We start from the raw sequence: 71,332 nt of genomic DNA on the forward strand, positions 1-71,332 counted from the left end.
AGAAGCTATGACAAACCTAGACAGCATATTTAAAAGCAGAGACATCACTTTGCTGACAAAGGTCCATATAGTGAAAAAGCTATGGTTTTCCAGTAGTCGAGTATGGATGTGAGAACTGAATCATAAAGAAGGCTGAGCACCGAAGAATTGATGCTTTTGAACTATGGTGATGGAGAAGACTCTTGAGAGTTCCTTGGACAGCAAAGAGATCAAACCAGTTAATCCTAAAGGAAATCAACCCTGAATATTCATTGGAAGGACTGATGCTGAAGTTGAAACTCCAATACTTTAGCCACCTAATGAGAACTGACTCATTGGAAAAGACCCTGATGCTAGGAAAGATTGAAGGCAGGAGGAAAAGGGGATGACAGAGGATGAGATGGTTGGATGGCATCACCAACTCAATGGACATGAGTTTGAGCAAACTCCGGGTGATAGTGAAGGACAGGGATGCCTGGCGTGCTGCAGTCCAAAGAGTCGGACATGACTTAGTGACTGAACAACAACAATAATTAAGACTGGTTCATGTTGATGTACGGCATAGACCAACACAACATTGTAAAGCAATTATCCACCAAGGGAAAAAAATATGTTATATAAGTCTTAAGTGAATAAAGAAAAATGTATAACTTTTAGTATTAATTATTAAAGACTTTCAAGTGAAAGAAGAATGAATGATGCCCCACTGTAGATTGTTGTGGCCTCAGTGCTGTGGTCCCACCCATGAAGGTTTCCATACTCAAAATTATTGAAACTACTGACTCTGTCCAAGCAAATGATAGATATTTTTCTGTAACAGATTTGACTAATACATTCTGTTCAGTCTCTATTTCAAAAGTCTCTCACCTGTAGTCTACCTTCACCTCCTAAGGTACATGATACACCTTTACCTGGTTATCTATGGAGCACATCAACAGTCTTGCCATCACACACAATCTTTGCAAAATGATCTTAACTGCATCCAGCTTTCTCCAGGGGCACAGATATGGCTTTATCCTACTCTGAGGCTACTCACTAGGCACATTTATTCAGGACGAACACATAATCACAAGGGAGCTCAAAAAGGGGGCTAGGCCATTGCCTCACACACAGTGCAAGACCCCACTACCTCCGTAAATTCCTGAAAATGATTTGGTAAACGGAGGACCCCTCCGTACCTGACACTGTCAAGAAATAGTTATTAATTCTCAACTTCCACAGTGTTAAAACAAGCCCAGTATCTTTTAGGCCTTTTGGGTTCTGGAGGTTACATACTCCTTATTTACAATTTTTCCTTTAGCCCATTTATGCAATTATTTGCAAATCAGCCCACCTCCAATGGAGCCCCTTCCAACAAAGGCTCTAGATTCTGTCAAAATTACAATACAACAGCCATTCTCAATAGCGCCCCTCGGCTAGACTCCTTTCACAAAAGAAGCTTTAGCAACCTTCTCTCATGCCTCCAGGCTCCTCTGTCCATGGGATTTCCCAGACAAGAATTACTGGAGTGGTTTGCCATTTCTTTTTCCAGGGGATCTTCCCTAGCCAGGGATCAAACCCGTGTCTCCAGCTTGGCAGATGGATTCTTTACTGCTGAGTCACTTGGGAAGCCCTCAGGCCACAGAGAGTGCCATAATAAACTTCAATTAAATGAAGTGTCTTACACTTTTGTCACACTCAAACATTGGAGTAAATTATCATGAAGCGTCTGACTTCGCTTTTGGATGTTTGACTGCGGACAGCTTTTAGGCCTCCACCCTCACTCTCCCCTTGTACCCCCTCATCTGGGAAAGCTAAGAAGAAAGCCTCACTGCTTTCTCCCTTGGTGATGGCAAGAGTTTCAGACCACAAGCCCCCACCTACACACAGGAACTGTCACCACAGCCCCGACTCTAACTACAACTAAAATCCCCAGCCAGTCTTTCTTTGCTCTCTCAAGCCATTTCTGGACCAACTCGGGAGCTCTGGCTGTTCTCCCCAGAAAGCTCCTTAATAGAATAAACATTTTTCAAACCCTCTTACTGTGCATGTGATGTCGTCAGTCTGGACATCTGGACCAAATCTGGGATGGAGGCTCACCTTACATGATGGTCACAACATATGTCTGCCATGTCTCCCCTCCTGGTCTCAAGGCAACTGCTGCAGCTACAAACAACACAACCTCATACTGGCATCCTAAGGATGAGGGCTCGTTGGTAAAAGGTTTTCACTTTATTGGTCCTCTATCTAATCACAAAGGAAAATCTTTCCCTGAAACTCCCAGCAAATTTCCTGATATATCTCACTGACCAGCACAGGGTTACATGTCCACCCCTAAGTCAATCACAAGACCCTGCCCAGGGTTCATATGCCACTGACTAAGCAATGTAGAGGTTCTATTAGCAAGGAAGAAAGTAAGGTTTGCTGTCATAGGAATGTTGATACTGTCCAATTTCAGATATGTAGGATTTTTGCAGATGGGTCAGTATATTTATACAATATTAACTTGCACACTATTTTTCTGATTGGCTATTAGCTTTATCAGCTTCACAAAATGAACTGGGGAGCTGCCCATCTTTTTCTATGCTGTGGAATATGTATCTTTAACCTACAATATGCATCTTTAATATACCTTTGCTGCTGCTGCTAAGTCGCTTCAGTCATGTCCGACTCTGTGCGACCCCAGAGATGGCAGCCCACCAGGCTCCCCCATCCCTGGTATTCTCCAGGCAAGAACACGAGTTATTATACTCCTTCATATATAATGCAAGAATCTCACGACAAAGAATTGTTCTTGGATATGAACCAAAAGTAACATATAAATGTTGGTACAATCTCTTTGCAGCTGTATTTATAAATAAGATGGGTCAATAGTATTCTTTTTGGTACTATATTTTTGTCATCAGATATTATATGATAATGGCTATACGAAATGATCTGGGGGAGTTTTTCCTATTTTTCTATGGTTGAAATGGCATACATCATAATTACCTGGTTTTAAAGGTTAAATAGAAATTAGCACAGAATCATTTTTGTGCTTTTAATAACTGACTATACTATAACTGTGTATTTATAAATCGGAGTGCCCTGAGACTCAGTCCTCTGTTTTCTATTCTCCTCTCTCCCTAGGAGATCTCATTCAAGTCCTTGGTTGTTAAGTACCATCGATTTCTTCCCTGTGCTCCAAATCTGTATATCCCAGAAGGCCTGCTTGATATCTCTAGTCTGGTCACTAAAAGACATCACAAACCACATCTCTGAAACAAATGCTCAAACTTTAAAACTAGGGGTCATCCTTGTCTCCTTTTTTTCCTCTCAATCTTTACAATCCCCATCCAAACAATCTATAATATCTGTCAATTTTACTTTCAAAAAGTGACTCTATATGTGTTCAATAGCTACATGTTAAGGGAACAAAAATGTATGGATCTTAAGTTTAAGAGAGATGTCTAGGTTGGGAATACTTCGACTTGTGGTGGAAGTAGTATTTTAAATTATAGAGAGGCTTCCCTGGTGGTCCAGTGGTTAAGACTCTGCACTTCCACTGCAGGTGGTGCGGGTTTGATCTCTGGTCAGAGAACTAAGATCCCACATAAGATCCCATATGCTGCACAGTGTGACCAAAAATAATAATAAAATAAAATAAATTTAAAAAAATAAAATTGTGGGATTGGGCCAAGATGGCAGAGTAGAAAGACCCTGAGCTCATCCCCTCTCACAGGCATATCAAAATTACAATGATTTACAGCACACCTATCAATGAAAAAGCTCAGAACCTACAAGAAAAGATAATCTACAACTAAAGATATAAATAAGAAATCACAACAAGAGGGGTGTGAAGGGTGGAGTCCAATATAGTCAAGTCTCATCCCCCCAAGTGGTGACCCACAAAAGGGAGAACAATTATAACTGCAAAGGTTCTCCCCAAGGAGCGAGAGGTCTGAGCCCAACACTGGACTCCCCAGTCCAGGGGTCCTGCACGGGGAAAGATGATCCCCTAGAAGGTTTGGCTTTGAAGGCCAGCTGGGCTCAATTTCTGAAGACGAAGAGGACTGGAGGAAATAGACTCCACTCTTAAAGTGTGCACCCAAATCTTACATGCTCCGGGACCCAGGGCAGAAGCACTAATTTGAAAGGAGCCTTGGTCAGACCTATCTGCTGATCTGGAGAATCTCCCGGAGAGGCAAGAGGCAACTATATCTCACCCTGGGGACACAGACCCTGGTGGCAGCCATTTCCGAGAGCTCTCTCTACCATGTGGACGCTGGTGCTGGCAAGCACATTTTGGAATCCTCCCTCTAGCTTATTAGCTTCAGGACCCAGCCCCACTCACGCCCAACAGCCCGTAGGCACCAGTACTGGGATACCTCTGGCCAAGCAACTATCTGTGAGGGGGCACAGCCCTATGCACTAGCAGACAGGTTGCATTAAGATCCTCTGAGCCCACAGCCACCCCTAGACTAGGCCCTTCCCAGGAGAGGGCACAGAAGCAGGCCCCACACGCCAGTGCACATGTAATAGACCAGGGACCATCAGGTTCCTGTGGCCAGAGATCCTGGGACCCAGCTCTACCCAACAGCGGGCAGACACCAGCCCCAGAATCCCAGGCCCTGCCCAGCAGCAAGCCTGTTCTAGACCTTCCCCTCCAGCAAGAGGACACTAGCTCCATGAAAATCACAGCCCCCCAAACCTATGTACCCAAGTCACTGACCAGCAGGCCAGCTCCAGCCCCAGTACTAGATGGGCCCAGGCCCTGCCCACAAGCAAGCCTCCTCTAGCCTCAAGACAAGCCTCACCCCCCGTAGGTGAACACCAGCCCCAGGAAGACCACAGTCCTGAAGCCTACAGACCCAGATCAATCACCAGCAGGACAGAACCAGCACTAGGACCGACTGGGCCCTGGTCCCACCCACAAGCGGGTCAATATAAGCTTCAAGATACTCTGGGCCTTGCTGTCAGCTGTGTCAGGAACAAATTGTGGGACCCCCCCTCCCCCAGGCCCTGTAGCCAGATCCCAGGACCTGGCTTTACCTACCAGCAGGCTGGCACTAGCTCTGGCTAGTAAACAAATGGGACCTAATTAAACTTTAAAACTTTTGCACAGCAAAGGAAATCACTGACAAAATGAAAAGACAGGCTACTGAATGGGAGAACATATTTGCAAATGATATGATCAATAAGGGGTTGATATCCAAAATATATAAATAGCTCATACAACTCAACATCAAAAAATAAACAACCTATTCAAAAAATAGGCAGAAGACCTAAATAGTTTCTCCAGAGAAGATATATATGTGGCAAACAGACACATGAAAGGATGCTCAATAGTGCTCATCATCAGAGAAATGTAAATCAAAACAATGAGCTACCACCTCACACCTGTCAGAATGGCCATTGTCAAAAAGGCCACAAATAACAAGTATTAGTGAGAATGTGGAGAAAAGGGAACTGCGGTACACGGTTAGTGCGAATGTAAATTGGTGCAGCTACTATAGCAAATAGTATGGAGGTTTCTCCAAAAACTAAAAATAGAACTACCAAACGATCCAGCAATTCCATTCCTTGGTATATATCCAAAGAAAATGAAAACACTAATTCAAAAAGACACACACACTTCAATGCTCATAGCAGCATTACCTACAATTATTTACAATAGCCAAGATATGGAAGCAACCTGAGTGTCCATCAACAGACAAATTGATAAAGAAGATCTGAGGTACACACATACACACACAATGGAACATTACACAGCCATAGGAAAAAATGAAATTCTGTCATCTGCAACAACGTAGGTGGACCTGGAGGACAGTATGCTTAATAAAATAAGTCAGAGAAAGTAAAATACTGTATATTATCATTTATATCTAAAAAATCTGAAAAATAAGACAAACTAGTGAATATAACAAAAAAGAAATAGACTCGCAGATATAGACAACACACTAGTGATTACCAGTGGTGAGAGGGAAGGGGGAAAGGCAAGATAGGAGTAGGGGATTAAGAGGTACCAACTATTATGTATAAAATAAATAAGCTACAAGGATATATTTATTGTACAGCACAGGGAACATAGCCAATATTTTATAACCATAAATGGAATAAAATCTATAAAGATGTTGAATCACTATGTTATATACCTGAAACTAATATCATATTATAAATCATCTATCTCTCTCTCTACATATATGTGCATATATATATAACCAGACAGGATCTGGGGCTGTAACTGGGCATAGACTGTTAAAACCATCACCCCACCATTACCACTATTATGACTTTTATTAGCAGCAACTATGTAATCATTGTAATAGGAATTAACATATTCTAAACATTTTAATCTTCACAACCTTATAAGGTAGAGCCTACCTATATTCCCATTTTACAGCTGATGAGGTTGAAGTCCAGAGAAAATAAAATAATACATAGGAGTGAATAAACTCATTCAAGGAGAACAAACAGAATGAAAAGAGGAGGGGTCTGAAGACAAAACTGGGAAAATACTAACTTGGGAGTCGTGGGCAGAGAAGAACAAACAGTTGAAAGAAAAGATAAGCCAGAGGGACAGGAGGAGCATCAGAAGAATTTGATGTCACAGAAAGCAAGACAGGATAGAGTGAGTGTCAAGGAGGGAATGGTCAAAACAATCAAAGCCTACTGAAAAAAATCACATAAAACCTATCAAAGTATCCACTTGCTTTTGTAGTGAGGTAGTGACTACCCCCCATAAGGTAGTGACCTTATGAGAGATTTTTTCACTAGAGTTTTTGTAGGGTGAAAACCAAAGTGCAGCAGGTTGAACGGTAAAGGGAGCACAGTGAAGGGGACCTAGTATAGACTATTCTAATGAGAAGAAAGTCCAGGACATAGGTTAGAGGGAGGAAATTTTTCCAAGCACGTAGGGAACCTGAACAGGCTTCCTGTCTGGGAGAAAAATAGCCAGCAGCACAGGGGTGGTGCAGAGTGGCTGAGATGCAGGAAATACGGGGGGTGGGGTGGGTGGAGTGAGGTGGGGGTGGGGTGGGGTGAGGTGGGGGTGGGGTGGGGGGATGGGGTGAGGTGGGGGTGGGGGGTGGAGTAAGGTGGGGGTGGGGGTGTGGGGGTGGGGTGGGGTGAGGTGGGGGTGGGGTGGGGTGAGGTGGGGGTGGGGGTGGAGTAAGGTGAGGGTGGGGGGTGTGGGGGTGGGGTGGGGTGAGGTGGGGGTGGGGGATGGAGTAAGGTGGGGGTGGGGGTGTGGGGGTGGGGTGGGGTGAGGTGGGGGTGGGGTGGGGGATGGGGTGAGGTGGGGGTGGGGGGTGGAGTAAGGTGGGGGTGGGGGTGTGGGGGTGGGGTGGGGTGAGGTGGGGGTGGGGTGAGGTGGGGGGGGGGTGGGAAGATGTAGTGAAGTCCCTGAAAAAAAGGAATAGGAGGAACTGGGATCTAGAGCTTGAAGACAGGGTTCAGCAAGGAAAACCAAGGGGCTTCATGGCTCAACCACTTGATTTTCTTGACAAGCCGAACTCCAAGGCTGTCTGCTTTAGGATTAGGGAAGAGTACAGACAAGTTGAAACCACATAGAAAATGTGGGAGCGGCTGACGGTAAAGCCAGAGGGCGCTGAACCAAAAGACCCCACCCCCACCCCCGCACCCCGCCCACTCAACGGACTCCCGGGTTCGAAACTCTTTAGTATCCAGGTGTTTCCGAATCTCTCGGGAACGCGAATTCACCGTGCGGCGCACTGCGGTCACTAGCTAGCCCGCCCTGTAGGAGGCGGTGCGCCAAGGAAAGGGCGTCCCCGCTGGATCCAGGGGCAGGCGCTCCACTTGCCGCCACACAGGGGGCGCCAGGCCGAGGACGGGGCTCCCACCAGGCCTTGCAGCCTCATCCAGAGCCCACAGCTCTGATGCACCACGCGGTGTGAGGAGCGGGTCACCCCAGTCTTCGTTAGGGGACTCGTGGATGTGAGGGCAAGGAGGCGAACCCCAGGACTGAGCTAGGGCTGAAGGAGGACTGAGGAGCCGAGAGGCGGGTCGCTTTAGCGGCCATCGCTCACCACAGCTGCAGCGTCTCTGCAGACTAGGCCGCGGAGGTCATGGCCTTGGACCTCGGAGATCCCAGGAGCGGTTTTCGCCACAGCGACGTTGTTACGTTCATCAACCAAGAAGTACTCAGAAATGGCGGCGGCTCAGATTTCTACATGAGCTACCGCTCGCGGCCCTGGAATGAGATCGAGGACGAGCTGCAGTCCGTCTTGTCCGACACGCATGTGCCTCGCAACCTCAAGAGGGCCTGTGCCTGGAGCGCGCTGGCCTTGGGCGTGCGGGTGGCCACGAGGCAGCGAGAGCAGCAGGCCCGCCGCATCCAGCGGCTGCAGGAGCAGGTGGAGGAGCGCGAGACGGCTGCCTGGGCCCTGGCCTCGCAGCTGCAGCGTCTGCGCGAAGAGCGGAAGCAGATGATCATGCAGTTGCGCCACACGCGCCAAGACCTGCAGCAGGCTCTGAGCGAGCGCGAGGCCCTGCGCGGGCAGCTGCTGCAGGCCGAGAGGCAGTCCCAGGCGGCGGTAGTCAGCTCTCGATCCCCGCAGCTCCGGGCTGACACGTGGCCCCTGACCGCTGAGGAGCGCAACAAGTTGCTGGCCGCGACCTCGCAGCGCAGGCAGCTGGAGGCCCAGAGGGAGGAGGCGCGGAATGCTTCGGCAGGCAGTGTGCAGGGAGCCCAGGATCCCTGGGTCCAGGTTGTTCAACCCCCAGCTCCCATGCCATGCCCCATGCACATGCCATGCCCCATGCCCTTCCAATTCCCACTACCTCCCCCACGCAGGGTACTCCCAGAAGCCCAACTAGCCGCTGCCCCAGCAACAGCATACCGGGCCCCCCAGATGCCTGCTGGGGTGATGTATGCACCTGCTATGTGGCCTGTAGTTGTGTCCCAGGAAGAGGTCGCCCCGCCGTGGGACCAGAGGATCGAGGGCCAAGGAGAAGGTCCCCACTTTGGAAACCCTGTGGGGCACTTCCAAGATGGCCCAACGAATCACCAACCTCAGGATCAGCTGCCCAGGACGCCAGATGGTAAGAAAGCTTTTAAACCCTAGGAAGAGGGATCCTTAGGAGGAGGGGTTGGGACTGCCTAAGGTACAGAATGGGATTAATTTTTCCTGATGTTTGGCTTGGGATGAATGCAAGAAAATCTAGATGCTAACTGAGGTGGGAAGTCTTGCCCCAAAGAAGCTCCTCACTGAATTCAGGGATGTAGAAAAAGAATGGAGGCATATTCTAAAGAGTAATCAATTTGTGGAGGTCCCCTTCTGATCAAAAACTTTTATTTACATCATAGAAAATTTGAAAACCCATCAAACAAAAATTTTCATTATGCTACCAACAAGCCATAACCATTTTAACACAATATGTTTCTACCTATGGATCTCTTCCCCCACTTCCATATTATACGTGTATACATGTATATATGTGTATTGTTTCAAAGAAAGATGAGATTCTAATGAATATGTTAATTTTGAAAGGAAAATTTCTCCAATGGCATTTAAATTCACAGGTGGTGGACTGTTGATGGAGACTACCGATTGATTGACACCTTAAGGTATACGGACTGATGTGATTAAACATTCTCTTTTTCTCCTTCCTGTATTCTTCTTAGCCTCTCTCTCCCATGATACCAGGTCTTTGGCTGAGAATAACCATGCTTTTAGAACATAAGATACATTTTATTCTAGGAACACTGCTTTTCCTTGAGAAGGCTATCGTTATGCTGTATATTGCAGCCATGTTCATATTTGTTCCTTGATTTGTTTTTATAACATTCATTGGTTTGGGCCTGTTCTTTGTGTCTGTAAGCTCCAGGACCTCCGTGTGAGGCTGAAGAAGGTCCAGCTCCCCATGTGTGAATTGCCACAAAATGCCCTTCCAGCTCACAGCAACCTTCGCCTTAGTGAGATCTCAGCTGACTGGAGCAGAAAAAAAGAATGAAGAATCAGAGGAAAGAAGACATTCTGACACACATCTTGTAACAAGGGAGGGCAGACATTTTGTTAAGCTTAATGCGTCTGTTGAGGAAAAGGGAATGACAGAGTTTCAAAGAGGGGTGGGAGGGTAGTATTAAATTTTAGGGATTTAGCAAGTTTGTCAAATTGCATTCATTAACTCATTGAACAAGCAGTTATTTATTGTCTAGTATATACTAAGAATTACTACTGTATGTTGTTATCTGGTGCACACATTTTAACTCAATTGGAGGAAATAGGCTACATGACAGGAGAGAGCCTAATTTGGCATACCAATTATATCAGGTATGACTTCTTTGCCTTACATATAGTGTGGCTTTTAAGTAAACCCAATTGAAATAAAGTCAAGATTCGTTTCTACAATTCTGGGGGCAAAATCAAAAAGACTTTCGTGGAAGAATTTGAATGACTGAACTGCTCATCACATTAATCCCAGTGGAAATAAATGAGCAGGGGCATATATTGTAGCCTCACAAAAGTACAAGCAGGACTTTTCTCATACTCCTGCTGATTCCTCCCTGAGAGGGACAACTATTTTCCTGGTTTTCTGAAAGACCACTGGGTTGTCTTGCTACACACTCAAGCCCTCAGCCTCAGGCTGCTCCCATCCCAAGCCCTTTTTCAGTCAAGAGTAGATGAAGAATAAACTGTGTTTTCTGGGACATTCATTGTGCTATGAATTGTGCTTTCTTGAACTAGATTAAAAATAGAACTGAACTGGGATAGGCACTCTTGAGAACGCCCCTGGGCCCTTCTCTTCCACTTGGTGTCTTCAGGTGCTCTGCTCCCCTGAGGCGGCTGCTGCAATCCAGAGGGAGCCAAGGTCTGCCCAGAGACTGGAAGTCAATTCAGGCTCCAGTCTGAACAAGAGGTGTCCTCGAGTTCCTCCAGGAGATTCCAGCTCACGAGGCTCAGCCTTTGTCAGAGGTTTTCTGCTTCTAACTAGTAATAAAGAGTGTTCACTTACCGGCTGTGTCTTCTGTGTTGTGTGTACCGAGGGGCAGGTTTGCTCAGAAGCAGCGGTTTAAATCTACCTCTTCCCTCCATCCCACTGAGGTGACTGGAGAATTCAATCTCATTCACTATTGAAGGGCCCCTCCTCTTCCTGCGAGTTACTCAAGAATTGGGGGGTGGGACTTCTGTCGGGTCTTCAGTCCATTGTGATTGTCCCTGCTCCCCTCACTGTCCAAGTCCTTGAAGGTGGGCTCCTCTGCTACTCCTGGGCCCATGGGGCACAAGAGGGGAGGAGAGGTGAGGTGAGGGGAGGAGGGGGCTTCTGCCTAGGCTGGGAGCCCTAGTGCCTCGTGTCCAGCCTCCCTACCTGCACCAAGAAGCCATTTCTCTGAGGCCCTGTCTCCCAGAAGTGCCTTGAGCAGAAATTTCTGCTCTGCAAGGCACTGTCCCCTCCCTCCTATGCACAATCCCATCAAGGTGCTCAGGATTCTGGAGAAGAGCCAGGCTTAGCCAGTCAGCTAACGTGGCGAATGTTCCCGGAGGCAAAAAGGGTAGAGTCTGGCTCCCTGCTTGGTGTAGAGACACATGGGGTAGAGAAAAGACATGAAGCTGCCCCACCAGCGTCCTCGCTCTCAGGGTCCTGATAACCGGGAGGCCTTGGTTATTCAGGAGGGTACTGGGGAGGAAGGGGACCGTCGAGGGCATCAACACAAAGCTAAGTTTTCTGGGTTGGAAGCTGGTTTTGTGATACACTTGTGTATGCTGATAACTCCCTGGAACTCTGGGAGGACAGGACACAGATGAGATGGGAATATTATAGTACATTTTAATCTGGTGGTTCTCAATGCATGGCTTTTGAACCAGCAGCATCAGGATCAACTGGGAACTTCATCACAAATGCAAATTCTCAAGCTCTACCTCAGACCTCCTGACTCCAGAAGTTGTGGGGGGTAGGGTCTAACAGGTGTTTCTGGTGCTTACTAAAGTTTGAGAACCTTTGTTTGTACCCATAGTGTAATGGGAACAAATCACCCTGGATCTCATTATGGCTGGCTCACTTAAGGCTCCACAACACACTCTGATGACCATTGGAATGTCTGTAGAACTGGAAGAAACCAGATTCTCCAGGTACAACTCTTCTGTAGCTCAATATAATCACCTAATGTTTCAGGGCTGACTTTTTTTCATAGCAACCTGCATGAAGCTTTGGCCAGAATCATTAAGGTTGGCTGTGCCCAAGCTGGACACACACGGGTAAAGGCAGTAAGTTGTTTAAGAGCCTGGGTGACTGGGCTCATACACCTGCTCTACCAATTACTAGCTGTGTAACCTAAAACAAGCTACTGAATTTCTCTGATCCCCAAAAAGTGTTGGCTCCCTTCCCCCACCATTAGGATCTCTGTGATGACGGGGTAATGGGTATAAAGGGTGCCCCTGGTGTGACTTCTCATACCACAGAGTGACCACCATGAGTGTGACACTGTATGGCTATTACTCTCATTGGTGACAGCTCTGTAAAGTATAGGTATAACAGATGCCTCTGTTAATAGTTGTTCAAGGAGGATATTTTACTCCCATTTTAACAAATGTGGCAACTCAGTAAGTTACCCAAAGTCATTTAGTTGGGAGCTGGTGAAGCATGGGTTCTAACCCGTCGCCTGGCACCAAACTCCATGCCCTTTCTGCTATATCAGAACCTCAACCTTGTACCCTTACCAGTTACTAGCAGTGAACTGGGTCTGTCAATACCTTGCTGGATATATCTGGCTATAGTGGAAGGACTCTGAATCACAGAGCCAGTCTGGTGGAGAGGGAAGTGAGTGGAGGGGGTCAGAGAGTCAGGGTTGGTTGTTGTGGAGTGTTGATGCTACAAAAGAAGGTGCTGGAAGGAGTGTGGACATAGCTTCTAGGGGTGTCAGCTTGCTGAAAGTTACAGGGAGAGTGATGCAGAAAGCAGAGCAGCATAGGGTGGCTGCCACGCTCCCCGCCCCACCTCCATAGAGCCCCTTGCCATGAACACTTCCACGCCCATTTGTCTCACACAGTTGCAGAAGCAGTGGCTCCAAGCTGACCCTTCCTCTGGGGGCCTCTGCAGGCAGCCAGTGGTAAGTGTAGAGATGGGGAGAAGCCCGCTCAGGTGTGGTAGGAGACAACAAAAGACTGCTCCATGACAGGTGTGCTGCATCCCTCTGCGGGTGAGAGCTGTGCCCAATGCATTGCAAATGCCAGTTAGCCAGACTAATGAGCAATGTTCAAGTTTTCTGTAATAAAAACAAGTTTCAAATGAGGGCAGAGCCCTGCTACCTGGCAGGAGTGAAGGCTTTGTCCTCTCACAGAGTCAACCCTTATTTATGAGCAAGATGCAAGAGAGAACCAAGGAGATTCATAACTCACTCTCTTGGGAAATTATTTTTCTGAGGCCCTTTCTGACTATCAAAGTAAACTGGATTCACCAAAACAGAAGTAGGAAAAGCAATTAAAACCATGTACAATCCCCAAACCTGGAGGTAACTATTGTTTATATTTACTTTACATACACACACACTTAGGTGTATATAGAACCACATATTTATATACACCAAGACACAATATGGTACATACTTTTTTGTAGGCTCCTCAACTGTAAAAGTAGTGACTCAAATTTGGATCCCTTCTATGGTGGGCTCTGCACCCCACATGGGGGAAGGTATAGGAATAGCGAAGCACTTTTTGGGTGGCAGAGCAGTTACAGATACATAGAGATTTATTTACCAAAACAGATTAATTCAGTACATATTCCTTTCCTATATCTGTCTCACTTAGCAGTAAGGCACACTGTCTCATATCTGAATTATTTTGAGAATGCAACTTTAAATGGTCATGTAAAATGCTGTCATGTCAGAGTTTCAATTTATTGTACTTAAGGAGTTCTCATTGGGCATTTAGATTATTTTCAAATTTTCATTTCACTCTCAACAATATTAGTGTGCAGAGTCTTCTGTACCATGCCCAAGAATAAATATGAATGTGAAAGTTGCTCTCTCGTGTCCGACTCCTTGTGACCCCAAGGACCCCATGTCCTTGGAATTCTCCAGATCAGAATACTGGAGTGGGTAGCCTTTCCTTTCTCCAGGGGATATTCCTGACCCAGGGATCATACCTAGGTCTCCCACATTGCAGGTAGATTCTTTACCAGCTGAGCCACCAGGGAAGCCCAAGAATACTGGAGTGGGTAGCCTATCCCTTCTCCATTTCCCAATGGGTCTCCTGCATTGCAGGTGTTCTTTACCAGCTGAGCTACAAGAAGAAAATCTAATAGTAAATATAATCATTTAAAAAATCTTAACCAGTTTGAAAGATCTTAGTTTGATTTGTATTTCTTTGCTTATATAGAAAGATGGAGTATTTTTTGAAATTACTTATCCATTTGTACTTCTTCTGTCATGATTTATTCATGTCCTAAGTGTACTCATGGAATACTCACCTTGCTTTTATTTGATAGTAAGGATATTAACCTAACCCTTCGTCATAATTGGGATGCCAAGTATTTTCCCTTGTTTGTAGATTATCTTTAAATTTGTGTGTGGTGGCATTTTGATAGAAGTATTTTAGTTTTATATACTGAAATCTTTTCCATTGTCATTTATTCATTTTCTTTTATTCTTAGGAAGGCCTTTGAGATAAAAGACAACTACCTATATCTGATTCTGTATCTTTTACAGTTTTTCAAAATTAAATCCTTAATCATCCCTGAATTTATCTTGGTACTTATGAGGTAGGTCTCAATGTACTTTTCCCCAAAATAATCAACCTAGTATCTCAGCATCATTTTTCAATGTTCCAGTCTTTCCCCATTGATCTGAAAGGACCATCTTTATCAAATACCAAATAGAATGTGTGTATATATGTTGTCCATTAAATTGTTGGTCTATTATTATATCCATCTAACATTTGATCTGAGCTTTATAATACATCTTAATAAATGTGTTAAATGCAGTAAAGTTATCACTCATTTTTTTCTAAATCTTCTTGGTAGTTATCACCTGTTTATTCTCAGTTGAAGCTTTATAATTTAACTCTATTCCTCTGTGTCTCAAATGTACCTCTTCGACTGGATTCTGTGAGACTTATACAATCACTTCATAATTCATTGCTCTTTTTATAACCTAGTTTGAGTGGATTTCTGCTCCTTAAGGCTTTATCTCAGCCCTATTCTCTCTTCACTTCCTCTTTCTATATAAGATTCCAACCTATATGATTTTTTAAAAGCTCAAGTTTATGTGAGCTTACTTTGTAAATTTGGTGGCATTATCTTATTTAATTCCCTTTAGAACCTTACAACATAGTAAGAAGATAGTACCATCTCCATCTTACAAATGGAGAAATCTAGGCTTAGAGAGGTTGAATAACTTGTTCAAGTTACTTATCACCCTGCTGTGTGTCAAGAGCAAGGATGCAAATTCTTTTCTGATATACCTGCCATGCTATGCTATGTAGCATTTAAAAAGAAGGAAACATGAATATTAAATACTGTCTGCTTTAAAATGGAAAATCATAGCTGCCAGACTTTTGCTTTTGGAATTGAAGATGACACAAGCAGCAGTATGTCATACTGAAGGGAGGTTGTAATGGTAGAATGCTTACGGCTTGGCTCTGACTGCTTGGGTCTGAATCCCAGATGCATTCAGTGGATTAATGGTAGGTGTTATAATGCAGGAATAGTACTCTCCACAGTGCCTGATGCATATCAACTCTAAGATGGACATTTTTTTTACATTTTTGAAAACAGTAGGCCTCTCACAGTTTAAGGAGTATTTATCTTACAACTGATAGCATCTTAGATTTGATAAAACAAGGTATTAAGGAGTTAGTAAGTGTTTAGCTATTACTACAAAAAATGACCACTTATCCATCAGCAAATATTTATTCAGTGTGAACCGTGTGTCAGGTACTAGAGACTGGAACAGCCTAGTAAACATTGTAGATTCCTGCTTTCGTGAAGTTTACCTTCTACTGGGAAGCATACATGAAATACGGATTAGCAAGTAAAACAAATAGCATGTCAAATGGTAACGGGTGGTAAGTAATATAAGTGAAACAGACTAAAGGGGATGGGAAGTGGTGTGGGGGTAACACTGGAGTTATAGAGTGGTCAAGGAAAGCTTCCCTGACTAGGTGACATTTGAAGAGACCTAAATGGGACTAGAGGATGAGCCATGAGGATAGCTAGGGGATCTTTCCAGGTAGAAGGCAGAGCAAACACAAGGGCCTCGAGAGGAAGACACCCTTAGGGTCTTTGAGGAGCAGCAAGAGGGCGAGTATGGCTGGAGAGGAGGGAGTACAAGAGAGCAGATAAGGTGGGTGTGGAAGAGTTGCACATTATGTCTGGAAAACAAGTAGGCAAATAAGGGCTTCCCTGGTGGCTCAGCAGTAAAGAATCTGCCTGCAATGCAGGAGCCGTGGGTTCGATCCCTGATCAGGAAGATCCCCTGGAGGAGGAAATGGCAACCCACTCCAGTATTCTTACCTGGAAAATCCCATGGACAGAGGCACCTGGCAGGCTATACAGTCCATAGCGTCACAAGGAGTCGGACATGACTGAGCGACTAACAACAAATGTGAAGGAGGATTTCTTTTTTTTTTCAATTGTTTATTTAATTGGAGGCTAATTCCAATATTGTGATGGTTTTTGCCATACATCGACATGAATCAGCCATGGGTGTACATGTGCTCCCCCATCCTGAACCCCCCTCCCACCTCCCTCTCCAGCCCATCCTCCTGGGTTGTCCCAGAGCACCAGCTTTGAGTGCCCTGCTTCATGTATCAAACTTGTACTGGTTATCTGTTTTACCTATGGTAACATACATGTTTCAGTGCCCTCTCAGAAAGGCTCTAGATAGTAGGAGGAACTGCATACTGGGGCTCAGACCCACCCAGCAAGGACTGCCAAGTGTCATGGCTACACTGCACTTAAAAGTTAGGGGATGGCTGGGGGGTAGGGATGACATTAATTTAGGTAAAGTGAGGAGACAGATCCATTTAGTCTCTTAAACATACTAATGCACGGTCAGAATGATTCATGGTGCAGAACAGTTTGAGGACAGAATGATAATGATACGTGATCAGAGTAACTAGATGAGGCTACTCTGAAAAACAGTGACATTCAGGGCTTAACAAGGTGCAGCACAAACTGGCCTTGGTTTGATCTTTCACAACGCATGCTGCCACTGCATTCGTTCTCACTTCAACTGGGCTGAACTAAACTCAAGTTATTTTAAGAATACTGAAGAACATTTATAGGGTGACTGCATGCAGGACAGAAGAGTACAGAAGTCAGATTTCTGTAACCATTTAATGTCAAGTATGTGTTTTTTTTTTTTTAATCTATTCTTTCTTAGAAGCCAAGATGCATGGTGGTGAAGAACAGTCTTTGAAGGCAGACAGAACTGGGCTCAAATGTCAGTTTCATCACTTACTTTGTGGGACTTTTGTTAAATAACAGCTCAAACCTCAGTTATCTCCTCTGTAAACTGGGAATGATACCACCCAACTTGAGAGAGTTGCTATGAGGATTAAGTGAATGAAATGTGCACAGTGAATGAAGTGAAGTGAATGAATTTCATTCAATAAGTGAATGAAGTAAAGTGCAAAGCACTGTAATTGCTCAATAAAACTATAGCTGCATTTTCCTCCTAAAAATGAATTGGGTGCCAAGATTTTTCCTGTTCACATTCTCTTGAAATAGACTCAAATTTACACTGTCATCAAAATATAATAAAAAGACAATAGCAAAGAGAAAGCAAAACGTTTCCTTAAACTCTAAAGGCTGTTCTAGCACTTACAGTATACACACTGAACTTAAAAAAGATGGACCTCAAAAAAAAAAAAAGGATGGACCTCCACACTGACTTTTTTTTTTTGACCGCTCATCTTTTTATTATTACATAGCTTGGTCATGGAAGAAATGACTGTGGTCAGCACACGTATGAACATTACGAAGGCCATGGTTTAGATGAATTTGCAGGACTAGATTTATAAGGTCCCCCTTTTCTCCGTCACCCTCAGCATCCATCAGTGTTTGGTGGTTGCTTCTAGCAAGTCTTTTGCTTCATTAATTTTGGTTGCTAAGTAAGGAGATCCACCTTTATCTGGGTGATTCAAAATCATGATTCCCCTGTGAGCTGCTCTAATCTTGGCCTTGCTGGCAGATGGGCTTACACCCAAAATGAGACTTGCTTCTCGCCTACTCATTTTCTGTTCAAATCCTCCTCCATAGTAGGGTGAAAAGCTAGGAGTTGAAATCTTCGCAGTTTCTGTGATTGCTTGTCCTAGAGGTTTCCAGATCTGAAATGCGTAGCGACCTGCAAAGCCAAAAGCTGCAATACCCAGCCCCGCAGCTATCAAACTTCTTGCCAGCCCGCGGTCGAGGCCGGCGTCCGACGGCTGGGCGCGGGGCCCTCGGAGCGCCACCCACATTGACTTTCTAGATAGATGGCAACATATATGGAACCACTCTACTTGCTATCTATAAAGTGCTTCTTTCAGAGGTTTTGTGAGGTGCAGAGTTATGAAATATATTCAGCTGAGAAAAGAAAGACCTCCCCCCAAGTCCCACAAATGCAAGGTAAGGCCATTTTTTGACTGAATTAAAGCCCATTAAGCATTTAACAATCAGAAAATGAAACCCCATTACTCAGGAACTATGGAGAGATCCAAAGTTCAGTTCCTTCTCGCACCAAAAATGTCTCTTAAGTAAAAAGGAATGTGTGCCATTTAATCCAGTCATATAACATTTGAGCATTAGACTGGGTTATCAGGAATTCAAAGGAATTTTCAGAAAAGGGATAGCTCCTCTTCTGCCCGTCATATCCCTGAGGTGTTTATCTTACTCAGAATGGAACCAATTTCAACAGTGAATACAGTTTATCAATGCAGACAGATATATATATATATTAAAAGTACAATTATTATGAAGCTCTTAAATTTGATTTTTATATTTTATTTTCAACATCTTCTTGGAATTTTCATGACCATATAGGCCCCTATATTTGAAATGTCTACATTAAAGGTTCTAATGCCTTAATGACTGCCCTATGTAAATTTGCAGACTATGAGATCATGTAAATCCTATTGACAATTCAAGAGACAAAAATTTGAGGAACTCAGTTATACAAACCAATCCAACCTCTAAATACTGAGAACATGGAATAAAAATGAAGTTATCCATAGTAATATAGATTGAATAATCTTTATTATTATATTTTAATCCACCAATCTAAAATTCACACATATCAGATGAAACAGGAGTGCCACAGTATGCTTTATTTTGTAGGTATTAATTAATTCACTATATTGATATATCCAAAACTTTAGGTAGCAGCAAGCATCAGTTCTTCCAAAGAAGCTCAGGTGAAAATAATTCTTTATATTCATGAGTTCAAAGCCCCACTATCTGATCCACTTTTGTACTGACATAAAAATGAACTCAGTGAACAAAGTTTATTGACCACTCAGTTCACAGATTTTGGGCTTCCTGTATTTTATTGGAATTGAAGCAGTTTTTGTTCTAACCGTCTGATAATTTCATATTTTAATTAATCTTAATTCTCAAAGAAGAATTAAACATGTTTGCTAATTATCAAAGATAAAACCATGATACTCATTGAAGAATTAATGATGTTAGTCTCCTACCCAACAGGTAGAAAACTTTTAAATGAACCCATACTTCTAAATGTATCTGAATTTTCCAACCCATATACCTGGCAAGGTCACAAGCTGATTTAAATAACCTGGCTTTTAGACAATCATCTCAAAAATATTTATTGAAACAAAGCCACTGTTCTTTATGGTGCCATCACTTTGACTAAATAACAGCTAAGCAATTGTTTTAAAAAAAAACATTTTAAAAGAAAACATTCTTTATATACTTAGCAAATCGAGGAGAGCTCAAGTCTGCAAGTCAGAACTAGAAAGTTCTAAGGGAAGTGTAGTTGAGCGTTCTGACTTTCTACTCCAGTTTGGAATATATGCTTTTGAGGTGCACATATAAAGATAGTAAAGAAAGATGTTGATGAGTTTTTTTTTTAATGAAAGTTCCCAGTCCCAATTATTGGCAGAGTTCTGGCATCACTTAATGGCAGCAATACAGTAGAGAGCATCTGCACTGTGCTGAGAGGTAGATGGGGATCTTATCCTTGATTTATTTATTTTTTTTTATCCTTGGATTTAATAACGAACTTTATTTAAGGTTTAAGCCTAATTTTTTAATTCAAGAAAGTTTTTAAAGCGAAGGCAGATCTTTGGAAGACACTTGTTTTTTAGTTACATAGAGAGAAAATAGCTTGATAAAATCAGCATCTGCCTTCACACGAATCACACGTGTGCAAAGCTGCACACTAGAGAGATACAGCACTGTGCTTCCAAATCACGGGGTGATTCAATAGCCTGGCCAATCAAGCAGACACGGAGGAGAGGCCTCTAGTATCTGACTCCAGCAGCCAGAGCCATTAGAGGTCCCTACAGGGATACAAGTCTGTTATCAAGATCAATAAATTTACAGAATATTCCTGGTCCAGTTTTGGCCAGGCAGCCATCTGACTGATGATACTTCAGGGCCCACTAGTTTCTAGAGTTAGCACTTGCTGTTTTAAGAAAAAGAAACCAACACATTAAAAATTTATCAATTAGAACTTATTCATACAAGGGACGAGAGTGTGCAGACGGCACACAAAATAAAGCTTTGTCTTATTCTTTTTTAGTGGAGGATGAATTAACTTTCTGAACAAGGTAAGGCTCCATGGGTAAAAAAATTCTAATTCATAACTCTAAAAAAAAAAAAAACCCAGGGAATTCCCTGGCGGTCCAGTGGTTAAGACCCTGCACTTCCACTGCAGGGGTCAAGGGTTCAATGCCTGTTGGAAGAACTAAGATCCCACATGTTGTGTGGTACAGTAAAAAAAATTTGGTATGAACACCTTAAAAAAAAAAAAAAGGATTGTAGATCTTACTTCAACCTTCGGCATAAATGGCAAGTCTGAGATAGTCAATATATTCCAAACTCTAGTAGGAAAAAAAAAGACGTCCTTGTTAAAATAGAGTAGCCACTAATCGTAATTAAGAAAACAGCCAGATTTTTGCTATTAAATACAATATTGGGAAAACATTCCTTTCTTTCTAACTAGCAGAAAAATCAAGATTTAAATAATCTTGGGAAAACTAAGTCTGATGACAAACCAAATTTTATGTCTGCCACCAATGAAAATGAATTCCATTATGTTCTTGAATTTATTTTCTGAAGCAAGTTAAATTCTCCAACAGCTTTGATTTTGCAAATAATGTCAAACAAAGAGGCAAAATACAAGTAACTGCAACATACAAAATTACCCTTCAATAGAAATGCTTTCATAATTGGAGTCAGAGGCTTAAAATCATTATTTACTAAAAAAGATACTATAAGCCACAATTTTTCTTTCAATTACACTTTTACAAAGGAACAAAAAATAGAAAAATAAAAAACAGAAATTGTTCCTAAGAGTGCTACTCATGCCCAAGTTAGCTAGCAACTCACTGAGGTTAATCTGCATATCCCAAACAATTGCACAGCATTTCCTGGCTTTTAGCCAATGGAAGACATAACTTCTGATAGCCAAAAAATAAAAATAAAAAAACCCTACTAGATTTAATTGATTACACAGACTGATAACCAGTACGACTTTTCCTTCTTCCAATCATGTAAGAGATAAAGACAACAATTATAAGGAAGCCCAAGGCCACACCCACTGCAACAGGAATAAGAAAGTTGAGGTCAGAGTCTGCAGAACATTCTTCAGCTGTCAGAAAAGAACAGACAGAAAGCAAGGAAAGGAAATTAGTAAGGAATGCAATTAAGCAGAAACAAGCAAACAAGAAACAAGCATTTTGAAAGTGTACATAGGTTAGTCTTTTAGAGCATTACCCCATCTTCTATTTTTACTATATCCACCCAAATATTAACATTTCCAACTAACCAATCCTCCTGTATCTCACTGTCACTTCATCTTTAATCACACCTAATTCCTCAGTACAAAAACCGTAAGTTAAGGGGACAAGGGGAAAGGGTCTGAAACAAAGAACTGTGCTTGCCTAATATGGGAAGACTTTATGCTGAATTGTCTAATAGTACCACGGGAAAAGAGCATAAAACCACCGCCTGTGTATTTCCCCACTCCCCTCCTACCCTGCCACAACTGTTGTGAAAATATAAATAAAAATTCTGAATGAGTAATAAAATTCCAGTTAAAAAGGATTTATGATCAAGAAAATGCAGCATAATGTTTTTCATACAAGCATTAGGTAATTATCAGGTTATAATATTTTTCGCTGAGCAGTGACCTGGAATAAAAGCAGAATCCAGTGGACACCGCTGGACCACCAGGAAGGATGTGTGCACGTGCAGTGTAGATTCTGAGCTCTGGATTGACAGAACTGAGTTTAAGTCTTGACTCCTTCAAGTATTAGCTAAAGGACCTTGGTCAAGTAATTTAAACTGAGCTTCACTTTCTTCATCTCTAGAAGGGGGATAATACCTACATTATAAGGTATCTGAGGATTAAAAACAATTATATGTCTAAAGTATCTGATACACATCAGAAGGTCAACAAGTGTTTATTCCCTTCTCTTTTCCTCCCATGTTTGTGATCCCATCCAAGGAGATTTTAGGCTTTGAAGTAGCAAACAGATCAAAATAGGAGCCATTCAAAAAGCCAACAATACCTTCAAAAATATTTAAGCAAAGTTGGGTGTCATATATCATTTATTGGAAGTAATTAGTACAGAAACTCAAAGTGTCCAATGCTGATTTCATAGTTTCAAGTTTAAACCAGTTATACTATTGAGTGACTAGATTTCACTGGGACTCTTAAATCAAAATGGTAATAATGCTTTTGTTGTCCATTAGATATATAACCTCAGTGAAGTCACTTCTTTCTGTAAAAATTACGGGGTTTAGAGTAAATAGTCTTTAAGGTCCTTTATAAATCTCATGCACATAACAAATGTGGTACTTGGTGTGACTTATGATCAAACAGTAACTTGCTTTTTTACTTTAATTTTAAAATGAATCTTTTTCTCTTCTTGCATTTTGTCATGCATAAAAAAAGTTACCGTTCTGAATATATAATATGAATTTCAGCAATGACAATAGCTTTTATTAAAAGGATTTACTATATTTTACTGAAAGCTTTCAGAGACTGATAGCTGGGTGCCAAAATACTGATTAGTGAGTTATAAAAATTCTAAACAAGTCAATATATACATAGAATGAATTAATAAAATAATCACTTCAATGTGAAATTCTCAAGCTTCCTTTTTACTTGTCTATACATTCAGTATCTGTGCTGCACTTCTAACATGGAGCATGCTTTGATAGGGGCTGATTATCTAGCTCATTTTAACACCAACAGCTTCTCTCTACACCCCATCTATACTCTGCCCCACAGGGGCTGTCTTGGAAAAACTAAGAGCCTAGTTGCTATGCCTCACTGCCTGCCTTTTGAGATTGCTGTTAGCTTACATTTCATAAGTACCAGTCTGATGACAACACTAAATAGATTTTAATGCTCCAGAGATCAACAAGATGAGGTAGAGAAACACAACACAATCTCTCTTAATTAGTTCATAGAATATTTCTATCTTTCAATGCTAATTGGGCATCCAAGGAAGAGAAAAACATTAAAAAAAAAGGCAAGTGGTTAAATATGTTTGAATCTTTTCAGTCTATACTGCTGAAAAAGAAACATTTTTTAGAAAGCTCTTAATTCTAAAGCCAGATTAAGCACTGTTGTGGTCTCTTGGGTCTGTTTTATACCTAGGGAAAAATCACAAGCCTAAGATACTGACTTCAGCTTCAAAGAAGTCAGCAAAAGTCACATAAAATGCTGACAGTCCCGAGGACATTCAACTGAAAACCAAGTTTAAGCATATGATGGGCATTTATGCCACATCAACATTTATTTAATCAACTATATGCAAAGGCACTGTGATGAGTTTAAATCAGGATAGTTCTTATACACTGAAAACAGAACACCAGTAGTGAAACAATATTTATTAATTCCATGAAGAGACAACTACACATTCAACCTCCATAATGGCCATGTTAATAAGTTTCAGGCATCTTGGGTTAGAATCCAAATTTGGCCAAGGCTTCTTAAGAAAGACCTTGAAACACAGCACACCGATGTTCTTTTCAACAAATTTGTCTTCAGGACCAATTAACATGACGCTTTTTCAGTTTTAAGCTGTTCTATTTACAGTTTTCATTAATAAAGAATGATCTCAAAATGCTGGGACTGATTTAAGACTTAAAGTTTTGCTATATCAATCTTCACAAAATATTTCAAAACTGAAAAGGAAGAAAATCTTATGTGCATGTATTTTTATATAATCAATCAGAATGCAGGTTTCTAAAATTGCTCATATCCAGCATGATGGCGCTTGAGACCAATAAAGTAAGCCAGCAACACTAGAATAAGCACTCCTGCCAAGGCCGCTCCCACCGCTATGGGCACAAGGAAGTTGTCGTCATCTGCACTGCAGTCTTGAGCTAGATGTGGAGAAAGGACAATTGAGAACAAAAACAATGACAACATTTCTAATGTGTACACTTGAAAATGACAGTTCTTCCCAACACACACATTTGTTTTTCACACCCAGGCAACAAATCACTGGCACTCATTACCAGCAGATGAGATGTCCCACCAAAGTGATTTTCCAAATAACCAAAACATACTTTTAAGTACTGCCCCCCGCCCAAATACAGTCATTTTGGATGAAAGACATAAAATGATCACCTACTTCCCAGATTTCTTAAATGGAAGATAATGGATACATATATTTAGCCTTTCCTTGATGATCAAGCTGTGAGCTTTCAGAAGCAAACTGTTATGAAGTTGAAGAAGCACAGTGCCAGGTGCACCACAGATTGGGAAGCAATAATGAAATGAGCCAAATGAGCAACTATACAAAGCAGATAAAAGACTCGATGCAGAGCAATATGTGATCACTTAGTAGTAAGGAAAGATATCAACTGGCCCGGATTAAATAACTGTTAGCCTCAAGATTTCAGTCTGGTATAGGAGTCAGACAAGAGAATCCAGCAGTTACAATTTCAAAATGTGCTATAACAGGGACAGGGAACACACGAAGTGTCATCGAATTTTTTCAGAGGCACACTCATCTCAGCCTTGTTACCCAAGGCATAGGTTGAAAAAGGTGACACTAGAGCTGAAATTTTAAGAATGAGTAGGAATTAGCTGTCCATGTAATGGGCGAAGGGCATATTCCAGGTATAAATAGTATAGACAAAAATATGGACCTATGGGTGGTAATAAAACACAGGGCTTTGGGTGAAATGTAAGCAGGCTGGCATAGCTAAAACAATGGATTAAGAAATACTCTTGAAAAAGAGGTGGAAAAAGGATGTTAGGACCAGCTAAAAACACATTGTATGCTCTAGGTAGTCTAGCCTTACACTGACAGCAAAAAAATTTTTTTTGCAGAATTTAAAGCAGGATATTTGTTTCAGAAGTTACGGCAGATGGAAGGCTGGAGGTATTGTTAGGAAGCAACTCTACCGCTAGAAGCCAGATGACCAATAATTCGATCCTGAACTCAGTAATGTGCAGATGCAGAAGAGACGGACTAGAGATCCAATGAGAAGGCAGAATTGACCAAATGGATGTAGGCAGTGTGGTAGGAGATAATAGAATGGCCTCCAATCCCATGCTTTGGTGATTAGGTAGATGCTGGTGCCATTCATGGTGATAAGGAATACAGAGGAATAATATGCATTTCAGTTTTATATGTAATTATTTTTGTGAGGGTTTATTTTTTAATTTTTAAAATCTGTGTGTTGGGAGAGGGTAGAGAGGGATCTGTGGAAGGAGGAGACATTCAAGTTTCAGATACCTGCGTCTTAACCAAGTGGTTGATGTACTCAAGTGATAGGTCAAACCAGGGACAGAGGTATTTCTCAGCAAGGGTAGATAAAATAAGAGGGTCAGGGACAAAACCCTTTGAAGAATAAAGGAGTAGGGAAAAGTAGGAAAGGTAGATAGAAAACGGTACCTCAGAAGCCAAGGAAAGAAAGTTTCCATTATCATGGGAGAATAGTGTCAATTATTAGAGATGCCTGAGAAATGTCCACTGGATGAAGCAATACAGAGGGTGGGGGCTAGGAGTCATATTGTTGCAGGTTTAAGAGTGAGTGGGAAGTGACTGGTTAGGAGATCAAGAACTTGGGATGGGGAACACAGTATTTGTTATGAGAAGTTTAGAGGGACCAAAGAAAGGTAGACAGAAGGGGGACACAGGGTCAAGAAAGGATATCTTCAGGGTGGGAGAGACGTAAGTGGTTACAAGATCAAGGAAAAAGCCATGAGTTTTTTACAGGTTGAAGATGCCTCCTGGTAGGCAGGAGAAATGCAATTCTAGAAGCACTGACCAGAAGAAAACCTACTGAGACTCCAGAAGAAAGGAACAGTGTAGACAGTGGTATGTTTGCAAAGACAGAAAGCAGCTAGTGTGTTGAGCCACAACTTCTATTTTCCATTTCTTTGCCTCTTACTGCCCTAATTCTCCTCCTCGCTTGCAATTTACCAGGGATTGATAAATCAGATAATTATCCTTATTAGAACTGTGCCAAAAAGAAGAATGAATAGTTGCAAGGCAAATCTGTATTTTCATGTAGGAAATGTGCCAGCCTTTCACTAGTGTCTGGAGCAATAACTGGGAACAAGATGCAATCCTAGAGATTATGGACTTTGTGACATCAATTTTGGTTGCCAGCTCAATGATCTTTTTCACTTGCTTCTTGGTTTTGTTAACAATCAGGATAGCTGAGATTGCCAGATGTGACTTTTGTGGATTTATGGTGTTAAGATCACCCAGTGAGCTCCTCCCCTTCAATTTCCCAAATTACCAGCCAGCATATAAACACTTGGGTGACATGTACCATAAAGTATTATGCCTTGGATTTTATATAACCTGGTTTTTAAAAAATTCATTAGTAGATTAATTTCTTATTCTGGAAACAAATTCAAAGTCCTCTCTTTCCCAAATTGGGTATTTGACCCAGTACTAAAACGACTTTCATAAATACTGCCAATAAGGCTTTCATGCAAGACAGATATTCTTAGATCAAAAAGGCAATTCCACTAATACAAAGATCTTTCTAGATGCTGTCATTTACCTAAAATGCTCTCCTCAATGAGTATCAGTTCAGTTCGGTCACTCAGTTGTGTCCAACTAATTTATAAAAACTATTGATCTTATGAATTCAAACTGTAAAAATTCTTCGGGTAATGGAAAGATGTTTTGGTAAAACAGAAATTTTAACAAAATTACATCTTGAAGAAAAACCTCCTTCTGTAAGTCATTCTGACCTGCTCTATCTGCCTAATGTACACTTGAGACCATACTGAAAATATTTCTGGGGAATGGAAAAGTGGAAGAGTTTAATAATCACAGAAGCAGTGAAGATTTTTAAAGGTAAAATTTCATGGCCATTGAAATCTCAAGGAAAATGTTCATGGAGATTTTTTAAATGCTGTTAATCTTCAATTTTCTGTTAGTTCAGAAATCTGTCAGATACAATTTTCAGGGTGAGGGTTGAAAAGTCAAGATGTACATTTATAATAAAATAGAAAACAAACACCTCTTTAAAACCAATGAGTTTCTCTTTGGAAAATCAACATTAAGAAGCACGTTCTTATGTGACATTTATCACATACATTTTAGATCTACAGTCAAACTGTTTGAAGTTTATTACATGGATCTGAAAAGATATTTGAAGCTACTCTATACTAGTTTCAATAATATGATAATTATTGATGCAGAAAATTAGGTACTAGGATAAAAGATCAGGAGATAGGTAGGAGAAAGATGAGCCTAAGACAATGTAATATTATCTACTTAAATAAATAGAAATAAAAATGCTATAATCCTAAAAATACCTTGATTCCTTTAAGAATTCCTCCTAAAAAATGCAATAAACTTCAGATGGTATGTTTTACACTTGATGAAAATACGTTTTTTATCCTAACAAGTAGCTTCTTATCAGGTTTCTTCTAAAAATACTCAGATGTATATTTTTCTTCACTGAAATGAAAAATTTCACTCAAAGAAATAAGAGTAAAAAAAAAAAAAAGACAAGAAATAAGAGTAATAAGACTTGAAAACCCTCAGCCCCCAGATGAAAAAACTGAGAGACCCCAGTTGGGTAGCTTGGCCAAAGGCACATGGTTGCTAGTAGAGTTGGGAGCTGTGATGATTAACTGTCAGTCACAGGCTTAACTGGGTAATCCAGAGGAAAGCCAGCCAGGCTGCTAAATGGCTGTGTGTAACACACTAAGGCAGACTGGGAAGTCATCTAGAAATTGGAAGTTTCATGCATTTTAAGGTGATCTGAGAGAAAGATTACATACAATCCTGTTTTGGCTCGGTTTGTGTGGCTGCAATGTACAGATATTAAATAGCAGCCTCAGTTTAGGTGTTGAGAAAAGTATACAGAGATACTCTGTCGCTTTTACTATAAAATATTCTAGATCACTGGTTTCCTAACACATTAGATTCAACACACATGCATATACCCCATACACATCTCATCCCCGGCCTGATTTTTACTCTAGCCACCCCAACATCAGTAAGGACCTGTACACACACACACACACACACACACACACACACACACACACCACTCTCCCAGAAAGTTAATACACAGAACATTCTGGAAATAATTTAGTTCTAAGCATTTCTGAAGTTTTTCCTTTTGGAAGAAACTGCCATTATATAGTATACAAAATCTAGACTTTAGCCAACAGGAAAGAAATGTGAGCAAATTTCCTTAAGAAATAAAAGAATCTTTATTGTTTGTTTTAGAAGCAATATGTTGAGCAAATGGACAGTCAAATAACCGAAGAGAAATACCATACATCAACTAGTGGTTTAAACATTTGAGGAAAAAACATAAAAGCATTTACATGGACCAGATTCTTTATACAAATGCTAACCCATGAGAAACACCCAGAAACCAAATAGACTGTTAGACCCGCAAGATGTAAACCCAGTAAAACAAAATTACAAAAAGTACAAAGAACACGTGGCTATATGAAATAATAGTGAATAATAGCATATAAACTGGCCCATGTAAAGTAAGAAAATAGTCAATTAAGTCAGGTTCTCTATAAAACAGTGCTACTTAGAGGTATTTTAATATGAATCAGGTATATAATCTAAAGGTAGAAACTTCTAGAAACATTAACAGCATTAAGCCAGTGCCACTCGCTTGTGCTTCCAATTTTTATTTTTTAAAAAAGCTGCTTTGACTCTTGAGAAATATGTAAGGCTCATACTCTTGGAAGCGTCGTCCATTCCTATAAGGGTTAACAATCTTACACTAAAACATTATTTAAATAAATTTTTTTTTTAAAAATCAGATTTATATTTAGCCTTTAAAAAGTGCCTTAAGCTGGCAAAGCAGCTCCAAGTAGCTTTCTAGAGAGGGGCTACTTAGGAATCTAATTCTGAGCCAGTAAGATTTTCAGGGTACTCTAAACAGAGAGCAAATTTAAGTAGGAGAAAATATCATGCCAATATAACTCAAAAGGTAGTTACAGACATACGCTGGCTAACATGCTATGGCCTCTGTGTGTCAATTGCTGGACTACCAAAATAAGTCAAAACACATAACATTTTGGAACCTAGCTATCTCATTTTCTAGTGAATTGAGGGGTACATAATCTTCCACCTCCCCAAAACACAGAACCTGCCATATATTGCTGCATATTAACAATTTTTTAATTTCTCAGCCATCTCAAAGCCAAAAGAAGACCTATTAGAAGCAGCAAGAAATACCTGTTATCAAGTTGAAATGCTTTGCCTTCTCCTATAAACATCAGGTGGTGCAGGTGAAATAGACAATTGGTGCCTCTCCCCAGAGCACAAAACTTAACACAAAGTACGTGAATTGATGATGCTACCATAATGAATAACAACATAAGCTTTGATTAGCACGGAACTAGTTAAATATGAAAGCCACGTTAGTAAATGTAGCCATCAATGCAAGCTGGAAAGGAAGAACAGCTTTTTCGTCAACAAAGAGGGGACCAAGACTTTTGGGTTAGGTCCAAGTTCTTTATCTAGGTTCTAGGACATACTGGCATTTCTTCTTTAAGGAAAAGGAAAGAATAAAACAAACTACTACCAACGTGGAGACTCAAAGACTAAAGAGTAATCTACATAAATCTAGTGACATTAATATTAGCACTGTGTGTAGGGGCCAATTTATGGGTACAAAGAACTAACACCCCAAATTGGCACTGCCTGGCAATTACCTCTAAAGCATCTAGATAATGGATTGAAATGCCCAGTTGGAACAGTCTTGTATCTTACCATTTAAAAGGCTGAATTACCCAGTTTTTTTTTTAAAGAAAGGATTCAATGATAAGATTAACACCTATTCTAAAATTTTAAAAGCTTTTGTATCTTTTGTTGCTACAGCCATATTAAGTACAAGTGTACTCAAAAGGCATTAGAAAAGCATGCATTGCTAAGAACATAATACTATTAGACCCTGTTCACACCTATTGGCATATCTCTCATAGTCAAATATGCAGCAATGCCAAAGCAGCTGAGTTAACCTGCAAACAAAATCACTAAGAAATGCAAAAGGAGCAAGTACAAATCCACTGTAGAATGTGTTGTCTCAATTTGACTACATACGAGGGTGGGGAGGGGGTTAAGCTCTTTTTCCTAAACTGTGTATTTCTAGTCAGAATGTCTAAAGTGACAACAATGAAATACTAATTCAAGACAATGTAAAACAGAATCTATAATCCATGCAATTTTGCACATTTGCGGGGGAGGCACTATAAAAATGTTTTAAATTCCTTAGTTGGAAAAGCCAAAATCGTGTGATTCATTTATCGTTTATCATTTTAGGGGTCTTTTTATCTCTTTGAGTTTGAAATCCCTGATACCACCTGTTTTAAGATCAGCACTGTAAACTATATATACCTTAAGTTGAACAGTATTGCATGTTGGAACTTGTACTTGCTTTTATTATTCTGTAACAGAGCCTCATGTAGATTAGTGTTACAGAGTCTGATATCCAGCATAACTTTTTCTTCTGCCAATTAGGTAAGCAATCACTATAACGATAATCAAGCCTGAAAGACCAGCACCAACTATAATTGGTATTAGAATGGTGTCATCATCCAGCGAACACTCTTGGGCTGTAGGTGAGAAAAAGTGTGTAACAAAGAGTGAGTATAATAAAAAAAAAAATGATGTTCCAAAAGTAAAAGATGTTCATTAAAAAGTCAGAAAATGCTCTTAAAAGATCAACTTTAAGTAATTAAGACAGGTCTATTTTTATGATAAAGCTACATAAATTATGGATTGTTCTAGAATCAAAATCCTAAAACTTATTTGTCCTTTCATTCATGTATGTATATATATATTAGATATATATGTATACTCATTTATGTAAAACACATACATGTATCTATATTTCTTTGCTTATATATTCCAAGTGCTTTCCAAATTAGGAGTATTACTTTATCAGAAATGAAGGGAGCCAATCTAGCCAGATTTCTACATAGCCAGTTTAGACTTCATGGTAGAGTGATGTCTTTAGGGAAACTGGGAGCAGATCAGGAAGGTTTCATCACGGGATCAGAAGAGCCACACTATAGCCTGTGAACCAAATCTGGCCCAAAGGCTAAAAAAGTGCCTTTTGAACATTTTTAAATGACTGGGGGAGGGGAGGGACAAAAACAAAAGAGGATGATTTTGTGATTCATGTGAATTATATGAAATTCAACTTTCTGGTATCCACAAGGCAAGTTATACTGGAAAACAGCCACGTTCACTTGTTTACTGCATGTGGCTCTTTTCATGCCTCAACAGCAGAGCTCAATAGTTGTGACAGAGACCATATGGCCTCCGAAGCTGAAACACTGTCTGAGCCTTTACAAAAAAAGCCTGCAGATTCTCAACTTTGAGGAAACGCTTCTAGTGGCTGCTAAGTCAAGAAACTGAGACCTCTGACTAATTTGAGTGTGTTTACCACATTTGTCAATCCAGTGAGGGCTCACAGGGGCTATCTTTTCCATTTCTAGAGAGCAGTCTGATTCAGTAAAATCCAATCAATACTTACCTTACTGAAAGTCTATTTCCTCCTCCTATATAGTCAAGTATTGCCAGTCAAGAACCTAGCTCCACGAACAGACTACACATTCAGTATCAGTACTAAATGCTGTATACTCCTTTGGGTGATATTTTTAATTCTATGTATATGAAAACCAAAGTGGCAAATAAGAGAAAAAATACAGCTCATTGTATTTTAGTTGACTAGATTAACAGGCTTGAGCTGACTGCAGGCTGCAAATAATCTGAAGTTCTAAACACAAATCTGGACTTAAAATTTGAAGGTAATAATGTAGGGGAGGAGCTTGATAAAAGACTCAAAAGTAAAACAATGAAAAAGGATCAAAATAATTGAGAAGGAAATGGTAATCCACTCTCAGTATTCTAGCAGGGAAAATCCCATGGACAGAGGAGCCTGGCAGGCTACAGTTAGGCTTCAGTTCATGGGGTTGCAGAGAGCCAGACACAACTGAGTGACTGAGCACACAAGCAAAAACTGACAAAGGGGAAAATGAGTTCTTGAGACTATGTTTTAATTGTGATCAATCCCTCTAATCACAAGAATGGTAGCGTCAAGAGCCTATAATTTATTCTGGCCTAACCAAGGCTGGCTAGGTGTTCAGCACTACTACAAAACCGCTGAGCAGCTCGTAGCACATTCACTTTCAGATGCAGCTTCCACATTTCTAAACCACTGAATTCATTGTTGAAAAGGATGTGGATGACTGGTGTGGCTCTGCTCAGCAGAGCTGTGATACACAAATCGTCCATTTTACGTAATCGGGTTTAAAAGACGAAGTCAATTAAGAAATTTTATGTACTTTTCCCTCTTCATGCAGATTTTAATCTTGCAATGCCAAATGCATCTTTCATAATCGTATAAACAAAGTATAATGAGCTGTTCACAAAGCTTTCACTAAAAATCTGTTAAATACCACCATTAGCCCTGAGCAGACCTTCAAAGAGCCTCATTCACACTGGCACATGCTTTTAAAACTCTCCAGATCATTCTAGTTGGCCAAAACATAGCCACATCTGAGGCTTTCCTACCACAATCTTTTGTCTTAATAAAATGAGACCAAACTGCCTTAATTCGAGTATGAAAATGTTTCCAGTGAGAAGATGGCCCCAAGAAGGCAGTCAAGATGCTCAAAAACTGCTGCTCCCCAGTGCCATCCTTCCTACAAATGACAACCCATGGAGGAGTGTCTGCGTCTTATGTAAAGCTCACGTAAAGCACCTATCAGTTTGTAGCTTTAAGAATTTTGCTGCAAATGGTTTTGAGATTACAAAACACACCTAATTTGAGCAAAATGTGAGCTAATATAATTACACCACTTGCTCAGGGCTCTAAGAGTCGAGAGGTGAACTCCTATGTCTCTATTCCAGGGCTTCAATTTCCACGACTCAGAAGAAAAGCCACCTAGCAGTCAACCTGTGAGCATAAATTATTCATAAAACTTGCTTGGTTCTTACCGGTAGAATACTTTCCTTCTGTCACACTGAAAGGCTGAACCCTTAGATCAAAGGTATTTATCTGAAATGCTCCAGACACGGAAACCGTCTGCTCTTTGTTGCACATGTAAGAACTTCCCAGGGGAGCATCCCAGTAGCTGAGATTGGTATTTGAAATGCTGTAAACTTTAAAGGAAAAAAAAATGTTAGTAACTTATCCTGCCAATATTTTTTAAAAAGGGGAGAGGGGGAAGACAATCCTGAGGATTCTTCTGTGAAATACGGGAGAGGGTACAGGGTCTGCCCACAAAAAGCCATTCTTAAGATCACTAACTAGGTTGCCTCTCTCTCTATGGATGTTGCGACACTCTAAAACCCAGTCACATTCTTAACTATTGCTTAATATGCTTTGAAAATACAAGATATTGCAAAAGATAGAACACTAGTTCTAAGCTACCAATTTTAAGTTATGGCCAAAGCCCAATTTTGACATAGAATCTTCTGTTCCATTAAACAAGGCACTTGTTATTAAATTATCTCGTTATTTGGTAACAAGATAATTATGGTTTGTATTCTTTCAGTGAAACCCATACTCTTCCCCACCCCCAGGCCAATGTTTTGCTTACCAGAGCCATTAACCAAAATCATGCTGACATTCACCTCCTTCAGATAGAATCGGTTTTCATTTTTCTGTGTGAAAAAAAGCATCCAGTTAGTCAATGCATCACAGCTGTTTACAGACACAGTTAACATCTATGGAAGGAGAGCAATCTAACACTATCACCCAGAAGATCCAACCATGGATTAGACCTGGCCCAGTAGCACAAACTGCAACTAAGTCAAGAGACTCAAAATGTGACTGAAACCCTTTTCCTCTTCATTTTTCTTTCCAACTTTGGGACCAGAGATGATGTGCTCACCTGGTTCCCAGACACTCAGCAATTCACTCCCTCCATTCCGATCTTTCTGTCACTTTCCAAGCCCTTACCACCTCTAGCCTGGATTACAACAGCCTCTTCACAGGGCTCCCTGCCTTTCTGCCTGTCCAGTTCTGTTTTTCCTCCAATGCTCTTTTCTTTCTGAGGCATTAATCTGATCAGACAATCCTGATTATTTCACCGCTTAGTATGTACAAGGTAACACATCTAAGTGTTCCAGGTAGCCAGCAAAATGGACACATTTGGATCCTGCCCCCATCATGTTTACAATCTGCCAGAGAAGACAAATAAAAATAAATAACCATACTACAAAAAAGAAAGTGATAAATTATGAATAAAAGGAGAGGAATTCCAACTAGGGAAGGAGCAAAGGCAACAGAAGGTTAGGGGTGGGCCATTTGAATGGGATAGGATTCAATTAGGAAAGCAGCAGAAATGAGTAATCAAGAAGGGAAGAGCCTGAGTAAAGAAGTCAGAAATGAGCATCATCGCAAGCACACTGGCATCTGAGAACTTTAAGTGCCAAGCGCTGTTCCTAAAACTTTACCCAGGAGGCTTCATGGAAGAATTACAACACCCCATTTTGCGATGGGATAACTGATCCAAGGAGGGTGTTGAGCAACTTCCGCAAGGCTACAGATTTGACCCCAGGGATTTGCCCTGGGGATTTGACCCCAGGGAGTCCAGCTGCAGAGCCTGAGTGCTGGTTCCTCGGTCACTCTCCTACCACACTGGATGCGCACAGGGAACAGGGTGACGGAAGCTTGAGATTCACGACAAGGGAAAGACGGAATCATAAATCTGGATACGCAGGTTACTTTGCACAGCGGGGAGGGGAGGCTTGAACTATCCTGGCATGGAATTTAGATATTTCCTTGTTGGCAAAACAGAACTACTGCAGGTTTCTGAGAAAGAGCTGAGCTTCAAGAAGATTCAGCTAATGCTGAAGTACATTAGGGGAGGGGAGGAGAAGGGGGGACTAGTTAGGAGGTGGTCTGAAACTAGTTAGGAGGTAAGCGGTAATGTAGGCTGGAATCGGTAGGGAATGAAAACAAGGGGGCAGACTAAGAGAACTTCAGGAGAAAGCACACAGGAGTCTTGACAACGTCACCCCATCTCTCCTTGGTTCGCCATTCAAGGCTCTCCACAATTTGTCCCAAACACTCTTCCAAACTTATCATTCACTAAACATGCTCCATGCCTCATTTTCCACTTAGTTTAAATTGTGTTCCTTTATCCAGGGATATTTTGTACTTTTTCACTTACTCCCCTTATACTCCACGTGTACACATCTGACCCATTCTTGTATGTCCAGCTTTAATGCCATTTCTTCTGTAAAACCCTCCTGACTCTCCCCTCCAGCCAGAATTAATGGCTTGTTCCTCTATACTCCTATTGTTGTGTCGGGCCACTCAGTTGTGTCTGACTCTTTGCGACCCTATGGACTGTAGCTTGCCAGGTTCCTCTGCCCATGGAACTCTCCAGGCAAGAATATTGGAAGCAGCCATTCCCTTCTCCAGGGATCGAACCTGGGACTCTTGTGTCTCCTGCAATAGCAGGCAGATTCTTTACCACTGAATCACCTGGGAAGCCCTCCTTTACTCCCAAAGCACTTTGTACTTCCCTCTGGTCTAACACTCACCCCACTTTGAATACACCTCCTACAGCACAGTCTACTTTTCCACAGAATCAAATCCAAAAGCCAGCATGGCATTCAAGGCCTTCCATAAAAGTGGTGGTTATTTGTACACTGTTATCTTTACCACTTGGGGGCTTCCCCAAAGGCTCAGTGGTAAAGAATCCGCCTGCCGATGCAAGCGATGCAGGCTCGATCCCTGGGTCAGGAAGATCGCCTGGAGAAGGAAACAGCAACCTGCTCCAGTACTCTTGCCTGGAAAATTCCATGGACAGAGGAGACTGATGGGCTACAGTCCATGGGGTCACAAACAGTTGGCTACAACTGAGTGCATGCATACACACACCTTGACCAATAAATCATGGGCATCTTAAGAATACAGGCCTTCTTCTTTGTATCCCACCATAGCATCCTGTGTTGTTGTTGTTCAGTTGCCCAGTCACATCCAACTCTTCGCGATCCTGTGGACTGTAGCATGTCAGGCCTCCCTGTCCCTCACCACCTCCCAGAATTTGCCCAAGTTCATGCCCATTGCAACAGTGATGCCATCCAGCCATCTCATCCTCTGACACCCTCTTTTCCTTTTGCCCTCAATCCTTCCCAGCATCAGGTCTTTTCCAATGGAAAAAAAAGCCACATGCCTTGTCATGGTGAGTGGCCTGTGTAACTCAATTAAGCTACAAGCCTTGCCGTGCAGGGCCATCTAAGACAGACGGGTCATAGGAGAGTTCTGACAAAATGTGATCCACTGGAGGAATGAATGGCAAACCACCCCAGTATACTTGCCATTAGAACCTCATGAACAGTATAAAAAGCATCCTGTATATACACTGAATTCAATTATCCTAAGAAGCAATTGTCATGATAGGATTGAAGGTGAGATGGGCCCCACTTAACTCTGGTGACACTGCAGATATTTCTAGACTTTTCAAAGCACCTGTAGCAGGGTTAAAATGTCACTATTTTGAAGTACATTTTAGAATAGTCTTCTGCAATTAAGTAGTACACATTTCCCCATGAGAGTCAGAAAAAACCATGTTCCCTTTAGGATCCTACCTCAGCTAGAAAGATCAAGCTCAATCACTCAAAAGGGAATGAATCTAAAATATTGCTTTCTTTGTTCTTATTGACTACAATATAATCTCTATGAGGTAACTTGGGAAGCTTGCTCTACCACATTGAAGATGACAAGCTTAACTATACATTCTTAATAGCAGTTCACTGGTCATATGTGTACTGTAATGGAGAAATTATTTACATATTGGAAAAAGAAGATTTTTATAAATCTTTCTAAAACATAATCAATTACTCCGCATATATTCCATAGAGGAAAAAGGCTTTATACTCAAAATACCAAGTTTAGACAAGAAACAAAGACATGCCTAACTTTTCATATATCAGATGTTGAAGCTATTTCCCCATCCCTAGATATGAGTAATCTGATTTAAAAGCACAACTGTTTTTAGTCACTTATATATTAACTGTTGGTGGGTCAACAGGTTCCGTCACGGGTAGCTAGCCCCTCTTGCCCATTACAATTTGCTGTAACCTGTGCATGCACATGCACACACACACACGCACACATACACACACCCTTCAAAAAATTATGGGGATAACAACTGCTTCTGAGGTGGAAATAAAGGTCCCCAATGATTAATTTATGCTAGCTAGAAGTAGAACATGCACAAAAACTTCTGTTTAGGGTCCAGCCTTTGATGGGACCATGAACAAAGAAAACCTGGATGCTGCCATTATAAACTATCCTGACATAGTACATGCAGAGCCTTGGACACAGTGAGTACTCATTAAGTGTTAGCTATCATTATTACTGATACTCTGACAAGTAGTATAACCTTGAAAAAGCCTAAATATCATAATAAACAGGAGAATTTTCTAACCAATAATGGAAAAAAACTATGGAAAGTACTTTGTCTTTTATAAATAGACTTTATAAATAGACTTTATTATTACATATATCTATTTGGACAGATTAGATTTTTTTTGATATGGGTTAATTCTTACTCCTACCCTAAGATCTATAGAACAGCAAAAGAGGAGAATGAGCTCAGTCCACAGAACATGGAAGTAACCCTGCGGGATTAACAGGAGTCAATGGACAACACTGTATAATTAAGTAGTGTTGAAAAGGAAAATAGAGATAATTATCCCCCTCAACACATAAACATACACACCCATTCACACAGAGACTTTCAGATGTGTTTCTGAGAGAATGATCCTAATTCTTGATGAACCAGTTACTCACCACAGCAAAGACAAAGTCGAGATACTTGATGTTGCTGCTGCTCAGCCTGAGAAAAGCAGTCTGAGGTTGGCAGCTGCCAGTAGCGTTGGTTGTATTGGGATTGATATTAAAAACTGAAGCAACCTTCAGGGGAAGAGGAGGGGAGAAAGGCATAGATTAACCATAAAAATCTACAGCAAAACCTTATATTCCAATAAGATCAAGTTCACGGAGAACAAAAACTCCTTTTGTCTCCTGGATACTTAAATGTATGATGTCTTACTTTCAAAGTTGGCACAAGACCCTTAAGCTGTAACTCAGCAGACTTTAAAAAAAAAAAAAAGGAAGACAAGAGGGAAGCTTCCTCAAACAATGAGCCAAATGAAAAGACATTTCTTACAGAGCACAAGAGCCATCTGTCTAGTTTGTTTAAGTCCCAAGACACTGGAAATGGGATCGGTTTGCCAGAACGCCCTCTGTAGGCCCAATAGAGCTTTGCAAGCAGAAGTGCCGTCAGGTAATCCTTTCTGTCTTTACCTACCTATACCATTCAAACCAGCAAATAGCTGGAGAAACAGCTGCGCTGTGTTCCAAGTTTACCGTGTCAGCCGCTCAGTTGTGTCCGACTCTTTGCAACCCCATGGTCTGACCACGGAATTCTCTAGGCAAGAATACTGGAGTGGGTAGCTATTCCCTTCTCCAGGGGATCTTCCTGACCCAGGGATCGAGCCAGGGTCTCCTGCACTGCAGGCGGATTTTTTACCATCTGAGCCACCAGGGAAGCCCTCACAGAAAAGTGTGGAGGAGTTGTATTTTAAACTAACTGAAACAAAGATCAACTGCTTGGACTTCCCTTGTGGTGCAGTGAATAAGAATCGGCTGGCCAGTGCAGGGGACTCAGGTTCCATCCCTGGTCGAGGAAGATCCCACATGCCACAGAGCAAATAAGCCCGTGTGCCACAACCACTGAGCCCAAACTCTAGAGCAGCAACTACTGAGGCCCGTGTAGAGCCCATGCTCCACGACAGAGAAGCCACCACGATGAGAAGCCTGTGCACAGTAACGGTGAGTAGCCCCCACTCACCACAACTAGAGAAAGCCCACCCAAAGCAATGAAGACCCAGCACAAAGAAAAATTTTTTAAATAAATAAATAAGTAAACTTTTAAAAGACTCAGCACAGAGAAAAAGAAGTAAAAATAAATAAATAAAAATTTTAAAAAAGACTGCTCTTAAAAAAAAAAAAAAACTGCTCATATTCTGACCTGCTGATGGCAAAAGAATCTATACCCCAAAGAGTCCCTTAAACTAATAGGTTTCCTGCTGGCCAAGACAATCCCTTGACAGCGACATTAACTCTTTATGGTTGTATTAACTCAAATTAGTTACAACTCTACAAGACAACATCAGATCACTATTTAAAACTGCTTCAGTCCATTACACACTCTTGGGCTGAAGGCTGGACCCACTACATTGGAAAGGAGATACAGAAAAGAACATATCAATAAAAATAGGCAACTATACCTTATCGTGAGTAACATTCAGCTGCAGCCCCATGGTAGCCAGAAGACAGGTACCATTGCTATTTACAACTGAATAGGATCCGACCACTGGTTTTGTTGGAGATGGCACCGTGGTGGGAATGATGGGCACGGCAGTGGTTACAGTTTTATCTTTATCACACAAAAACTCTAAAACATACAAGGACAAAATAAATTGTTTAATTCATAAGGTCAGGGAATAGCAACATATTTCTCAAAACAGAAGTACAAAAGGATTATATTCGGGATAGGGAATGTCTTGAAAGTATTATTAGTATTTTAAACTAAATGAGGCAGAGGTCCTCAAACTGCTGCTTCATATGCAGACAATCTTAAAAAAAGTTATGACACAGCAGATGGGCTCCAGACACATACAAATGCTTTATCTACTCACATGTGGCCACACACTCATCTTTTTATACCCTTTGTTCCCCCCAAATTATCACCTGCTTCTGAAATGAAAATCAGAGATTTAAGTTTGAAAACAGTTCACTCCTACATTTTTTTAAAAAAAAAAAAGTGTTTTTAACTGAAAAAAAGTTTAAAAATCACTGAAGGATTTAAATACAAATGAACCTTTGTTATCTGTGTTGCCCCTACAGCAAATCATAGGCATTTCAACCTCTTCTTAGGAAGTGTTGGTCATTTTCCAGAACTGGTGCCTGAGAAATTAATGTATTTCCAATAAAGTCATACAAAAGTTACAAAATCAATTTATAAAAGTCAAGATTAGAACACAGAAATCCAATTTCTCAGCTTTTGTCTGGGATCTTCAAAAGCTTAAGAGCTAAGGATCAAATGCTATTTGAGGATTTGTTCCAACAAAGATTAGGTTTTATCCACGGAGAGCACTAGAGGTAGGCTATTTCAGAAGATCATTCCTCCACATGTCCATCAGAAACCTGAAAGCCAAGTTCTACCAGAATAGGAATTGCTGTTATTTACAAAAACTTTACAGTGCAATGGAGCTGTAAGTCTTAACATATAAATGCTTCAGATAATACTTCAACTAAAGCCTCTTGGTATACTCTAATCTTAAGTTAGGACCCAAGTATAGAAATGTCTCTGTTTTTAAAGTGCTCACCTGTTGTGCTCACTGTGCCATTCTGAACAAAAGCTTGTACATGAACATCCCAATAGTGCTGGACAACATCACTGTTTTCTAAGGTTGACAAACTATTGCATCTAAAGATGTCATTCAATGGAATCTTGAGTGCCACATGGTAATTAACAGTAAAAACTCCTGTAAGACAAGAGTTAACAACAGCTATTTCCAAGAAGGTAGGAGGAAAGTGATCATATAAATATATAGACTTTCACCTTTTCTGTGTGCCTGCCCCACCCCACTCCTGAAGTGACAACAGACAAGGCCTGTTCAGGGACAGACAAATTCACTGTGGCTGAAACACAAGGGGTTAAGAGGAAAGGGGTGATGGGGATTAAGAAGGAAAGATAAGTTGCAGGTGGTCACACTTTGCAGCATATTCTAAGACCTAAGGACAGGTTGGGCACTGTTTTGTTAGCAATAGAGGGTCAGTTTCAGTTTTTAAAGCTGGAAATAACAAACGTGTCATTTATTTTAAGGAAGACAGCAAAACTGTAGAGGTCAGGCAGAGCAGAAAACTTTAAGCGAAGTCATTTAAGAGGTAAACTAGTTAGTAGGCTAATGACCTGGTTAAGGGGAAAGATGAGGGTTTCCCTGGTGGCTCAGTGGTAAAGAACCCGCCTGCCAATGCAGCAGACATGGACTCGATCCCTGATCTGGGAAGATCCCATATGCTGCAGAGCAACTAAGCCCACAGTCTTTGAGCCTGTGCTCCAGAGCCCACGTGCTACAACTACTGAAGCCCATGTGTCCTACGGTCCATGCTCCACAAGAAGAAGCCACTTCAATGAGAAGCCCGCATACCATAACGAGAGAGAAGCAACTGGTCACCGCAACTAGAGAAAAGCCTGCAAGCAACAAAGATCCAGCACAAAAATAAATAAAAGTATAAAAAAGCAGAGGAGATAAGGAGGAGTTGCCTAAACCAAGACAGTGAGGGGCAGTAAGAAGAGAGCATGCGTGCGTGCTCAGTCACGGCTGACTCTTTGTGACCCCATGGACTGTAGCCCGCCAGTTCCTTCTGTCCATGGGATTTCCCAGGCAAGAATTCTGGACTGGGTTGCCATTTCCTCCTCCAGGGGATCTTCCCAACCCAGGGATTGAAACCACATCTCCTGCACTGGCAGACAGGTTCATTACCACACTGAGCCACCAGGGAAGCCCAAGAAGAGAGCAGAAAGGCAAATCAAAAACACATATCTAAGGAAGAATCAACAGGACTTAGTGACAAAACAAACGAGAGAGATGGAATAATCAAGGATTATTTTTGTGCTACAATCCCAAGGTAAGTGAAAGTAACTAAAATGAGTTTTTGAAACCTCTTCCTGGATAGAATTTAGAGACTATTCCATTTAGGAAAATCTCAGAATATGAAAGCAGTAAGTTACCGCCTTTCTGTGCTGTTATTATGATGCCTATAGTGAAATGCCAAAGGGGAAAAAAACAATTTAAACCAATGAACCAGAACAGTTTCCTCCAAAACCGTTTTTCACTGTTAACTAAGTGAATAGATGTCTGAACTGGCTGTACATAGACAGACCTCAAAAAACAAATGAGTGCAAAAACAAGTCATAGACACACCGGAGTTACATTATAAAACTGTCATTTTTAAAATGATGTATTGTGTCTGAACATATATTGACATATATATTAGTCAAATACAAACACACAGACAGGAAAGTTACACTCCTAACTCCCAAGAGTGGTCCCCTCTTGGGAGGCAGGGAGGAAAATGACTCTGAGGAGTGGGTACAAAGGAAACCTCTAAAGTACCTGGTAAAGTTTTATTTCTTGAAATAAAACAATGAGGCAAATATGGAAAAAACAGCATTCATTCTGGGTAATGGGTTTATGTGTGGTTCTGTTATTTCCTGTACTTTTCTATTTCTACAGTGTAATTTTTTAAAAATTTTCATTTATTTAACACTAAACACATTTTGTATTGGGGTATAGCCAATTAAGTGAAGGGACTCAGCCATACATATACATGGTGGCTCAAACGGTACAGAATCCACCTGCAATGAGGGAGACCTGGGTTCGATGCCTGGGCTGGGAAGATCCCCTAGAGGAGGGCATGGCAACCCACTCCAGTATTCTTGCCTGGAGAATCCCCATGGACACAGGAGCCTGGAAGGCTATGGTCCATGGGGTCGCAGAGAGTCAGACACCACTCACAGCGAAGCACAGCACATTCTCCCCCCAACCCCCACCTCCCATTCAAGTTGGCACATAACACTGAGCAGAGTACACTGTATTTTAATCATGAAAAAGAAAAATTTAAAGGAAACAGCAGGAGGTAATTCCCTGGCAGTCCTGTGGTTAGAACTCTGGTCTTTCACTGCCAAGGATGCGGGTTTAATTGCTGGTTGGGGAACTAAACTCCCAGAAACTGTGGCACAGTCGAAAACAAAAAACAACTTCAAAGTCACTTCAATTACCATATGCCTAAAAATACGATGCTAAATTATTTCAAAAAACTATCATCAACAGTTTGTTTAAGGGAGTCATTTAAAATCTCAAATAGTTTCAAATATTACAGAAGCTAGCAATAAAAATTGTATCTTCCCTTAGTCAGGAAACTAAGATCCCACAAGTCATGTGGTACAGCCAAAAAAATGTTGTTGATGCTGTTTAGTAGCTCAGACATGTCCCACTCTTTGCGACCCCATGGACTGTATCCCGCCAGGCTCTTCTGTCCATGGGATTTCCCAGGCAAGAATACTGGAGTGGGTAGCCATTCTCTTCTCCAAGGGATCTTCCCGACCCAAGGCTAGAACCCACGTCTCCCACTTGGCAGGAGGATTCTTTACCATCTGAGCCACCTGGGAAGCCCATGGCCAAAAATAAATAAATAAATGGGGGGAGAGATCGGTGTTAATGTTTCAAAGTCCACAGTCTTCCCATCAAATCTATTAGATTAAGCCCCATCTGCTTTTACTGCCACCTCCCCTTGGTCCGGGTACTTATTACATCATCCGTTGAGTTCTATAACAGTCTCTTAAGCTGGTATCTCTGCCTGTAGTCTCCTCACTTCCCATTTAATCCTGCAGAACATTCTTTATAAACTACTGTCTCTTACTTTTGTTACATCATTCTTCTGCTTAAAAATCTAAAATGGTTCCCCAGTGCCTACCCCATCAAGCTAAAAGCAGTTCCTTGGCTTCCAAAGCCCCCTATTAATTTAGACTCACTGCACCTGGCCAACATGATTTTCCTTCTACTATGTACAGCCTCTATTTTAACTGGGCAGCTCTCCAATCACTACTGCACATACTGTGCTTCCCCCTGCTGGAAATACTCTGCTCAAAATTCTCCGCTTACTCAAAATCTACCATTAGGCGAAGTTTCAGCTCAGGTCCTCCTCCTCTACACCAAGCTTTCTCACTCCTCCAATGCATCACCTCCTCTGCTTGTCATCAGGCCCTCTTGTCCACAGGCATCCACTGATGGGCTCAGGGACTATGTACCATAGGTAAAGTTCACTCTGTGCCTTGAGAAAGAAAGTCTAGAGCTTTCCTCACATTGTCAGAAAAGATTTATGAACCCTCCACCCCAAAAACACAAACAATAACAAAAGCACACAGATCTCAATGCTTTCCAATTTTTCCATGTATACTTGGGAAAACAACTTCACTTTGTCTCTCCAACTAGTTCTTAAGCTCCTTGAAAGTTAGGGGCAAATCCTAATCCTAGTTCTGAAAGACAATATACAGCAGAAAGCTAAATATACAAGCTATCCAAGAACAAACTTGCTTCAGTCATCCTCTCAAACTAACAGATCAGTAAAAAGAAAACTAGGATTTGATTTCTGAGTCTCAGTTAGTGATACTGCCCATGTTTTACATGAGCTCACTCACTTCTGGGTCTTTAAAAATATACTCTTTTGATACTCCATAAATCCAAATGAATTACTCATCCCCCAGACCAGGCAACTCAAGCCCATCTACTTGTGTTTCTGAGGTCAGGATGAAATACTATCTATGACAAATGCTAAGCTACTAGGAACACCATGTTAATATCCCAATCTCAGTGGAAGGCAAAGGAGAGAATTATATCCCTAACAAGACTGAAATCTCCATTATCCATGCCTTCAAAATATTTTAATACACATTTCACTTCTAGTAAGTTACCAGAGCGGCTTTCCTGGTAGCTCAGTTGGTAAAGAATCCACCTGCAATGCAGGAGACCACAGTTCAATTCCTGGGTCAGGAAGATCCGATGGAGTAGAGATAGGCTACCCACTCCAGTATTCTTGGGCTTCCCTGGTGGCTCAGCTGGTCAAGAATATGCCTGCAATGCAGGAGACCTGGGTTCAATCCCTGGGTTGGGAAGATCCCCTGGAGAAGGGAAAGGCTACCCAACTCCAGTATTCTGGAGTTACCAGAATGGCCTAATTCCCAATGCCTTCCCAAGTTCATTTTGATGTAAAATTGTCTCAAAATAGCAGCAAATGTTAACTTCAGTCATCTCACCTTTTTTTTTTAAACAACTTTTTTCTCTTACCTTTTTAACTTTACAGTCAAAATCCTATATAAACAGTAACAAGATTCGAAGATGAAGTTTTTCTGCTGGTCTCAGGCTACTAAACTTGTACCCATTTAAAATAGTTATCAGTAAAGGATTTTCTCATTCATTCAACACTTACTGACTGCCCACCACTGAATGAAGTAAATAACAGTAGTTATGTGCCACGGACTCTATAAGCTCAACAGGCTTTGGTTCAAACACCAGCTTACCGCTTACTAGCCTGTGTGACCTTTGGTAAAGATATCTAATCTCATCAGGCCTGTAAAGCTGAGATAACATCTACTTCCCAGGGTTGCTGTTAAGGCTTCAGTGAGATGCTCCTGGCAACAACTTAGGGTACTACATGGTACACAGTAAAGCATCAAGCAACGACATCAGACATCCTCACTGTGTCAAATACTATGCTGTGCAAGAAAATCCAAAGACATGATATTTCCATTCCGATTAGGGAGACAGACAAGCATAAGCATGGCTTTTAAATTATTTACATTGTTCATTATTAATGAAGAGCAAGAGAACACAAACACAATCCAATTCTTCAGGTTACCTTTTTCCTTCGCATCAGGAAATGTTGTGTTATCATTAGTGTTGTAGGAAAATGAGATGTAGTCGACTAAGTAAGTAGATGTAGATGATGCCTCTTTTGTAAAATTCACAATCCAGGAAAAACCGGACCCAAACTGCATTGCTATTTTGGGACCATTCTGGTCGTCCCCACAAAAGCTTCCATTGTAGGTTGCAGCACCAAAGTCTGAAATGGTTACAGTTTTCTAAAAGAAAAAGACATCTGGGGCTTAGTCCCAAACAGGCAGCAATGAGAACAAGCATTTCCACCAGGAGTGCCACTGTGAAGTTGATATCACACCCCACTGGCCAGCCTGGCCCATCTATGCTGACGGGTTTCTGGTTCTTTTTTTTTTTTTTTTTTTGGGTTTCTGATTCTTTAACTACACACCAGTCCCTCTGGACAAATTCATGTATGTCTGAAAACAAAAGGAAAACCAGTCTGAAGTTCAGCTATTGACTTTAAAAAAAAATATCAGGCTGTAAGCAGGCAGGATCTCAACCAAAAGAAATAAGGCAAAAAGGATTGAGAGGTTAAACCCACCTCCACCCAAAGGAGACTTTAATAGCAAGCTATTTAAAAAAGCTTTGATGTTAGTACATGTCAAAAAATTATAGAAGTGGTTAGACCTGAAACACCATAGTCTTCAGATCATTTTCCCTTAACCAACTCCAAAAAACCTCCAAAGAACTGATTAATTAAAATATTCATTCCTAAATAAATTTTAAAAATTCACTTCAAAACTAAATAGAATACCTTCAAGTATACATGCTAAATAAAATAGCTCCACAAAATGTACATGGTGTAAGTTAACATGAAATTATATTTGTATAAATGAATCCAAAGGATTAAAAGAGTATAATTAAATTCCTACTATAAAACCCAAAGAAAAAAAAAACACTTACATTATGCTTGTCTGTGGTCTCATAGCGTATTGTGAAATTCATCTGCCATTTTGCATAAAGGCAAGTGGCTTTTGATGAATCTGTCAAATTAAGTTCCAGTGCATAAGATGAGACAGCACCTAGATTAAAAACAATAAGATTTTTAAATTGGACTACAAAAACATATACAAAATAAAAGCAAGCTCTATTCATCACTGAAGTTCATTCAACCTAATAATCATTTCCACACTCTGTGTCTTGCTAGTTTTAGGCAATTATTAAGACTTTTGTTTTTTTTTAGGTAAATGAGGTGATGGGGAAATGTGGAAGGGGTGTTTTCTCAAACCAGCTGGTGGAACCTTCTCTATAAAAATGATAGCTCTGATTTCTGCAATCTTGCTTTAAATCCTGTCAAACTACATGACCTATGATACTGAGAAGTCTTGGCAAACTTTTTTATTCTGATGTAAAGATGTGGGCCAGGTCTAAGCATGTGTATCACATGACCAAAGGAAAAGTATTGCAAAGGTTGTTAGATTCACAAGCAAAAAGTTAATTTTTAGAAACGCAACGTTCATCATTTCAGTTTCATTTTAAAACTCAATCGATTAGAAAGCCTAATTCATCTTCTGACATGGACTCAAAGTCCCTTCCCTCCATTCTCAACCTGCTACCTCTTTATTTTAGCAGAGAAACCTTTCAGGGACAGAAAAGCTTTGGGGATTTTCAGCTAACTTGACTCTGATCTTCTACACTAGGTTAAATGGGGGACATCACCTATTAAATTGAAGAGCCCAAGGACTCAAAACACGATATGCCAGCAGACATAAATGATGGACCACCATCTAAGGATTTTCTTCACTGTCTCAACAAGGGGTGCACTGGTTCCTGTTGAGATAGCTGTAGAACCTTGCATGATGCCTAAGCATGCCAGCGTCACCTACAAGTGAGGACATGCTCTAGACTACAGAGAATCAAGTCCTGAGAGGAAAACCAAGAAGGCGTGCCTCAGCAACCGCTTTCAAGCTGTACACAAAGCCCGCGTGATGCTCTGGAGATCAAGCTGCCTCGCCAAGCCTGAATCTGATATGCCTAAGCTCGTGGTTACTGACAATGCCTAAATGTACTGGCTACAGGCTCCAAAAGACCTGTGAGGCCTAAGTAGGTTTTACAGCCATTCTTTTCTCAGAACAATCTGGAATGGAGCTACCATCACTGATCCAAGGCTACCCCCTGCAGTGGTGGCTCAGAATTCTTCTGATCAGCTGGAAGCCTACTTTCCATACACATTCTCTTGGTCTGTTTCAAGTCCCCCATTTTAACATATTCTCCTTGTATTCAAAGTATTCAGGACTTCCCTAGGGGTGCAGTGGGTAAGAATCTGCCTGCTGATGCAGGGGACAAGGGTTTGATGATCCCTGGTCTGGAAAGATCCCACACGCTGCGGACCACTAAGCCTGTGTGCCACAATTACTGAAGCCTTCGAGCCCTAGAAGTGGTGCTCTGCAACCAGAGAAGCCACCACAGTGAGAAGCCCGTGCACCGCAACTAGAGAGTAGGCCCTGCTCATTGCAACTAGTGAAGCCCATGCAAAGCAAAAAAGACCCAGCACAGCCAAAAATAAACTTAAAAACAACAAAAAAAAATTCTGTTGATTCTGAATAGACTCATTAAAAAAAACCACCAAAACATTCAAAACCATCAGAAACAACCAAAAAAGCCTGCCATATGTTAATCATTTTCTTTCCAAAGATATTAGAGTAGCAAACAAGACCATGTGAAACAGCAATCAGTATCAAAGGATCAGTATCAAGGGTGGAGGACTCGGCTCTCAGGAACAGAAGGCAAAGGCAGTCGTCTGTATTTGCTGCTACATTAACATCAAAACGACAGAGGATGAGATGGCTGGATAGCATCACCGACTCGGTGGATATCAGTCCATCTGTATGTCCATCGAGTCGGAGCAAGATCCAGGAGTTGGTGATGGACAGGGAAGCCTGGTGTGCTGCAGTCCATGGGGTCACAAAGAGTCGGACACAACTGAGCAACTGACATCAAAACAGCCTACCCACCATCCCAGAACTGAGAACTGGCCCAAGGGCCCAGCACATTCTGTCCTCTGACTTCACAACCCAGCTCCCTGGGAGAACTGTGCTTTCAGAGGGCTTCTTCCACCCCCAACTGCCCACGGGCCACTTTTACTCAATGCCTGTCACCTCGAACTCAACAATTCCAAAACATCCATTCTTCAACTTCCTCCAAACTCGTTCCCCTCTATTCAGCCTCACTGGCTTGAAAGGAAAGGCAGCACCCTGTAGAGACACTCAGGCTCAAAAGGTTTTGGGAATTGGCTTCTCCTTCATTCTCTTCTTTGAGTCCTTTTGATTTTTTTTCCCTTCCAATTCCCTCTGAAATCCAATCTCTGCCTTTAATTTCTATCCCAAATCCACCAGCACACCCCTAACTTACTACAGATGCCTCCATGCAGCCCCTAGAGGTGCTGTCAGATTAATGGTCCTTAAACACCTCTTCCTCTCAGGATACTGTCTTGTTCAAAACCTTTTATGGGCTCCAAAATACCCATGCTAGAATTTAACTCCTCTGCCTGACTTTCAAAGTAATCTTTAATCTTGTCCCACCCTATTCCTTCAACTTCTCTCAAGGCCATGTTCCCAGAACACACCCTTCAATCCGGCTGAACTTGTTCCACTGGACCCATTCGCCAGGCTGTAGTCAACCTCTGTCCCAGGCTTCTACCGTTCCTAACATTTGAAATAGACTTGTTTACCTCGGAGGGGATTTCACTATTTCTGGCTGTCCCCAAATCTACAACACCCCCGCCCTTTTTTAAAAAACAATTTCTGGCCGAGACCACCTCCCCTCACTGTAACAGCTGAAAACGTGGCAGGGGCCAGCCAGCAGGGCCGGCGGCAGTGCAGCTCAGTGGCATGAGTTGGGACACTAAATTTGGCTATGGGATACGTAGTCAAGAACTCCAGTAATTCTGAGTAACCCACTAAACCTTTCTTACAATGTGAAAAAAAATTTTTTTTATGTGTGATGTGTAACATACATACAGAAAGTATACAGCATACATATGGAAGGGATTTCAAGTGCATCAAGTATCCAGCTCGAAGCATTTTCACAAACTGAACCCACTTGTGTCAGGACACAGAACATTCCGAGTGCTCCCCTGAAAGTTCCCTCACTTCCCCTTTCCAGTTACCAATTCCCTTCCAAGGGCAGCCAACAACCTGACTTCTAACAGCAGAGTTCACTTTTGCCAGTTGTTCAACCTGATGTAAATGAAATTCACTATGCTCTCTTTTGTACCTGGCTTCTTTCACGCAACATTATGTCTTCTGAGATTCACCCACGGTGCTGAGAGTAATTGTGGTTTCTCATTTCTCATTCTGAATGTACAGCCTTCTTGCATTAGGTCAATACTCCACTACATGTCTATGCTACTGCTTATGGACATTTGGATAGTTTCCAGTTTGGTTCTATTACAAATGGACGCATCAGTGAACACAGGTGTGTTGTGTGTCTATTGGGTATACGTTTAGGAATGAAACTGAAGGGTCTAAGGGTATGCACATGTCCCAGTATCTTTTTAAGAAATTCCTTTTCTGCTTAAAAATTGATGAGATTTCATTTCTGTTGTTTATAATTAAGAACCCAGACTGATAAGCTGTCCATTTTTCAGCCACCATTCTCTCCTTAAAGATTGCCTGACAATAACAGCCCTCAAGGAGCAGTCACAGTGCATACTGCCACACTTCCATATATTTTATACTACCCTGAATTATTCAGTTATTTTATGCCTGTAAATCCTGTCTCCTCTATTACTGTAAGCTCCAAAACAACAGTTTTCAACTGTAACTTCGCAACAAACTGATGTGCCAGGGTAAATTGTAGTATACAGCAAATAATTTGTTAGCTAATAAAAAAAAAAGTACCAAAGTCCGTGAATGAATGATATACACGAATAGATTCAAGATTTCCTTTTGATAGGGTCTCTGCTACTCATTTGAATTCCAATATTCTCCCTTAGGCAGATGATCTTATCTACGCACAGCCCCTTGGAGTGTGTCTTTTTTATGAATGTCATCCATCACAGGTGTCAGGGAAGGGGAGACTATATCTATTACTTCCCTCTATCTCCCACCATCCCTAGTAGTGCTGAATATATTAGATTGTCAATAAATACTGATTGATTATATCCAGGTGAAAATACCATGCAATCAGGACCTGGAACACAGCTTAATCTAATTACAGGAAGTCTAAGCCTTCACCTCTTCCAAATCATGAACCCAACCCATCAGTCTTCTGCATACTCCCCTCAACCCCCATGTCGGTTTTTCCCAATACATTTTGACATGGATTTCAGCTAGGAATAATGCTTTTCCCAGAAGTTTATAGTTGAAACATTTACATTTTGGTTAAAAAAAAATCTTCAGCAAGCCACTTGCATCCTATCAAAGTGTCTGATTTTAGACTAGCCAACCATTTTTGTCTAAAAGGCTTTATAACATTAAAAAACACAGCTGAATATATCCTAGGGTGTGTAATTATAGACCCGAGAGTTTACTCTCCAAAGGGGCAGTGGGGAGGAGGGGGCAAAATCAACTTTCCCAAATGCAAATATCCTCGTTTCCAAAGAAATCATTTATAGGTTCTTTTAGGACTCAGAACTCTAAGCTCAGTGTCTCTAAGCGTGACACACAGCAAAAAGTGGCTAGGTTTTCCTAAGTCTTTTTGCGATCCAAAGTGTGGTTGAAAAATATACATTTGTAAACAATATGGGGGTGGGGTGGGAACATCATAATAATGGTAAAACAAAACCAATAAAAAACAATTATCTAAGAGGCAATAGTATAATGAGACAATTAAAGAGTCCCATCACTGGAGCTGAAGAGCTAGAATTCAAATCAGGCAATCCAATTTAAACACAGGTTGTGAGATTCTGGGCAAGTTAACCTTGCTAAGAATTGTACAGTGCATTTCTCTAACACATTTTTCGAAAGTGCGAGAGCCCTTCAGAGTTAAGAGGCCTTTGCCATGCAAGTTAAGAGATTCCAACTTAAAAGTTTTTTTCCCTTGTAAGAAACAGCACCTAAAGGGATCCCTCCCAAATTTTCAGTATGTCTACTTTCATTGCATTAAGTGATGGACTCTTGTCCTCAAACTCATCAATTCAGAATGAGGTTGAGCAAAGGATCTTAAAAACAAAAACATGAAAAAAAAATCAGGACATACATAGGCATACAGTATCTATTTACACTTTGTTTTCAACTCATAGATTTGTTGAGTCAACCAAGTCAAATCAACTGTTCCTCAATTCCTAATATAAGTACAATTACCACATGGTAGTTCCTGATACTCTGGATTTCTGGTAAATTTCTTAAAAATTAAAAGAAATAATAGATTTCAAGCTATGAAATATTTTTTGTAAGGTCAGACAGTGGGTAAGGAAATAAAAGATTTCCATTCAACTAATGGAAAGTGCTTATTGCTGAGTGGTGTTGGGCAGACCTCCAGAATTCTTTTGCAATGCACGGCAGGATACCAACAAGTATTCATAAAGTACACTTCTGGAGCTGACGGGATCTCTGATCACTTTAATCTGAAATTATGATCGGAACGCTTTTGTCACTACAGGAGGAAGAGCAGTTTTCTTGCACCAAGGATCACTGAATTCAGCTATAATGCTGTGAAATAATCCTTCATCACAAATTCCACTCAAGGATATAGTGGAAGAAAGCTGAACTCATGGGAAATATTTGAATATCTATAAATCCTATCAGATGTGATAACCAATGGCCAACAGACGAATAATAAGGCTATCCTTTTGAGTATCTTTATTAAAACTAGAATAATTTCAGCAGAACGGTGAAACCAAAATTATCAGTGGTAAGGCTACAGAAAAATCTCAGTGCTTACTTTTTCACTTTTCAATCACCTCCAAGAGAGATAAACTGGTTCTTTGTGAAAATCTTATTCTCCTCACCTAGGAGGTTCTGGTTCCCCAGGTGAACCTTCGCTACTGCTTAGGTTTATGTGAAGAGACAGAGGTAAGATGAGACTTCCCTGGTGGCCAAGCAGTAAAGAATCCTGCCAATGCAGGAGATGCGGGTTCAATCCCTAGGTTGGAAAGATACCCTGGAGCTGGAGAAAGAAATGGCAACCCACTCCAGCATCCTTATCTGGAAATCCCCTGGACAGAGGAGCTTGGCAGGCTACAATCCATGGGTCGAAAAAAGAGTCAGACACAACAGGTAAGATACCAGCATTATTTTATGGGATTATACTTTAATCAGTTGGTTTATAATCATCTGTACAGCTTAGCACTGATCTGAAAGTTCTCCATCCGAAAACACACAGAAAAACATCTTGCAAAGCCTAATGTAAGGTTCACAGAAGAAAAAGGTAACCAACTTTATCTAGTTCACCAGTGTCTCCCCAGCGCTCACCAACGAAGACCTTCAACAAAAGCCTGAGTTAACCCCGCGCCCCAGGCCCTGTGCCAGGGAGGCAATGGGGAGTTAACAGCAGAGCAGACAGTCTCCACTCAGAGACTAAATCCACAGAGGTTTGCCCAGTATGGGGAGGGGGGGTGGGAATAAAAGGGTGGAAAACAGGCTAATAACCTAGGCGTTTGGGCAAGACAAGACTGACTCCTATTCCTCCAAATAAGTCACTTGGGCGGGCCTCCTTCAAGTCTCTGCTCAAAAGTCACCCAACAATGAAGGCCTTCTGACCACAAATGTCAAGGAGGGTCAACCCCACCACTCCCTCCCTACCGGCTGCTCTTTCTTCTTCCTCATATCCTGCCTCATTGCCTTCACCTGCTTATCGCACTCTGCAATTCTACTCTTGACCTGAGGGGCTGTCTTCCCCCACTAAGAGGTAAGCTCCCTGAGAGCAGGAACCTGACCGGCTTCTCCATTGCTCCATCGAGCCCTTTCGCCCAGTGGCTTCCATCAACAGGAACTGGTAGAGAGGGACTCCTCCACCAGTGAAGTACACACTTGGGACATTTCTATCAGGTTTTTCCCCACCCAGAAAAGCCTCCACCCTATAAAAACCAGAAGTCAGACTAGTTATGGGAATCAGTAACCACAGAACTCTGAAATCCATAATGTCACAGGGGGAACATAAGCAATGATGCTAGGAAAAGTTTTTCATCCACTACTCTCTAACGCCTCTAGGTAGCTTTTCTTCAGACTTTTTCTAGGCAGGTCTAATCCATTCCAATAAATACTAGCATAATTTAATCTTTGTGAAAAAGGCCAATAGACAGGCTCTAAGAATTCCCTTCTATACTTCTAAAGCAGCTATTTTTTTTTAAGCAGCTATTTTTAAAGCGCTACCTAGTAGAGCTGGGAAAGAGTTATAGTTACCAAGTGAAACCGGCGCAGCTGGTGCACTAAGGGTTCATGAGGTCATAAATCCAGGAACAAATCCCCCTCCCTGGGACCCTCTGCAGTGCTCAGGAACAGCGTGAATTTCACAGCAGATACTTTATTGACTTTCCAAAAAAACTATTACTGGTATCCATTTTGATACCTAAAGGTAAGCTGCAAAATCCACCAAGCAACTGAAGAATTGCTAAATTCTTAAACACACATAGGAGTTTGAGCTCCCTCTCTCACACACACACAGAGACACACAGAAGGAATCCTGAGTTCCCCCACTGTACCCACAGCGGGCAGCAAAAGCAGCTGCAAAGAAAAGAGTTTCTATTTTATCCTGGTACCTTCGAAAAATCTGACCTAGGAACAGTTACCTTTTCTCCAAACCCTGTTCTGAACTGGGTTCCCTATGGAGGGACTCCATCCTGGAAATCTTCCAAGAGGATGAATCTAGCTTAGTCCCAAACAATAAATGGCAAACTAGCAGATGAGCTGATGGGTTTTTTCATGTGCTTCTTTTTGCCTGTTTATTTTCTGCAATGAGCAAGCACTGCTTTTGTAAAAAGAACACACAAAAAAGCTTTCATTAAAAGGAAAAAAAAATAATGACAAGAAAGCCAACAAGACAATGATTTTTTTTTCCCTTTCTCTGAACAATAATAGTGTTGTTTGTGCCGATCCAATTGGCAGAGAACTACTGATTACCAGATGCCTTGGTCAGATGTGTTCTAGTCACTGACAAGGTGCTTCTCACTGTAAACAATCCTCTCATAGGGTCACTTGGCCTCCCTAAGTGCTTCACAGGGGAGTCAAGGCTGCACATTACATTTGAGCGAAGCTCCGTGGCCCCTTTCAAAAGGGTTACAGAAGGTTCTCCTGCACTAAATGCACAGCTGGACTCCCTTCTGGCATCAGGGCCCTTTTACTCTCTTATCCACTGAGGACCTCAAAGGGCTTTGTTTATGTGACTTACATCCATTGCTACTTGCTGTACTAGAAATTAAAACTAAAAAAAAGGGGACTAAAACACGTCAGACCCGTCAGAGTGGTGATGTCATCACACTTTCTATAGCTTCTGGAAAACTCCACCATACTGAGGAGAGGAGAGAGAGAAGACGACAAATGTCTTAATTTTAGTCTGGAAATAGTTTTGATCTGACAGGAACTCTCCCCCACAAAGATCCTTAAGAATCACTAGATGATCCAGACCCCTTCCAACGCCATGGCTTTGGAGCCAGATTCCTCATCTTTTGGCACTACTGACATTCTGAGATGGGTGGGGTGGGGGAGGGCTGTCCTGTGCCTTATGGGATGTTTAGACGCACCACTGGCCTCTTCCCACTAGATGCCAAAAGCAATCCCCAGTGATGACAACCCAAATGTCTCCAGACACTGCCAAATGCCCCCTGGTTGAGAATCCACCATTCCACGTGTTGACTTTATTCTTCTACTGAAATGCTTATTACAAAATGTGTGCCTCTCATTCCCCTTCCCGGGCCCCTAATGTATCTATTTCTTCTCTACTGGATGGCATCACCGACTCGATGGACCCGAGTTTGAGTAAACTCTGGGAGTTGGTGATGGACAGGGAGGCCTGGCGTGCTGCGATTCATGGGGTCTCAAAGAGTCGGACATGACTGAGCGACTGAACTGACTGACTCCCTTCTGAGTCTGCCCCTTCTGGTCTTTTATTAGGTCACAAATGGCAAGAGTCAGGTAGCAACAAGCTCTGAATTTATCAGGTCAGGAAGAAACACTCTGGTCAAAGTTCACCTTTCAGGCATTTAAAGGCCTCGGGGACCTAAAGCTTGCGGGTCGAGGGGTGGGGGTGGGGGTGGGGCGTGGGGCGCTCTCAGCGCCAGCAGCCAGCCAGTCATTCTTAGGACCTAGTAAAAACCCGATCCTTAGAAAATCACCTGCCTCCTTCTCCTCCGAAAACCAGGCGGTAATAGGCCCGTTGTGTGAGAGAGAAGAAAAGGAGCTTCTGAACGCAAAGTGGCAGTATACAAGATTCAGCTACACCACTCCCAAAACCTCAATATCTGGGGACCAATATCGGTCTAACTGGAAGGAAGTAACAAAACTAGTTTTAAAAAAATAAATAAACAATTATGTCCTCAGCACCTCCAAGTCAGATATTCACTCCCCATCGAAGTTTGTCTTCATCCCTTTTAGTCTCCAGAGGCTGGGCACAAGTTTTCTCGTCTGGAAATTGCCCCAGCTACCTTAGCTTCCCCATCGACACTCCAAGTGCCAACCCCCAATTTATCATCTCTTTAATCACCCTTCCTCCACAGCGTTAAACTCCTACCCCACCAAGCCTCTTACTGCCCCTCAGAATCTCCCCCTCTCTGTCCCCCACCCCCCTTAACCCAAGCTTCTCCACGCAGGCAGTCCCCTTCCGCTCTCAATTTTCTCTCCCGCCCCACAGGTCCCCACCATCTTCAAAACTCTTCCTTGATCCTAGGACCAGGACTCTCAACCGTCCGTGCCACCCCAGAATCCGCACGTACCGCTCTCCCACGCTCACCTCTCCTTAGCATCTCCCCCAAGTTACTCTTTCCACCCGCAGTGCTCCACTCCTCACTCTTCCCTACCTACTCCCTCGGCGTCCACCCCCACCCCTTGCCCTTTTTTATTCTCACGGGCCCTTTTCCCTCGCCATCCCTCGGTCGGGCCTTCTTCGCTAGGTCACTGCTCATCACCTCGGGCCAAGCGCCAACGCCCAGTGTCTGTCGCTCAGCCTCTCAACCCCCTCCCCTCCGGACCAGTCTTTCAGGCTACGGCCTCTGAACTGGGAGCCCCGGGCCCAGGATCAGGGACTAAGCAGAAGGGCCCGACAACTCACCCAGGACGAGGCAGAGGAGAACGAACCCAGAGCCCGGAACCGGGGCGAGGCGGAAGCACACCATGATGCCACAGAGCAGGCGGCGGCGACAAGAGCAGCGACAGCAGGGAGAAGGCTCGCGGAACCCTGATAGGAACGCCGCTGACCACCGACCACAACGCTGCAAAAGCCAGGACTCGGCGCTTTCAGCGCGGGTCATAAGACCAGGGGCGGGACTCTTTCTTGCCTTCAGCCAATCTGCGCGCTTGAAAGCGGCCCTAGGGGTGGTGATGCTTGGGCCCAGTGGGCGGGGTGACCACGCCCTGGCTTTTTGGTTCACAGTCATTTTTGTGCTCCTAAGAGATGCGCGCGGACGGCCCTTTCTGAGGTTTTTAAAGAGAGACGAACTTTTTGGGGGTGGGGTGGGTGTAGATAGTATAGATTATTTCAGTTCCGACTCCTTGAGAATACTTTTGCTGGAGTAAAAATGGTTGCTAGGTATTGCAACGTCATACCTACAGAAATAAAACATGATTATCCTCCAAACACTGTTGCCCATGCAGTTCATGTCATTAAAAGGACAAGGGAGCTAGAGGGTGATATGGAGTCAGTGAACGCCAGAGCAGGCCTTGAAGTTCACCTAGTTACAACACCCTGTTTTTCAGATGGGGAAACTGAACTCAAAAAGAGGAAGAGTCTTGTTTAAATATAGAAAGAAAGAAAATGAGGAAGAGAGAAATAGAAGGACAAGGGAAGAAAGGATCATCCATATTCCTAGTACACAGAAAGAGACACCATTATCTACCTGTCCATCCAACAAGCTGTTTTTCCTCTACCTATACACATGTAAATATTCTTTAATTAGAATTCACGCTAAACACATTATTTGGTACAGTTGACAATTGAACAGATGAAACCTAAACTCTTCAACAAATGAAAGCATTCAAAAACTATAAAGATCTCAAATGGGACAAAGCATTGATTCTCAAATGTTAGTTTCCAAAAGTGTCATCTGGGGATTTTTAATAACATGCAGAATCCTCACCTCATTCCCCAGAGATTCTGAAACAGTAGGTCTGTGGCACTCCTAGGAATCAGTTCTTTTAACAAGAACTCCAAGTGACTTTGATTCCTATGGTTCCCAGACTACATTTCGAGTACCAGAAAATAGAGCTTCAAAATCATCTAGTCCCAGGAGATCTTAATCTGGTTCCAATGGATGAACTAGGGGTGGGGGATAGGTGTCTGTGAATCCCCCAAAATTACAGGCAAGATTTACATATTTGTATTTTCCTGAGGAAGTTGGTAGTTTTTACTATTTCTTAAGTAGGACCTGTGACTTCTCACCCTAACACCCACCCCTGCTCCAATATTAAGATCTGTTCCCCTACTGTCCTTCGCTTGAATGTGATTAATTCCTGAAAGTGAGAACACTGAATGTGTTCTGTCATGAGTGAAACTGACTGCCGCATTGATAAGGCTAGGAAGTAGCTCTGTCCTGGAGAACCTGCAGCTGAGTTGAGCGCTCAGAAGTGAGCCCCCCCCCCCCAATTATTTTTATTTTTTTATTTTGGCTGTGCCGCATGGCATGCAGGATCTTAGTTCCCCGACCGGCGAGCCCTGCAGTGGAACCATGGAATCTTTTTTTTTTTTTTTTGGTAGCATAGAATCTTAACCCCTGGACCTCCAGGGAAGCATACTGCCCCCCCACCCCATCCCCGCTCAATCCTTAATGAAGGGACTCTGTCCCTTCTCCCTCAACTATAAACTGCCTAAATTTCATGTTCAGCGAAATGCTAAGAAGAGATAAAAGAGCATAGTGGAAAGAACACTGGGCGAACTTTCAGAAGAGTTGGGCATGAGATAGCTCTGACTGACAACATGACCTTCATTTCATCTCTTTGAGCTTCTACATCCATAAAATAGAAACGTGTGACTGGAGCTGGCTGCACTCTGGGATCACTTGTAGGGCTTAAAAACTAGTGATGCCCCTTGGTCCCACTCCTTGAGATTCTCTGATTCAGTAGATAAGGCCTGGGGCCTGGGCACTGTATTTTTCTTAGAACTCCCCAAGACAGTGTTGATGGGCCGGAGATGGACCATCAGGTAGTCCCAGCTTTACAAGTCTAGGATTCTATGAAAGTAAATGCTCATTTGTGTAAAATATAAGAAAATAAAGTGTCCCAGTGAGTCAAGTATTCCGCTTAACCAATTGTACTGAACTTCTTGCAGATGTCAATCAAATGAAAAAATGGAACAGAGAGAGAAATATCAGCGGCCTTACAAGCTAAATCCACCCCCACCCGCTCCCCGCCGCCATCACCACCATTCCCGCAAAACAAACGCTGGTTTCTTGACCGGGACAGCCTCCTTCAGGAGACAGAACAGTGTTTGTTTTTTGTTGCTGCTGTTGGAGGATGGGGGGGGGGGGGGGGGGGATTGGTGAGTAAAGGTTGGGTTATTTTGTCAGAAGACACAGGCTTAAAATTCTCAAACCTTTGTTTGGGCTGAGCGTCCATACACGCAGTTGTTGAATGTCTCCGCCCTCGGAGACACTGCGAGAACCACTCGCTTTTTTCTGCACTGTCTCCCATCACCCCGCCAGTTGAAGGAGCTTGCCCCTGACTCTTCTGCAGGAGAGGCAGATTCCTAAGTGGGACTAGGGTCGGTGGTTTGAAGAACTTTGTGAGACTCCCCTGGGATCTGAGCTTCCCAGCTGTGGACTTGATTGTTGTTGCCAGGAAAGGGAGCGCTTTCACATGCACTTCCTCTCTTAGGGGACCCGGTGCCCACCTGCCTGCGCAAAACTCCTCAGTCCCCCTCCCCCACCCTCACCCCCAGCCCCACACCACCCCAGGTAGATTCTGACTCTTTATGAGCAGCTTGGAGAGCAAGGAATCGCTGGTAAACACTTCCCCTAAAAGTGAACACAGCGAAGGGTGGAAGAGATAATGACCCTCTCAGATTTGGTAAATGATGAAAATGAAATGTGTTGGTCAGAGGGAGGAAATGAACATCAACATATAGATTTAGAATGGAAAAATGATAAATGCTTATTAAATGAATGAATGAGCAGCCCTGAGGCTCTAGTCTCATCTCCCTGCCATCTGTTGGCTGAAGAAAAACACCATCTAAAAGTTAGGTTTTATTTGAGAAACTTACTGGTCTATAGCCCATGAGAAAGCCTCTCAAATAGCGCTGAGGAACTGTTCCAAATATTAATAAATCTATTTCTTGCCTATCAAAAAAAAAAAAGAGGTAAGGAAGGAGCCAGGAATTTTTGCTGGGAAAAAAACAAGTAATTGAACATCAAAAAAAATTACTGCTAATCACAAAAAAAAAAATCTCAAGTTAATGATTTTACTGCTTTTCTCTGCATGGGAAGATGCAAGAATCTAGGCTCATTGAAATTATTCCTTAGATATGCATCTTAAGGATTTAGGAGCAGTATCCTGTTTTTCTCCATCCTGAATCCCTTTGGGCAGGTGCCCTGCAGTGGCTGATGGCTTGATGGGGGGTGGGGGGGGGAGGAAATTCTTTGTTTCCTGAAATGGCTGGCAACATTTTTTTTGTCTCCAAATCATGTAATTATTTTATTTGCATTCTTTCTCTGCCATTTTTTTCCCATTTCCTTACTCTTTTTTTTTTTAAGTTTCTACTCCACTCCTCTTTTCCTTTCCACTCCAAACTGTGACAAGATGGTTGTCACTCAGCCCCAACAGAGAGGTCACAGTGGACTGAAAGGGCTGCCAACCTCAACCTAGAGTACACTGGGTGAGTGGAAGCAGGCCACTAGAGTTATTCATTTCTGCAGCAGTACTCTTCTTCACCTGCCCGCCAAAGAGCTGGCCTAACCTGCTAATGGCTCTCAACTTGGAGAGTGTATCACAGTCACCAAAAAGTCTTTCGAAAATACAGATTACTGGGCCCCACTGTGGAGTTCGAGCAAGTCTGGGGTGGGGCCTGAGAATCTGCATTTCTGGCAATTTCCCATGTGGTTCTGATGCTGCTGATCCAGAAACCAAACAGAGGTCACCTGTTCTCTGGGGAATGGGGTTAAAAGGTGGAAGAGAAGGGACTTCTGTTACCTCCTGCAGTATTTCAATTTTTGTAGCAATCAGATTGTTTTTGTAATGATGGTTTTAAAATTAGTGAGTGCAAATCATTTAAAAAAATCAAATAATTTTTTAACTCATAGAACCGAAAAGAAGCACACTTTCGCCTCCCCCTGGACTCCAGTCCCACTCCTCAAAGTAATAACTTGTAGGAATCTATTTTTTTAAACTCTCAGGAAGAAATGATGCATGTACCTGCATATATATTTACATTTTAAAAATTCCATAATTACAAGCATGCTCTTCATATTGTTTAGTGACTTGCTTTTCTCACTTAGTGGCATATTTTGAAGACGGTCCTTAAAAGTCGTGCATCTTGACCTCATTCTTTTTTTTTGACCTCATTCTTTTAATTAGCTTTCACTGTGTAGCTGTACCTCCATTTATAAAAACCCAAATATTTTTAAACCCGTTCCCCCAAACAAATCCCTAGATCTGTCTGTAGCACCACCCTGTGGTTAGCATAGGAATTGCATCACAAGAAAGTGAAAGTCTCTCAATCCTGTCCGATTCTTTGCGATCCCGTGGACTATACAGTCCAAGGAATTCTCCAGGCCAGAAAACTGGAGTGGGTAGCTGTTCCCTTCTCCAGGGGATCTTCCCAACCCAGGGACTGAACCTGGGTCTCCTGCACTGCAAGCAGATTCTTTACCATCTGAGCTACCAGGGAAGCCCCACAATAATAAGGGAATTTGAATAAATCATTTAGGCTTATGTGTTTTCATAAGCCTAAGTTTTATGCTATTGAAACAGCATAAGTTTTATGCTGTTTTCAAAAGTGGAAGCTTGTCATGAGATAAGCATTGCTAGTGTGGCCAGAGCGGAGTGGGGTCCAGCCGTTGTGATGCTGAAGTGGATTTTTGGCACCCTTTTCAGCCATCAGATTATCCTGCAAACTTGGGAAGGTCAGTCCATGCACTGTGTGCATCTAGTCTTCCCCTTCACACACCCCCTCCTGACTTGGAGGAGAAGGAACATACTCAGCTGGTGGCAGGAAGTTGCTTCTTAGAAGAGGGCCAAATTTAAATACTAATCAGTTTCTTGTGATCTTCATCATTTAAATGATCTTCATCATTTAAAGGGGGCTGGGATAGTGTAGGAGTTGAGTGCTGGCTCTAGCATTGGACTGCAGCGATTTGAGTCCTTCCTCTGCTGCTTACTAATTGTGTGACTTCTGGGCCTCAGTTTTCACATCCATAAAATGGAGGTAATAATAGTAGTATCTTTCACATACGATTATGGTAAGGATTGAATGAGGTACATCGAGAACGCTGACGTGTAGTGCACTCCACAAACACTGCTGTCCCTGTTAGTAGCAGCAATTGTCGCATTCCCTTCTCTCTGCCACTGTGTCACAGACCTAAAGAAGTCGGCACTGGCGCTCACTGCTTGAGGGAGGACCATTGCTTTCCTTCATATTCATATTTTAAAATTATTTTTTAATGTTTATTAATTTGGCTGCACCAGGTCTTAGTTGCAGCATGTAGGATCTTTAGTTGTGGCATGTGGGATCTAGATCTCTGACCATGGATGGAACCCAGGCCCCCTGCCTGGGGATCCTGGAGTCTTTGCCACTGAACCACCAGGGAAGTCCCTAGAATTCTTTCTATATAAATGAACACATAGCCAATGAAGAACATTTGTGACACGCTGCTAAATACAAAGAAGAAAATGAAAATAACCTGTGGTCTGACTGCTGCCTAGAACATTCCTTCTCCTCCTACCTCCGGCAACACCAGGCTAGCTTCTGCTTCTCTTTCAGGTGACATGAGCCTCTCCCAAGAAATCATTAACCAGTCAAGGCTGAATTAAGGGGGTTTCACTGGCTACTTCCCTAAAACCCTGCACTTCCCTCATCATGACATCCAGCATGTTCTAATTGACTGTTCACTGGCCTAGACCCCACGAGCCTTCAGGCTTCTTTAGGGCAGAGGACATGGCCATTTTTCCACCAATCTTATGTTCATAGTAAGTGCTCAGTAAATACTTGTTGAATTCAAATAAATGGCAGATCTAAGAATAGGCTCTGACTTTTGGAGATCATACGACCTAAGTGGTGAGCTGGCGGAATGGTCTTCCCAGCAGGGTATTTCCCAAGTTTTTCCATCTGCATCACATCAGGGAAACGGACCACATACATGCCTTCTTTCCACTAGGCCAGCCAGCTGATCATGAACTCACTTCTTACTTCCACTTCTACCACTTTCTCACTTTCTCTTTGTCTCTATGTCGCACTCTCTGTCTTTTATCTGAGTCTCTCTCTCTTTCTCACACACACTCACACATTCCTCGCTTAGCTCTTCACTGGAATCTCCAGATTCTCTTTGCACTCAGTAGATTATGAAGGAGAGGAAACCCAGAACTTCAGGACCCATGGAACTGTGAGATGGTGTGCTGCTCAAGCAATCATGTCATCTCACTCCCTTCCTTTGCAGTCAGGGTTTGGAGGAGAGGGTTCAGAATCAGAGAGTCTTACCACCCCCCTCCTTTATGACACTGTTGATGGTGACAGTCACCCTGGGCTTCAAGTGTAACGGAGAAGGCTGCTGCCAGCTCTTTGGCATAAGACGGCAGCCACTAACTGCAGGCTCCTGATGGGGAATGACAGTCATTTAAAATCAGAAGAGCTCTTGTCTGCTTCAACCCCTTGATTTTGCCCAGGGAGGTCAAGTTACTTGGCCAAATAGGCAGCAGAGCTGGGAGTAGAAGTCTTAGCTCTGTATTTCTGGCCTAGTGCTCTATTCTCCGTTGGCTCAAACTCTGTGCTCTAAAAGGCCCCCTTCGTTAAATTTTCATGTCAGTGAGAAAGGCCAGGAAAACGCTGAGGGCCCTGTTCAGTTCTGGAATTTATTACATGGAGACTTGAGCACTCTTGTGAATTGAAATATGTAAGTTTCCTAGCAACTTCATTCTTTGTTTATTATTAATTTTTATTGGAACATAGTTGCCTTACAATGCTGTGTTAGTTTCTATACAGCAAAGTGAATCTGCTATAAGTATACACACATCCCCTCTTTTTTTACATTTCCTTCCCATTTAGATCGCCACAGGACATTGAGTAGAGTTTGCTATACAGTAAGGTTCTCGCTGTCTGTTTCATACATGTGTGTGTTAGTCACTCAGTCATGTCCGACTCTTTGTGACCCTATGGTCTGTCCATGGAATTCTCTAGGCAAGAATACTGGAGTGGATTGCCATTTCCTTCTCCAGGAGATCTTCCCGACCCAGGGATTGAACCCAGGTCTCCTGCATTGTAGGCAGATTCTTTACCATCTGCGCTACTAGGGAAGCCAATGTTTTATACATAGTTGTGTATATATGTCAGTTCCAATCTCCCATTCATCCCACCACCCACCCCTCCGCAACTTCACTCTTCCAGATGTTATTTATTCCTTTTTCTGGCTGACTGTTCATAGAAGTCCTTGCTGCCTTTACAATGGGCTTTGGGGAACTGTCCATCTGGCCAACTTCATTAGGGATGTAATAGGAGGCAAGAAAAATGAGTTCACTTCACTTGATTCCATCCGTTTCCTTCCATCCGTATTTCCCCACCCTTTCTCCCCAGACTCAGTGATTTCTGCCAGCCAGGATGGCTTCCAGGGGTAGCACATCCACCTGAAGCCCTGCAAACCAGAATGGAGATACTGACCGTCCTGCAGCATCCAGCACAGGGCTAGCACCTAATACTCGCTCACGCTCCTCAACGTAAAACCCAGGAAAGCTGCTTCCTGAGCCCAGTTTGGCCACTACTCATTCTGTGGCCTGTTCAGGCACCTTATCTCTTTGGGACACTTAATCACACTTTCCTCTGCTGCTTAGGGTTTGAACAACAGCAGAGTTTCCCAAAGTGCGTTCCAGGGAGTCCACAGGCTCAGAGGATGTATCTCAGAGTAGGCAGGCGGGATGTCCTACCCACACCAACCGGAATGGCTCCAGTTTTCTCTTTTAGATGGTGGAATTTGTGGGAAACTTTTGAACAAAGGGCTCTCTGGCTAAAAATATTTATAAGAAACATTGGGGGAAAAAAAAAAAGAAACATTGGACTGGAAAATCACCATGATCACTTTCAGCTGTAACAGTCTAAAGTCCTAGATTCTGGGACCTCCCTGGTGGTCCAGTGGCTAAGACTCCAAACTCCCAATGCAGGGAGCCCAGGTTCGATCCCTGGTCAGGGAACTATTAATAGATCCCACGTGCTGCAACTAAGAGTTCATGTTACTGCAACTGAGACCCAGTGCAGCCAAATAAATAAATAAAACCCAAGGTTCTTTCTGGGTTTCCAAGATAAGCCTGTCTGATAATGAAGGATTCTGGTATCTTTTGTTCTAAAAAGAACAGCTGAAACGAGAAGACTTAAAGAGGACACCCGTGGAAGGCCTCTAGGGTCACCTCTAAGCTGGTGACACCAAAAAAAAAATAGTAACAGCTGCCCATTCTATATGCCAGGGACTGTTGTAAGCCTTTCTCACATGTAATTCTCACAACAACTCTATGAAGTAGGTATTGTCTCTGTTTTACAGATAAGGAAACAGAAGCACAAAAAGGCTAAACAACTTGCCTGTCTTTGTCAGCTCAGGCTCCCGTAACAAATCACCATAGACTGGGTGGCGTAAGCAACAAATATTTCTTTCTCATAGTTCTGGAGGCTGGGAAGTCCAAGATCAAAGTGCTGGCAGATTCAGTGTCTGGTGACAGTCAGAGCTGTCTGACAGCTACCTGCTTTCTGTGCTCTCCCATGGTAGAGACGTCATCTCTCTAATGTTTCTCTTCATAAGGCACTAATCCCATTCATGAAAGCTCCACCCTCATGATCTAATTGCCTCCCATAGGCTCCACCTCCGAACATCATTACATTGGGCATTAATGCTTCAACATATGAATTTAGGGGGACACAGACATTCAATCATAGCATTGCCCATGACAACGTATCTATTAAGTGCAAACCCTAGCAGTCTTCCCTGGTGGCTCAGTCAGTAAAGAATCTGCCAGCAATGCAAGAGACCCAGGTTCAATTCCTGGGTCGGGAAGATCCCCTGGAGAAAAAAAATAGCAGTATTCTTGCCTGGAACATCCCATGGACAGAGGAGCCTGGCAGGCCTCAGTCCATGGAGTCACAAAGAGTTGGACACAACTGAGCAACTAAACCACCACAACCACTAGCAGTGTAGCTCCAGTGTCGCTGTTTCTATCAATTACACTGCTGTGCAAAAGTCTCTAACACTAGGCCCTATTTCTGATCTCTGAAAATCCATCTGCCCATTAGTCATACCCATTTACACAGCTCATGGTCACCACAAACTTCATTTCTCCTAAACCAAATTAATAATTTCTCTTGTTCCCCAAGACCAGTGTCCTTCCTCATTCCCTTTGTCCTCACGAAGATTTCTAGACACTGTTTTTATTTTTTGATGCGATTTTTAAAATTTATTTATTTTTTGGCAGTGCTGCAAGGCATAGGATCTTAGTTCCCCAACAATGGGTTGAACTTCTGTCCTCTCTCCCCAACAGCGGAGGCATGGAGTAGAGTCTTAACCACTGGACCACAAAGGAAGTCCCTACACATTGTTTTTAATATCTTGACATTATCTTTAATCCAGCTCCTCCATACCCCAAACTAGCCACTCACCAAATTCTGTTGATGTTTCTTTCACTATTTCTCTTGAATCCATCCTTAGCTTTTTATTCCCACCCTAGACCAGGTCCTCATTGCCTAGTTGGTCTCCCTGTCTCTAGCCCTTCCTGCACACCAATGTCATGTTGATCTCCCTCAAAGACTGTTCTTATCACATACTCTTCCTCCTCAAAACCCTTTACTAGCTCTCTTTCCAACTATAGTAACTCTAGATTTTTCTGCTTGGCTTTTAAGGCATCCAAAATTTAGTTCCTCTCTACCAAGCCAATCTTATCTATACATTATACATTATCTGCTCTAGCTGGTTGGTCTCCTCATTGCTGCATAAGTTTTCATTGACGTTACACCTGTCACAAGCACGGCCTGTTGCCTACCAAAGAGTCATTCCCCCCAGTTCCTAAGTGACAGAAACTTGATTATGTTACAGGTGACAATATGCACATCTCCAAGAGGTGAAACACAGTTGCTCTAAATCATTGATACAAGCCTTTGATAATGATGGATATAGGGATGATCAAATAACCTAGTTCTGGCTAATTAGACATGAGGAGGACTCTGAGGGCACTTCTGGGAGAGGCTTTTTTTCTTCCAAAATGAGATAAATGTGGAAAAGGACTCCATCAACCTCTTGAGTTAAGTAGTAGACTTAGGGTATGATGTCTGGTGCTGTGGCAGCTATCTTGGAACCATGAGGGGAGACATCATTGTTGGAACCAAGAGGTGAGACATCTGAGGATGTCAGAGCAAAAAGAACAAAGTAGTGATATGGTTGAGTTGCTATACAAATCCTAAAACTGCCCACTCCCCAACTTCTTGTTAAGTAGGATAATAAAAGTCCAAATGACCTTAAGTCACTGTTAGTTGGAGAACTTTGTTGCCTGGCACTTGAAGTCATCTGAACTTATAATACCCTGCATCCAGGAAGCTGTCCATATGTCCCACCAACAATTCTAATCCTGAAATGTTTTCAGGATGCAGCTCAAATCCTCCTTCTCTGCTGAGCTTCTAAACTAGCATTTAACATGTGTTCTGCAGTTTGGTACTTCATTGTGATGAGGTTTTGTATAGCTGCTTTTCACTCTTTTTCCAGGCTTTCTTTTTTTTTTTTTTGCTGCACCACACGGGTTGTGGGATCTTATTTCCCCTACCAGGGATTAAACTCATGCCCCTGGCATTGGAAGCGTGGAATCTTAACCACTGGACCACCAGGAAAGTCCCTCCTAGGTTCATTTTGATTCTCCAGCTAGACTAAATCCCTTGAGGAGCATACTTTACTAGAGTGTTTCTCCCCAGCACTGCCCACAGTGCTTAACAGGGTGCTGTAATCATCAACCTTCCTTGTCTGAATAATAATGGTGTCTGTAAACTACTGGAATGTTTAGTGTTGAATAAGAGGCACCTTGTATATCTCCTCACAGAGACAAGTTCTTTTTTTACTCCAGCACAAGGTAATTCAAAGTCCAAAGTAAGCGGGTGACATTTTATGAGCTAAAAGGGTTTTTGTTTTGAGATTTCACAAGTTTTAAAATATTATTTAACCCTGAAATCTATCTTGTGGAATGAAACAGATTCACAGACATAGAGAGACTAGTGGCTCCCAAGGGAGAGGGGGATAGGGCGGGGGAGGGATGGATGGGGAGTTTGGGATTAGCAGATGCAAACTAGTATATATAGGATGGATAAACAACAAGGTCCTACCGTATGGCACAGAAGTATATTCAGTATCCTGTGATAAATCATCGTGGACAAGAACATGAAAAAGAATGGATATATATGTATAATTGAAACACTGTGCTGGACAGCAGAAATTAACACAATATTGTGAATCAACTATACTTCAATAAAACTTTTTAAAAAAGAAAAAAGAACTTTAGGTATACAATTTTTTATATAAAACATAGATTTTAACCTAAAGATGTGAAAAAAAACTGTACTGTGGAACATCTAAATCAGTGTTTCTCAGTCAGCTGTACTTCAAAAAAAAAATCAGTGTTTCTCAACAATGACTGCACATTAGGATCACTTGAGGAACTTTTCAGTTCAGCTCAGTTCAGTTGCTCAGTCATGTCCAACTCTTTGCAACCTCATGGACTGCATCACACCAGGCTTTCCTGTCCATAACCAATTCCCAGAGCTTGCTCAAACTCATGTCCATTGAGTCAGTGATGCCATCCAACCATCTCATCCTCTGGCGTCCCTTCTTCTCCTGCCTTCAAGATTTCCCAGCATCAAGGTCTTTTCCAATGAGTCAGATCTTTGCAGCAGGTGGCCAAAGTATTGGACTTTCAGCTTCAGCATCAGTCCTTCCAATGAATATTCAGGACTGACTTCCTTTAGGATGGACTGGTTTGATCTCCTTGCAGTCCAAGGGACTCTCAAAGGTCTTCTCCAACACCACAGTTCAAAAAGCATCAATTCTTCGGCACTCAGCTTTCTTTATAGTCCAACTCTCACTTCCATACATAACTACCGGAAAAACCAGGAACTTTTAAAAACATACAAATGCCAGGGTCCCTCCCGAGAGATTCGGACTTCATACCAGGTGTGATCTGTGTGGCAGAGGTTTTAAGAGGTCTCTGGTGGCTCAGCTGGTAAAGAATTCGCCTGCAATGCAGGAGAGACCCCGGTTCAATTCCTGGGTCGGGAAGATCCCCTGGAGAAGGGAAAGGCAACCCACTTCAGTATTCTGGCCCGGAGAAGTCCATGAACTTGTATAGTCCATGGTGTTGCAAAGAGTCAGACACCGAGCAAGTTTCACTTTCTGCATGATTATCTTGTGTGGCCAGGGTTCACACCCACTACTATAGATCACTGCGTGGAAGTCCTAAAGCAGGGGTTTTTTGTGTGTGTGTTTTTTTTAAAGCAGGGTTCTTAAACTCTAATGTCCATAAGAATATTCTGTGTTTACAGTCAAATGATAATTTCTGAGCCTCAGTACCAGAGAATCTAAGAGTCTGGTTGGGGCCCAGGGACCTGCATTTTTTAGAAAATAGCCAGGTTATTCAGGTGTACTAGGTCTGTGGGATACATTTTGAGGAACTCTGTTCTAAATGAAAATATATCTAGGAAAGTCTGTGGTCCATTTACTTGCTTAAAAACATAAGTTTTGGCAGAAAATGCATCTGTAGCTGTTATAAGCCAGATACGGGAAAAGCAGTTATGGTTCTCTGCTCTAAAGAAAAGGGGAAAAAAAAAAACCAAGATTTGTTCATTGTTAGACTATTGACTCACACTGAAGGACAATGTTAATTTCCAGTGCATTAGAATTGACTGTAAGTATGGAAAAGAAAAAAAAATGTGTTTTAAATGATATAAACATTTTCCCTAAAATTAAATGGTCATAAACTTTGCAAATGATCCCAGTCTAGGAGATTGAGCTATTCCGATGACTGAGATTCAAATGAATCAATATTTCTAACAAGGTGCCTTTTATTCAGCACTGAACATTCCAATAGTTTACAGATACCATTAGCATTCAGACAAGGAAGGCAGATGACTGCAGCACCCTCTTAAGCACTGTGGGCAGCGCTGAGGATAAACACCCTAGTAGAAGGCATGCTCCTCAAGGGACTTGGTCTAGGCTGAAATAATGGCTCCAAACCAGTGAGGTAAAATTAAATAGAGATCAACATAAAGTCTGGTTTTACTTTTCATTTGTTTGTTTTTAATCTGTTTCGCACGTACAGGATGGAAGAGATCCTACTTGGTGAACACTTACATGAAAAAGATCTGCAGGTTCTTATTACTGACAGACTCAATGTGAGTCAAAAAAAAAGAAAAAGCGTCAAGTGCAAGCTTGGATCACTTGAGTAGAAAACTTGAGTCAAAGGCGGTAATATTCCAGTGCACTGGTGCTCCAGTGGCAAAGACTCCATGCTCTCCTTGCAGGGGGACAGGTTCGATTGCTAGTCAGGAAACTAGATCCCGCATACCCCACCTAAGACCTGGCACAGCCAAAAAAAGAAAAAAGATTCCTCTTCTGGTTACTACAGTTTCAGGACATGAAACTAGAGAGCCTCCAGAAAAGGGAGCCCAGAATGGAGAGTCACTGAGAAATCCCCCCATGGGGACGTGCTCAGGCTGGAGAACCGAAGTCCTAAGAGGGCAGCTTGTCTATAAAGTCCTACAGGACGAGCACAAGGAAGAGGCCGGACAGTGTCCTGCGGAACTCTGGAGAGAAAATAGGAAGAGAAGCTTGAAGTCACAAGGAGCCAGAATTCAGGTCGGTAGGAAGGAAGACTTTCTAACAATAAGATCTTAAAAAGTAATAACTCATAGTGACTTGTTCAGAGTCACGGGAAGTGTTTACAAAGAAGCTGAAGGAGCATTTATCCAGACAATGCATTTCAGCATTAAAAGAAAAGTTAGGTAAAATGACTTCTAGGCAC

General features: G+C 42.0%; 2 protein-coding genes across 3 annotated transcripts; both read right to left on the reverse strand.

Moving 5' to 3' along the window:
* Positions 1–17,951: 17,951 nt before the first annotated feature.
* On the reverse strand, positions 17,952–18,428 carry LOC133052570 (dnaJ homolog subfamily C member 15-like). Its single transcript, XM_061137529.1, has one exon. It carries the CDS (start codon positions 18,354–18,356, stop codon positions 17,952–17,954), a length of 405 nt encoding a protein of 134 aa, XP_060993512.1. The 5' UTR covers positions 18,357–18,428.
* Positions 18,429–23,946: 5,518 nt separating this feature from the next.
* Positions 23,947–57,432, reverse strand: LAMP2 (lysosomal associated membrane protein 2). 2 transcript variants are annotated; one of them, XM_061137102.1, is made up of 9 exons: positions 57,219–57,432; positions 46,977–47,095; positions 46,054–46,276; positions 40,959–41,117; positions 39,858–40,024; positions 38,356–38,478; positions 34,145–34,208; positions 33,540–33,704; positions 23,947–24,459 (listed from the first exon to the last, which is right to left on the reverse strand). In XM_061137102.1, the coding sequence occupies exons 1-9, from the start codon at positions 57,415–57,417 to the stop codon at positions 24,320–24,322; spliced, it is 1,359 nt and encodes a 452-aa protein (XP_060993085.1). In that variant the 5' UTR covers positions 57,418–57,432; the 3' UTR covers positions 23,947–24,319. The 2 variants fall into 2 exon arrangements, with proteins under 2 accessions (XP_060993085.1, XP_060993084.1); XM_061137101.1 differs by lacking the exon at positions 23,947–24,459 and adding an exon at positions 28,754–31,147.
* Between the last annotated feature and the right edge of the window lie 13,900 nt (positions 57,433–71,332).

This window comes from Dama dama, chromosome X, assembly GCF_033118175.1.
Source record: "Dama dama isolate Ldn47 chromosome X, ASM3311817v1, whole genome shotgun sequence".
In the NCBI taxonomy this organism is placed as follows: Eukaryota; Metazoa; Chordata; class Mammalia; order Artiodactyla; family Cervidae; genus Dama; species Dama dama.

Excerpts from the sequence above, each read along its gene's own strand:
- LOC133052570 (XM_061137529.1), bottom strand. The coding sequence starts at position 18,356 with ATGTGGGTGGCGCTCCGAGGGCCCCGCGCCCAGCCGTCGGACGCCGGC.
- LAMP2 (XM_061137102.1), bottom strand. The coding sequence starts at position 57,417 with ATGACCCGCGCTGAAAGCGCCGAGTCCTGGCTTTTGCAGCGTTGTGGT. Across the intron at positions 41,118-46,053 it reads TCCTGATGCGAAGGAAAAAG|GAGTTTTTACTGTTAATTAC; the intron begins GTAACCTGAAGA and ends CTTGTCTTACAG. Across the intron at positions 34,209-38,355 it reads TCGACTTTGTCTTTGCTGTG|AAAAATGAAAACCGATTCTA; the intron begins GTGAGTAACTGG and ends TTTTTCACACAG.